A 72,089-nucleotide genomic window follows, 5' to 3' on the forward strand; every position below is an offset into this window, starting at 1 on the left:
GCAATGGCATCATGGCTTTGGGGTCCTATTTCTCAATGGTAGTCAAAACAAGTCTCACAGAGAGGGACCTGATGCAGGGGATGCAGCAACACCCACAAGTTACCAATATACCTACAAACACAGCAATTGACACCAAAAACATACAACCACAATGATGGTGGTCAAGGCCACAAGAGCCCCGACCCCACGCCACCTACCATACATTGTACTCAAGCAATCCTAACTCTAAGGGATATAGGAGAAATCAGAAATGAGTTAAAATCAAACCACTGAAAATTCCCACATAAAACAACTTAAACACCACAATGGCATATAAGTGCACTTCCGCTTGTTGGTTGGAGGCTTGGCATGCCCCTTGGTGGAGAGGAGCGCTATTTCACCTCCTCCCTTGTTGATCTGTGGTAGCTTGTCGTTCCTCTCCTTTTCTTTGGGCTGAGGGTAGACTACCTCAGCACCTGACCTGCTCCTCGGAGATTATTCTGCCCCTTTGTGAGGAGGGTTCTTCTCTGCCTCGTCCAAGTCAGAGGTGTCTGTCAACAGATCCGTCCGGACCTGTTTCAGTGATCTTGCCGTCTCCTCTGTGGCCTCACACTGCGACCAATGGAACCACGTATCACCTTTCCCTTGTAGTCTCACGGCGTGTGACGTCCTTTCAGTGACCCTGAATGGTCCTGTCCACCTCGGCTCCGACCACTTCCGTTTGATGACCTTCAGCAGGACCCAGTCTGTTGGTGGTGGCGCAGGTTGATTGATCTCCGTGCCCTCTCCAACATATCTGGCAAAAGCTGAAACGAGAGCTTGTAGAAAGTTAAAATAGGTCTTAGCGGTTAGACTCTGATCATCCCCTGGCTCCCCAGGTAGACGAGTAAATGGACCGGAAAAGGGTCTCCCTGTCTGGAGTTCATGAGGAGTGAAACCTGTGGATTGGTTAACAGAGCATCTAATTGACATAAGTGCAAAAGGTAAGGCATCAACCCAGTTCAATTTAGTCTGTGCACAGATTTTAGCCAATTTGGATTTTACCGTTTGGTTCATTCTTTCCACTTTGCCCAATGAGTATCATTGTCAGACCTTATTTTTTCTGGAAAAGCATGGATAGGAATGTAATGATTAATCAAACACTTGATCACAGATTTACTGTCTGTGAAATCAATTATGATTTCCTTACATGGTGTGGAAATCAGTGGATACCGGCCTAGTTCTGTTCGCAGAGTAGGTCTGGGGTTGTACTTAGTACAGATCTCACAGCTCCTTACCCAATCACGAGACATGTCTTTCAGGAAGGGATGCCACCAATTTTCCAAATTTTTCATCATCTGTGCCACCCCCACATGTCCAACCCCATGTGCCTCCATCAGGGCTGTTCTCCTGACCCCCGGTGGAATTATGGGCCTCCCATCTGGCCCTCTCCACAGTCCACTTACCTCTGTTGCGCCCCTGGCCTTCCAGAGAGTTCTCTCCTGTGGAGAGGCCCCCTTTTGGAGTCTGCGAATCTCTGACATGTCTATAGGCTCTCCTAGCTCTTTCTCTGCACTCAACACCATCAGTTTCTCATGATAACCTGCCTTTTCCTTCGCTGCTTGGTCCGCTGCCTGATTATGTTTGGCTGTCAGGCTGTGAGTGCTGTCATGTCCCCTGCATTTGATGATGGCAACTTCCTCTGGCTCTAGCAATGCCGCCGCGAGCTCTCTCATTTCCTTCTCATGCTTGATGGGTTTGTTGGTCGCGGTGAGGAATCCTGCTCGTAGCCACTGCCCAAGTTCCACATGTACTGCTCCTGCTCCTGTGTAGATATCGACTTTCTGTCCTTTCTGTCCTTTCTGTTCCATTTCAGGGCTTCTATCACTGCCACCACCTCAGCTCTTTGAGCTGACTGTTGTCCTTCCAGTCTTTCTGAGATTCTGGTTTCGTAGTTGCCCTCTACTTCCTCTATTACTGCATACGCCGCCTTCAGTCCTTCCTTCTCATCCCTGAAACAGCACCCGTCTGTATATAGCTGTCGTGCTCCTGGAATTGGCGTTGCCCTCAGATCTGGTCTCACCTTTTCTTCCTTAGTGACCCTATCTGCGCATAGGTGTGGTTCCCCTATTCCTATGCTATCTGCCATGTTAATCCCTTCATGTGTGAATTCCAGGATTCTGCTCAGTCTCTACTGCCTCAGTAAGGTAAGGGTGAATGTCTGTGAGTTTACATATGCTACTATACTATGTGTGGTCAGTACCTGTAGCAGATGCCCCATGACTATGTGTGCAGTCTTCTGTAGGATTTTTGCTACCCCTGCTGCGTGTCGAGTGCATGTGTGGTGACTTTTCTCCATGCTGTCTAGCATTACGTTGATGTACATCAATACCATCCTAGTCCCCCCTTTTTTCTGAAACAGGACGCCATTTGCAACTGCGTCCTTGACAGAAACATTGAGGAAGAACGGGAGGGAATAGTCCAGTATGGCGAGGTCGGCAGCCATCGAGAGAGGAGGGCAGTCCGTGAGGCCGACATCTGTCGAGGACTGTGCCCAGAGATGTGGCGGCAAAGAATCCAGCAGACCTGCTGCTAGATGGTGGTCCGTTTTCTCTCGACCATGGTGTCTGGCAACCTGTTGGTGTTCCAGGACCGCAGAGTCCGTGGCCATTGTCTTTATGCAGAACGTCTTAATAGGTGGAGTGTAGAGGACTCCAGGCAGCTGCGTAGGCTGCCACGCGTCCTGTTTTAGGGCTCTTTTCAGGATGCTGCCAAGCTCCTTGGCCTCGTGAGTGGGGTGTAGTGCGAGAGAGACATGAGGTGCACTGTCCTCTATCCTAAACCAGGGTACTTGAGGCCACCTCAGTAAATGTTTTCTGTGTCGATGCTCCATTCGTCTCCTTCGACCTGTTCCTTGAATTGTTCCCTGTACCAATTGGTTTGGAGCCTGTCGTAGAAGAGGGTGACGTGGGGAGGGTCCGGTGGGGGAACGTAGGGCTCGAGGAGCGAGATCCAAGGGCGCCACCGCTGGAAAACAGATAGAATGCCCGGCTGGTCTGGTGGTTCAGGGCAGAGTTTAGCCCAATATATGTCCGCACTGTCCTCTTCTAGCGGCTGCAAAAGGCATTGTTTGTGTGCCATTGCATGTGTTCCGGAGCAAGGGAGACGTGTCCCATCAGGGAGTGTCACTGTGAGTCCATCAGGGGTGCACAGAATTGATGCACCTAGTTTGATGAGAAGGTCTCTGCCCAGGAGGTTAAGTGGCGTGCCTGGAGAAAACACAAAGGGGTGTGTCACTATTTGGGGACCCACTTGGGTGGTCAGTGGGACCATGAGTGGCAGAGTCTGTTTCTTCCCCGAGAAGCCCATGACTGTAGTGTGACGAGTCGACAAGGTGGAGTTGGCCATGTTATTGAGGGTGGAACATGTGGCCCCTGTGTCGACTAGAAATGGCAGGTACATAGTGTTGACCCGCACGGACAGCATTGGATCTGCCGTGGTGTTGCTGTCCGGGTTTCTCGGTGGAAAGCGTCAATTTTGGTGGGAATCTTCCCACCTGTAGGGGAAGTCCCAGTCCATCACCGGCATATTGTGCGCGGGGGGCCCACCTCGGCCTTGGCCGGAGCTTGGGAAGCCGCCCCGATATCCCCTCCCTCGCTCCATGGCTTTGATATGAGGGCAGTTCTTGACCCAATGTCCTGTCTCTTCGCAGTAGTAACATCGGGTCGCCGTCCCAGCGAAGGGTCCCCCTCTTACGACACGTCCTCTCCATCCACCTCTCCCCCATCTCGGACCATTCCCAAAGCCACCCAGACTCTGTAGAGGGTGTTGAGGCTCCCAGGGTGGAACGGGGAACAGGTCGGGGGCCTCCAGAACATCCATGCCCCACTGCCCCATGACCTTGCTGGGATCCTCTTTCTTATCCTTTTTCTTTTCATTAACTTTCTGCCTGGCATCAGCCACTTGCAGTCTCAGCAGTTCCATTTGTAGGTCTTTGGTCTGATCATGTTCCCTTTGGTGTTGTTCTTGAGCGCGGATGAGGTGATGCACCAGATGTCTCTCCCATACCACAGAGTCCGCTCCCTGCAAGTCAGGGTTGTCACGCATGGCCTCCCTTACTCTCTCGGGTACCCCCTGCAACACCACTTGTCTGTACCACTCTCTCTGTGACCCAGCCTTGCCAGGATGACATCCCGTGTGTCGGACCCACAGTTCCTTGCTCTTTTCTAGGAACGACCTAGGATTATCTTCAGGATTCCAATTGAGTTTAGGCACCACAGCCGAATTAGGCAGTGGGTATTTTTCTCTCATGACCTTTCCTATTAGGGCTAAATGGTGTATGGTCCGTCTCCCTCAGGATTCCAGCTGCTCCCTCTATTTCCCTAACATCCATACTAGTAAGGCATTGCAGTATAACAGCCCTGAAATCTCCAAGAGCCAGTCTCTGGCCAGCCGTCTGACTGTCTAACCTACCCAGCCATAGGCCTCCCCCTCAGCCACTGGGGAAAGCTGATCCACCAGGACCTGGACATCTCCTAGCCCATAAGGCCTGTACTTGAGTTTAGGCACCAGCTTGGTTCTAGCTTGGCCCACTGATTGGCCTTCGCCTCCAAACCCTTGGCTGCTTTCCTACGTTTACTTTTGTGTACAATGGAGGCCTTTTCGGCTGCTTCATGCGCCTCTGCCGCCAATTGGCAACACGCGGCCACTTTGTCCCACAGCCAGGTCACCATCGATACCTGATCAGTGGATTTCTTACCTTTATCCTTTATCAGATCTAACAACATAGTTTTGTATTTATCCAATTCACATTCTTCAACATTCTTTTCTTTCACAAACAATTTCCCAGCCTTCAACATATTATCAATTTGCATAGCTAATGGTTGCCACTTTTTTTCCGGTCCCCACCCGTCTCTCTGTCATACTCACCGTCCATAGTGCCTTTCAAAGCCAGCCGATTTGTATGGAAATACACCCAAGCAATCGGCCTGTGCAATGTAAGGTCTCGACAGCCAGTCAGCTGGTATGGAATTCACCCGAGTAACTGACCCCTTTGACCTTAATGGTCGCTTGTGTTATCACCGTTAGGTTTCCGCGACCCGCCAAGACACTGTCGAGTTCCTTAATTGGGGACACTCTTCCAGGCACCGTATACCAATTATCAATAATAACCTGTTATTAAATTTATTCCAACCCGACCTTATCACATATTATTCCCACAGGGACCTAGTTATCATTTATAATTAAGTTTACCACTCTGTTCTATAACAAAAGTATATTAAAATACTATCCCTCAGAATATGCTATAATAGGCAGATATTAGTTTACTCTAGTTTCTGTTATTACTGTAGGATATTGTGCTGATATCCTATATTCACCAGTGACCTCTACCCGGTCTGTTTTACACTCTGCGGTTCCCTTCACTCTTTTCGGGGGTCCTAAATTCCCCGGGACTGTGAACCCAGCTGCCACCCTGGCTCCGTCTCCCGTCGGAGATCAGTGGGGTTTGCCAACACCTAGGACAGTTCCTTATATTTACCCTTACAGTGCTTAATTTATATACCGCAGTCCAAGACTTAAAGTCTGTTTTAACCTCTTTTATCTCTGATTCAGGCAATATTGTGCTGAGACAGGTACATTTAACCAGTCCAGGGCAGTAATTTAGTCGTTCCCAATATGCAGAATTTTATTAAAATGGTTTCTGCTTACCTACTGGTTGTGTGGCCAACGCCCTGGTTGATCAATGTATCTGGTCCCCCGTTTTTGTCCAAATTGGCTTAAATCCCCGGACGAAGCCACCAAAGCTGTTGAATCCGACCCGAGTTCCTTAATTGAGAAAGAACGCGCTGAATCAGAGATTAAATTAACCAGTTTATTATAAACAGCGATATCTCTGGAGAGCAGCACTCTACAGTGAGTCTGTTCCTCAGCCTGTGCCTAGTGAGATCTACATAAAACAGGAAAAACAGTGTTTTTCACAGACAAGAGCCGCCCCCTGGTTGACCTCTCCGTTCCCGCACTGGTTAAAGTCACTTCCTTATAAGGTATAACTGCCCAATTCCCTTAGCAACAGCCATGCTGCACGTGCACCCTATATCTGGGGGTCACAGTGTCTTACACAAAGAGGAGGTTACAGGGCGCGGCTGTTGTCTCTACATACCATACTTAATTCATACTAGCAGGATCTATACAACTTTATGCCTTAAATCTATGATCTATGAAACCCTTTTCTCAGGTAGTTGCTGCATTCCCATACTGGACAAAAGGTGTCTTAGAAAATTTAAATTAGTGTATTGGTTACTGTGAATGTGTGAACAAGATGACATTCACAGCACTGTGAAGTAAACACTTGAGCCTACAACATGCAGGTCTCCAAAGTCTTGTGAACCAATGTTCTGTTTGTGTTTTATGGTCTTAGTTCAGTGAGTAAAAAATTGTAGTTTTGCACTAACCATGCATAAACACTTTTTTCTCATAGAGACACAGATACTCTATGCTCAAAATTAAATGGATTTCTGACAAAACTGCCTGTCCACGAAACCCAGGAGGACAAATTTTGGAATGTGACCCAGATAAAGATTGTCCTGACAGCACACCTGGGTTCCGGGAGGAATTGAGTGGGTTTTCAGTGCCACTCTGTCAATACTGTATTTCATGTTAATGTGCTGCAGCACCCTGCTGTGGGTGAGTCTGAGGCTGGGTGAAAGTGTGACCTTTTTCACAAAAAGACTGGCGCTCAGGACTTTAACACAGAATTGTGTATTGGCGGCGGCCATCAGGCAGAATTCGTCTTTCGCCCATATGAATTTCACGGAGATGTCAAGTCCGTTTCGTAGGAATTTTTCCTGAAAAAACAGATCCACGTGTACCGTTAAAAATTAATTCCACAATCCTACTGTTTTCTGTATAGCGGCCTCTGGCCCCTAAGCCTCTGTTTTCACCGTCCAGGGTGTGATTATTCATATGGCTGCATGTATCTTTTACAAACAGAGCAGTGCTGAACTGGGATTCCAGTGTGTCCCGGCCATAATTGATTAAGCATTCAATCACACCCCGATAAGGATATGTGTTTGAGGCTTGGGTGATTAGTCTGTCACCTAGCATCACAGCTAGCATCTAGCATCTCCGTCTTTACACATTCCGCGGACTGGCTGTGAATGAGCGACATCCTTAAAATATGTGTTTAGCTACACTTCTGCAGCGAGATCCTGCTCTGTGCTGCTTGACAGCTGTTGACTTTCTGCTCAGTCTGACAGGCCCGCTCTGCGTTTTACGCACCTTTTTGGTCCGGTGGTGCGCTGTCACCAGCTCCCCAGGAGGGTGCTTAAGCCCCCGAGGTGTGTACACTGCTACACCTCCCCCCTCCTGTCTCCCATTCATCAACTTGCTTGAGATATTGGCTGCCATATCTCCTACAATATTAGTAGCTGCCGCTTTTAAATGTGGTTTCGCAAGATTAAAGTCATTTCTGAACAGTGGAACGGCCCATCTAAACAGACTGCGGAATAAGCCACCGAGCCCATTTCTGTATTGGTTGTGTGCACCGCTAAAATCCACCAATTCGCCACCGGCCTGATTCTGATAATATCTCAGCAACCTGTCGGCATTACCGGGTGTGTATGGGCATCTCGTCATGGTCTCACGGGGCAGAAATGTAATTTCACAATAACTTTTCCAAAGAGAAATGGGACGTGTTCATTCTGGTCGTTTTTCAATGCGATCTCTATGCAGTCAATTTAGAGAGACGCGTATAGTCGGGCTTGTCGAAACAGACTGTGTGTATTTTCCCTCATTTCTCTGCTGTTATATTAATGCATCTGAGTAATGGTGCATACGTGTCCCCCACCAGCTGATGTTCAATAATATCTGTATATACAAAAATGTTATACAATCCTGCATGGATATCCGCAGGGTGTGGTGCTGTAAATATTTTCGCCCTGGAAGGACTGCTAATGGCTGCTTCATCCGGGTCAAAGCCTAGTATCCTAGCGAGCTGCTGAGTTTGCACCCACCGCCGCCCAAACCATCTATATACTACTGATCTCCTTATTCAGGGTGTTTCTGGCCTGATTATACAAAACACCATCACCACTTCCGTAGGCATCTCCTTTGGCTTGACTAAGCTGTCTTGCGTTTTCCAGAGAATTCAATTCAATTCAATTCAATTTTATTTGTATAGCGCCAAATCACAATACAATTCATCTCAACGCACTTTACAAAAAACTGAAACTAAAAACCCAACAATTCCCTTATGAGCAAGCACTTGGCAACAGTGGAGAGGAAAAACTCCCTTTAACAGAAGAAAAAACCTCCAGCAGAACCGGGCTCAGTTTGGGCGGCCATCTGCCTCGACCGGTTGGGGTGAGTGGATAGAGCAGAGAGAAAAGAACAGCAAAAATAAACAACAAATAGACACTACAGGTTGGTGGGACCAGTAACTGCACATCAGCGATATACAGCTCCAGGACCAGGGACACCTGCAGAAGGTACAGAGAGAACAGAGAGAGAGGGAGAGAGCACAAACTAGGGGAGAGAGAGAGCACAAGGTTAGTGACATTCAATGGTGGAATGTACATGAGGTGGGAGGAGAGGAAGAGAGGGGAGGGAAAGGGAAAGGGGGGGGGGTTAGGGTAGGGGAGCTCAGTGCACCGATGGTCCTCGGGCAGTCTAGGCCTATAGCAGCATAACTAAGGGATGGTTCAGGGTTGCCTGAAGCCAGCCCTAACTATATGCTTTGTCAAAGAGGAAGGTTTTAAGTCTAGCCTTAAAAGTACAGAGAGTGTCTGCCTCCTGAACCCAGGCTGGGAGCTGGTTCCACAGGAGAGGAGGTTGATAACTAAAGGCTCTGCCTCCCAGTCTGCTTTTGGAAACTCTGGGAACCACAAGTAGACCTGCACTCTGAGAGCGAAGTGGTATTGGGATAATATGGTACTATGAGGTCTTTAAGATATGAAGGAGCTTGATTATGAAGGGATTTGTATGTGGGAAGAAGGATTTTAAATTCTATTCTATATTTTACAGGGAGCTAATGAAGAGAAGCCAATATAGGAGAAATATGATCTCTCTTGCTAGTTCCTGTCAAGGCATTCTGGATTAATTGGAGGCTTTTTATGGAGATATTTGGACATCCAGATAGTAATGAGTTACAGTAATCTAGCCTTGAGGTAACAAATGCATGGATTAGTTTTTCTGCATCATTTTGAGACAGGATGTTCTTAATTTTGGAAATGTTGCGCAGGTGAAAGAATGCAGTTCTAGAGATTTGTTTTATGTGTGAGTTAAAGGACATGTCCTGGTCAAAAATAACTCCAAGGTTTTTTACAGTAGTGCTGGAGGCCAGGGTTATCCCATCTAGAGTAGCTATAATTTTAGAAAAGTTATTTCTGAGATTTTTTGGCCCAAATATAATGACTTCTGTTTTCTCCGAGTTTAAAAGTAAAAAGTTACTGGTCATCCAGGCCTTTATGTCAGTTAGACAGGCTTGAAGTCTGGTTAACTGGTTTGTGTTAACAGGTTTAATAGATAGATACAACTGAGTGTCATCTGCATAGCAGTGGTAATTAATAGAGTGCTTCCTAATGACATATCCTAAAGGAAGCATGTACAGGGTGAACAGAATCGGTCCTAGCACAGAGCCTTGTGGAACTCCATAACTAACTTTTGTTCGTGTGGAAGGTTCATCATGGACATGAACAAACTGGAATCTGTCCGATAAATAGGATTGGAACCATTTTAACGCTGTTCCTCTGATACCAGTCACATGCTCCAGTCTCTGTAATAAGATGTTGTGTCGAATGCAGCACTAAGGTCTAGGAGGACAAGTGTAGAAACTAGTCCATTATCTGAGCTAGCTGCTTAGCAACAGCTTTTTCTAGGATTTTAGAAATAAATGGCAGGTTGGATATTGGTCTATAATTAGCCAAGACTCCTGGATCAAGACCAGGCTTTTTGAGTAAGGGTTTGATTACTGCAGTCTTAAAGGCCTGTGGTACATAGCCTGATACTAGAGATAAATTTACCAAGTCTAATAAAGATGAGTTCATTAATGGCAGGGTGCCTTTAAGCAGTCTAGTCGGGATGGGGTCTAAGAGACACGTTGATGATTTCGATGAAGCAACTACTGATGTAAATTCAGAGAGATCTATGGGAGAGAAGCAGTCTAAACATAACTGAGGTCCTACAGATGATTCAGGAGCTACTGTAGTAGAATATTCATTCATTGCAGGTATAGGAAGCATCTGCTGAATTTTATCTCCAATAGTTGTGATTTTATTCGTAAAGAAACTCATAAATTCATCACTGCTGAGAGCTAAGGGAACACTGGGCTCAACAGAGCTGTGACTTTTTGTCAGCCTGGCTACAGTGCTGAAAAGAAACCTGGGATTGTTCTTATTTTCCTCTATCAGTGATGAATAGTATGCAGTTCTGGCTTTACGGAGAGCTTTTTTATATGTTAGTAGACTGTTTTTCCAGGCTAGAAAAATTTCCTCTAAGTTTGTGGAACGCCACTTCCTTTCCAGCCTTCGTGATGCCTGCTTTAAGGTACGAATATGTAAATTATACCATGGAGCTTGTCTTCTCTGATTCACTAACTTCTTTTTCAGAGGGGCTACAGAATCAAGCGTTTCACGCAGTGAGGTTACAGCGCTGTCAACAACATGATCAATTTGGTAGGGAGTGGGATTGAAGCAGCTGCCCTCCACTATGTTTATACTTGGCATAGATGTAAATAAAGATGGAATCATTTTCTTAAATTTATTAACAGCGTTGTCGGATAAACATCTGCTGTAGTGGAATTTTCTTCCAAACGCTGCATGATCCATCATTTTAAATTCAAAAGTCATTAAAGAATGATCTGACAAAACAGGATTTGGGGGAAAAACTATTAGATGTTCAATTTCGATGCCATAGGTCAGAACAAGATCAAGGGTGTGACTGAAACAGTGGGTGGGTTTATTAACATTTTGAATGAAACCAATTGAATCTAATATAGAATTAAATGCAATGCTGAGGCTGTTATTTTCAGCATCTAAATGAATGTTAAAATCTCCCACTATAATGACTTTATCTGATCTAAGCACTAAATCAGACAGGAAGTCAGGGAATTCAGTTAAAAACTCTGAGTAAGGGACAGGTGGACGGTACACAATGACAAGTAGAACTGGTTTTTGTGTTTTCCAGTTTGGATGCAAGAGACTAGGAGTGAGCCTCTCAAATGAGTTATAACTGTTCTGAGGATGAAAGTTTAATAATAAGTTTGAGTGGAAGATCGCAGCTACTCCTCCACCTCGACCTGTGCTTCAAGGAACATGACAGTTTTCATGACTGAGGGGGGGTGATTCATTCAGACTGTCATTCATCCTGCTGTAGCCAGGTTTCAGTAAGACAGAGTAAGTCAATTTGGTGATCAGTTATCACATCATTTACTAACAGAGATTTAGACGAAAGAGACCGGATATTTATTAATCCACATCTGACTGTTCTGTTTTTCTGTTCAATAAGAGGAGTGGTCTTAATTTTTATTAGATTTTTCTGAATAACTCTTCTTGTGTTAAATTCTCATTTATTTGATTTATATGTTCGAGGGGCAGACACAGTCTCTATGTGGTTTGAGGGGGGCGGCGGCTCTAAGGAAACTGCAGAGAGGCGTTTTAGACTGAGTCTCTGCATCCCGGTCCCCACCCTGGATTGTCAGGCTTTATGTTGGCTAATAAACTCGGCCAAATTTCTAGAGATGAGAGCTGCACCATTCAAAGTGGGATGGATGCCATCTCTCGCTACCAGACCGGGTTTTCCCCAGAAAGTGGCCCAATTGTCTATGAAGCCCACATCGTTTGCTGGACACCACCTAGACAGCCAGCGACGGAACGACGACATGCGGGTAAACATGTCATCGCCCGGTTCTGCTGGAGGTTTTTTCTTCCGTTAAAGGGAGTTTTTCCTCTCCACTGTCGCCAAGTGCTTGCTCATAAGGGAATTGTTGGGTTTTTAGTTTCAGTTTTTGTAAAGTGCCTTGAGATGATTTTTATTGTGATTTGGCGCTATACAAATAAAATTGAATTGAATTGAATTGGTATTCTCACAGTGTTGCCAACATCGTATTTAAATGTTACCTTGGAATATTTCTGATCGCATCTCGTACAGTAAACACCAACTTTTCATTGTCCTTATTCACTGTAGCAGGAGCCATCTTTATATATCTGTAATATAAATTATTATAAGCACTGACAAGGTTGTGGATTTAATCAATATATTTACATGAATTCATAGATGTTAAATACCTCCACATTTGGGTTTTTAACATCCTGTTGAATCGCTCCACTGTTCTCGCTTTAGTTTCGTTTAGTGTTGAGATATGAGCGATTTTATACTCATTCATTAGCTGCTGAAACTGCTTATTGTAAAACTCACTGCCTGCATCGGTTTGTAGTTTCAGAGGCACGAGCCCCTCGCACAGAATATCCTTAAACACTTTTAGTTCAAAGGGGTACTAAACTACTTTTTAGTATTAAGGGAAATTCAGTTGAAACCCTCTTTTTGTTGTTCCCTCCCAGAAACAACTGGGAAAATAGAAAATCTGAACTAAGACAGTAGTCAACATGAATTTATTTCAGTTAAACTGCTCAAAAATTGAGGGAACACTTAATTTACATGGTATTACAAGGCAGTTAAACCTCAGGGATACCAATCACACGCACAAGTCACGGTGAATCAGTTTCATCTGTTTTGGTGCAAATAAAGTGACAACAGGTACAATGGAGAAGATGTGGTGCCCAAGGAAAAATGTTCTCCCCTTACCCTTGCCTAATTCTTCTCAGGTTTTGTGTTTTGATAGTGTCCTTACAGCTACAGGTAGCATGAGGCAGAACCTGCAGCTCAGGTTACAGCTGGTCGCATGATTCTGACCAAACTGTCAGAAATACTCTATGACATATGACATTCTCTCATATGACGTGCTCATGGCCCAGCGTCATGCACATTGACAGGCATTCATCAGAGAACATCAGAATTGACCGGTTCTCTGTTCTTCTCACACATGACAAGTATGAAAGAGTCTGGAGACACTGTGGTGAAAGTGCTGCCTGTAACATCATCGAACATGGTTTGGTGGTGGGTCAGTGGTGGTCTGGGAAGGCATGTCATAGTTCCTGGATGAAAATGCATTGATGCCACTGACTGGTCCTCATGTTCCCCTGACCAATTGAACACCTATGGGACATTATGTTTCAATGTACCACTACAGACTGTCCAGGAGCTCACTCATGTCCTGATCCACATCTGGGAGGAGACTCTCAGGACACAATTCTCCAACTCATCAGAGCATGCCCAGTTGCTGAGAGTGCATACAGGCACACAGGGTCAACACACTTGAGTTACATTATGAGTTGATGTGAGGAAACTGATGCAGCTTTGATAAGCCTGAAATTGAAAATTTTCACTTTTATTTTGCATGAATTTGAATACAGCCATGTATGGCTGATGATTTTGGTTTTCATTGGTCCTTATGTCATTGTACTTTCGTAAAGACTTCTAATCTGTGTAGCCTTAATGAACAAATAATTAATTCATCAAGATCCAATGTGTGATTCAAGTGTTCCCTTTTTTGAGCAATGTATATTCAATGTCTGGTCAAATTGAATTTCAGATGAAACCATGTTGTCTTTCATATTCATCAAGTTATTTCTAATTTATAAACTTGTTTCTAAGCGTTTTGAAAAAAAAAAAAAAAGGCAACTTAAGCCTGATACATACTGCACAACAAACAAGAAATTTGTTCGTTTTCTCGTGATGGCTGGTTGTGGCAACTGGGCATGCGCGAGAACTTTGTTCTTGTTCTTGCCAGGACATTTCCTACTCCACAAGAAACTCAACTGCCGCACTTCTGGGAGGTCCCTCCAACTGCAGCTTACGTCACGCGCCCTAAGCATTGTGGGAATTTGACAGAAACTACAATACAGTGGATATCAGATATTGCCATTTTTTATGACAGATGCTCTGCTGTCACGTATTCTCCTGCTAACATCTTAATTTCAATCATGAATACGCACATACACAATACATAACATGATAAACTGTATTTAATAAATATGTCTCCAGTTAAGAGAGCTGTAAAGCCATAGCTCTATTTGCCCATCAGAAATCTATTGCAGATCTTTCAGAAAGTGTACATAGTGTGTAGCATACCAGAACACTTACTTATTGAATTCAATAAAGATATCAACATAATCACCCTGAGGTGCCTACATGACAATATACTCTCTGATACTGTGGTGAAGTGTTTCTCCATCTGATGCCCACACAGCACTTCTCCTTGTGGTAGAACCTGACAAACAAGGCCAAAGACACACATCAATGCCTCTGTATGACATCACACATGTTCAGGGCAGAGTAAGGGTATCTTCACATTATTGTGGAAAAACAGCATTCATGCATTCTTCACCATTGTTAGGTATGTAGTGCTTCTGTCGTGTGTAAAACGTTATGGTAAAAGTTTATAGAAGTTTTTCAGCCTTTTTGAAGAATGCATTTTCAAATTTCACACTGGATTTCCAATTGCAAAATGAACTGCAAATTGAATAAAGAGACCAAAAAACTTAAACAAAAAGTTGAATTCTCATTGACTTGTGTATTTGGGTAATTCCTAAGCATAAGACCAAATTACTTTTTGTGGTGGCATGGGAGTGCCATGGGAGTTATGGTTAGATGGCTTAAAGCGGTTACATCAGGTGCATGTCAGTGTGCATTTGGGTGTGTGATTGTTGCAGCTCAGACTAATCAAGCAATCAGTATCCTATTTAGGTGAAGCAAAGCCAAAAAGAACTCTCTTCCCCTGGGCACCTGCACCTGTGTGAGTAGAAGCGTTGACAATAGTGTACCCACACAGAACACAGCAAAAGACCTTCGTTTTACTACTGTGACTATCCCTGTAGGCTAAATGACTTAGAGATAGCAGTTAAAAAGAGTAAATCTCTTTGCTTAATTAGACACATATAGTGCAGCTCCCACCTGTTTAAACAGAGCTCTTTATCAATCTCCTCCAGGGTCTTTCCTTTGGTCTCTGGTAGCATGAAGTAAAAGAAAATTCCAGCTACCACAGCAGTCATCCCGTACAAAAAAAACATCCCCGACAGACCAACCATGCCTGTTGAATAGAAGCACAGTTCATATTCTGCTATCATTTGATATGTACCCAACTTGAGTTTTTAATTACAGTAAAACATGCTAGCAGTATCAAAATCATTTAGATCATTCTTGTATGTCTTGTTTTCTCTACATTGTATTTTAAATGTTTCTCTGCTGCATGTTCATTCGCAGTAAGAATTCATTCAAATGGTCTTTGAAAATTTGGACTTACTATAGATTTCTTTCAGTTTGGTGGGTATTATTGCTCTCTGCTTTACTGGCACAAGAAGCCTGGGTTAATTTTACTGAATAAGCCTGCACTTTTCACAGTCACTCCAACAGTGACAGTGAAAAGGTGTCTGGGAACTCACCAACAACATTCAAGAAAGTGAATGTGACCAACAGGTTGGCAGCCCAGTTGAAGCAGTTGGTGAATGCAAATGCCCTTCCTCTGACAGTAGCTGGAAATATCTCACTCAGAAGAAGCCAGGTCACTGGTCAAAGACAAAAAAGAGCTTCATTTTTATGGAGCCAGAACAGTAACAGTTAAACTAAAAATAACATTTGACACTGAAAACAAAATTTGAACTTAAAACAAAACAATGGTAATAAAAGCATGTGTGATGGGGGAAAAAGTGCTGAAGATAGATTATTGTCTTAGGAAGAAGTGCAACAAAAAAAGAAAAAAACTGCAATCTTTGCAGTTTTTATTGATTCCATCTTTTTTTCAATGTCATTTTTTTTGTGTCAGATTTCTATTACTGTTTTGGCATAGAGGCCAGGGCTCCGGTGAAGGCTAAGAGACATGGTTACTATGTGTCCTGCATTTAATTTGCATATTACATGGAAAAAGAAACAACATAGATTATGCCTTGCTTGTAGACATCCTCAATTACTATTTTTACTACTAAGAATATTGTGAATATCTTTAATTCCCTTTCTGATTATTGAGAATACAAAAACTAGGAGAAATGTCATTACACGTATTTAAAATATATCTAAATTATATAATATCTAATTACAGACAGTAGTGCAGCTCCATTAAATGTTAAAATGGTTTTCCATAGATGACTGCCTAACATGACCGTAGGAAAGCTAGAATTAAGCTGAAGCTCAAGTACGAGTGTCTCCTATCCATTTTTTCCACACAGAATTTGGCTTGTATGAAATTAGCTTTTAACTAACCCAGAGCATTAAATTATCTCTGGTGAGGCTGCTGCATATTTTGTTAGCACATTTTTGAGACCTTGTGCAGTAGCAGCAGTCACACTGGTCTCTGAACTGAAGCAAAAACTGTTAGCTTATGTTACCATTAAAAACAGGTTAGCTAACTAGCTACCTAACGTTAGTATTAAGATATATACTAACTTTAGCACTTGCTGCAGCAGACCTCTGCCAAATGTCATTAAGTCAGCCTAGTTACTGAAAAACTAACTTCAAACCACCACAAATCTGTGTGGAAAAACACACACTACAAGACAGAAACAGACATACCTGTGGTTTAGGAGCTACACCTGAGCTCAAGGAAGCAATTTGCCAGAGGTCTACGGTCATTGCGGGACAAATAAAGGTTTTCTTATTCTTATTCTTATTCTTATGAGAGAGCCATCGGACTGGAGGTATGAAGCCAGACATCCTCTCCTTGCTGTGGAGTTTGCTGCTTGAATATGCAGTAATCACTTTAGCCCCAGCCCCAGACCAATCCCCTCCAAGCCAAAACAGTGACAGAAATTTGAAAAAAATATAATAAAATTAAAAAAGTGGACATCAACAAAACCTATGAAGATTGTCAGTATCAATACCTTTTTCAATGCAAAGTTTAATTTACAGTTCTGATTTTGTTGTCAGTGCCAAGTGTTATTTTCCAGTGCCAAAGTGTATTTTCCAGTGGCAAAGTTCAACTTTCACTGTTCTGGTTCGATACATTTTCCAGCTCTTCTGGGTTAGGCTGGATGTCAGATAATGGTATTTAAAAAAAACAAAAAAATAATTAAAAAAAAACAAAAAAACAAAAACAAAGCTACACTATGCACCATTCCATGCTAGCAGCTACAGAATGCTTATTGGGTTAGGCAAATAGTATAGTTGTATATAAATCTTGCCTCTATGAGTAAACCTTTAAATAGACAGTTCCGACAAAAAGATGTTAAAGCTTGTTAAACTCCCCGATCAATTATGAGTAAATATACAAACTTGGTCCAAATCCAACAGAGTATGCACTGACAACTGCCATCATACAGATAAGAATGATACAGTTCACAACTGTGCGAGAAATGCTTGAAGACAACTCAGGAGCAGCTTCCAGTAGTTTTTGTCCTTGATCAAACGCATTATCATCTTGCATACTGTTTTTGCAAAATATGTGGCTCTCATTAAGAGGTCTGTCAAAAACTGGTTGATCTGTTATATTGATGATGAGGTCTTCAGAATTACAGGCCTTCTTATCATTCACCAGTGAATGTTTACTGAGAAGTCCAGTGGTTAATAGACACAGTGCCATAACAGAGCATCCACCAATGAGCAGAGGCCTTCTGCCGACCCTGTCTGAAAACACCATGGAGGTCAATGTAGCTACAACTTTGACCAACCCCAAGCCTACAGATGCTAGCACTGCAGAAGCATTACTCTGAAAGCCCAGTGAATGGAAGATGGTGGAGGCATAGAAGAGAATGTTTGGTTGGCCAGTGAACTGCTGAAAAAGCACCAGTCCAAGCCCAATGATGGTCCGTGCCCTCATGTTGTCTTTACACTGGAATAGGTATATGCTGTCATACTGAGCCTTCTTATTGTCCTTGCTACAGCTAATTTTTGAGTTGTCTGCTTCTTGGGTTTCGATGAGGTTCACGAGGTCCCTTTCATCCTGACAGCAATCGTGGCTTAAAAATTCCTTAGTGCTGGATGGAAGTAACCAGATAGAAGCTAGTTGGAGCAAAGTTGGTACTACCGCTAATCCAAACATCAATTTCCACCCTCCACCAGAGTCAGACAAGATGTAGTTGATGGCATAAGCTGCCAGGATACCCAAAGTGATCCCAGCTTCATACAGTGTTACCAGGAAGCCCCTGCTATTGGGGGTAACGATCTCAGACACCAAGATGCAGCAGGACATGGAAGATATACACATGGCAAAACCCACTGTAATCCTGCCAACGACTAGTGCAGGGTAGGAGCTGATGAGCAGGACCAGGCTGCCGGTAAGGATCAGGACATTGCTCAAGAGGATGGAATTCCTGCGGCCATGGTGGTCGATCAAGCAGCCGCCCACAATGGAGGCCAGAAGAGCTCCAATCAACAAAGAGCTAACCAGGGCCTCCTGTTGGACACATGAAAGTCTGAACTCTGCCCTCAACAGCAACAAAGCACCTGAGATGATGCCCAGCTCATAGCCGAAGACTAGACCACCCAGAGTGGACGCGACACCAGCCAACAGAAGGATGGAGCAACCTAGGAGTAAGGAAATACTGGTTAAAAAAATGAAGACACTTCTGAATACACTGTATCCAATCTCTGAATGTTTTTACACTTGTGTGCAGTTTTTATTTGTTAGTTTCTGTATGAATTACACGTCACTTAGACTGATCTGCAGCTGTTGACCACATTCACTCATTAGTCTTTGATGTTAAAGGTTAAAGATGCATTGACAGAAATGCAAATGAAAGCTGCTGACCCTCAGTGCAGAGTAAATATTTTTAATGTCTAACAGGCCAAATTAAGCTTAGTGATTTCACTATTTCATATATAAAACCTTTCTTTTCACATTTTATTTTATAATTGCAACATTTTAGAGGCTCTTGCACTAAACGTCAGATATCAGCAGCATTGCCACAAAAATAGGATTATCTGCATTTATTTTAAACAGGTCACAATCGTCAACCTTACAATCAATTGTAATGCATTTCACATGTTGCTTACCTCACCACAGAACAGTTTACAGAGTAACAGTTTTTACAAAGCAGCTTTAAAATGCATAATAACTTACCCATTGCTTCTGTCCTGTTATGTGCACAATCAGGCTGTGCAGGTCTGTTTTACTTTCATAGAAGACATGCTCTGTGAAATATAAGCAAAGCATCAAAAATACAACATATATACAATCTTCAGTTCCTGTGGCTCTTGGTCTGGCATCAAAAGTGTCATGCTCATAGAAAAGGTGACAGAGCCCATAAGAACCCTGCTCAAGTCCCGTTGCCAAGACAACCTTTTTGATGGCTGCCGTGATTTCATTAGGGAGTCCACTTGAGATGGGCTCAGCAAAACGCACACGTTGTGTGGCTAGCAGTTATCTTGTTTAGTTTTATATTAACACTACACAATACATCACCTGATAACAGAAGAGTGGGCAATTTGACATGTGCTTCTGAAATAACTTTCACTTTCTTATTGTAAACAAATCTTATGAAAAAACAAAAAGAAACATATCACCAGCCTGATCCTCTACCAGAGATTATAAATTATACATTAGGCTATTATATTACAGCTCACTTTTGATATTTACAGCTCAAAACAATATATAGACAAACACATGAAACCTCTTATTGTCGTAATGAATCATGTGAAGCACATGGTTTCATAGTTCATAACTGTCTGAAGTACAATTTTACCAAACCTTACATCCTTGCTCAGCCATCTCTATTTCTAGTTTTACAAGTGATTTTTAAAATGAAACTGAGAACATTAGGAGCTCTAATGGGCCCTAGCAGCTAGGGAAGGTGAGAGAGACAGATTTTAAAAACATGTCAGGGATAGTACTCACAAACATTCGATTCAATTAAATTTATTGTTCTAGCGCCAAATCACAATACAATCATCTCTTTACAAAAATCAAACAAACAAACAAACAGAAACCCAACAGTCTCAGACCAACTCTGAGCAAGGAAGGAATTACAACATGGTCTTTTTATAAATACTATTGTAAGTAATTAATGTCTCTGTTGAATATATTATAAATGAAAACACGGTTCGATTTGCAAAGAAGCTAATTCAGCAGGTTTTTTTTTTTTTAACCATACTGGCAATTTTAGTACTTACTGATTTTGATGTCAACAGGAGAAAATGCTCAGCTTTCATCAGTTGATCTTATTGCTGGCCTGTCTTAAGTCGTGGAACAATGGAAGCAGCAAAGGAACCAGAAAACCCAATTGGACAGAGGCACAAAGTTTTAACAATAGGTGAATTAGTTAATGAGCATAAAAGTTTAAAGAGGAAAATTTGGCTCCAGTGGTACAACACCAGCCAACAGGCAAGTGTGGGAGAACATCACTTTCATTTCTGTTGATATGGCATTACTGCCATATGTCTAATGCATTTGACTATAACCATTATTCCTGCAGTCTATCCTGTAATTCAGCCTTGGAAAAATATTTCTTCTGCCTTTGTCTGTCTGACATGTTATCCTCTGTTTAAATACTCTTAATATTTTATCACCTTATGAACTCTCTTAAGGTTGATGACTTTAGTCTTAATTGTAAGTGACAATTCTTAAAAAAACAATGATTTTAAGATTTTTTTTTAGAATTTCATTACTAGGAGGAATTCTTTGGACTAAGAAACTTTGTCAATACAGCCCCAGGTATCATGACTTTTAATCCTTAGGAGTTAAACTCCAAAAGTGCTGGATCTTACATGTCCAATAAAACAACTCACCATCATCTGTGTCTGAACCTCAGAGCCTGAATTTGGAAAGGTGCTACAGAACTGAAGTGTATTATTATATGTATCCTTCTGTCACTGGCACATTAATACACAATGATTAAATCATTACTTGCATGAGTAATTTATGTGGATACCAGTAAAAAAGGTCTATAAGTATGACATAAGTAACAGGTTAGAAGAATGGAAACTTCTCACTGCCATATTCATGTCCATATATATAAAAATTTAAAGCATCCCAATTCTCAACTAAATTACACATGCTTTGTTGCAGGTCTGCAGTAAATAACTATTTTCATTAGCATTTCATTTTAATCACTTTCTCTATAAATTTTCAAAAGAAAAAATTGTAATTTCCCAGAGCCCAAGATGGCTTCTTCAAACGTCTTGTAAATCCGGACCCACACTGTATAATTTAAAATTCGTTTTTACACGATAACTGACTTCAATTACACTATACACCCCCTTCACTGACCCCCAAACCATCGTGCTATAAGGATGCTGTAACACCACTTCTCTATGCCAAATGCAATTTTCCAGGCATTTGGCAAATTTCCGACAGCACCCTTGCGACACGAAAAATGTCCGAAACAAGGGTTTAATCAGTTTTCAACGAACAACTGGAACAACTGCAAAATGAAGCGTAGGTATAATGTGACCATGTACTTAGTTGCATTCCACCACTGACTGAGAAGTTTTTTGCTTGACCACTGGCAGTACCTTACTGTTCGACTGGTTACAGTTCCAGCTGGACCCGTACAGACCCGTACAAATGATCTATCAAGCCACAGTTTGTGCGCAGACAGGAACTGGAGCTGTTTGTATCAGTGTTTGTGGTCTGACAGGACTTTAATCCGCTGTGAACCTCTTTGTGTCGGGCAATAAGAGCTTCGAGAAAGATAAATCGACTCACCCAGAGCAGCAGAGTGGATTATAGAAAGATGCCCCAGGAAAACTGGTTGTACTTCGAGACGTTTGAGCTACGTGGCAGCCGTATCAAATTACAAGAGGAGATGGGTCTTGACGTTTTGACGCCAGCTGCTTCCCAAGGAGAAAAAGTCCCAGAGAGTCTGAACACACCGCCCCGGTGGGACGCGAGGAGAGAGCCTCTAACTGTAGTCATATGGCAAGCTAGACATATAATTCAGATTTTCCTGTCACACAATCAATCAAGATTTCATAACCGGTGCCGTTTTACGTTGCTTTCTGGCACACAGAACGCTGTAAAAAAGCGAGAGGGGGTTGTAGCCAAAAATGTGGTCTGTTCTGTCGATGGCACGAACCATTTCAGGAGCCGAGTCTAGGGGCGCTGTTCTGTGGCCTGTGTGGCACGGACCACTGGCCTGTGTGGCAGCAGTGTGTCCTGTCTGGTCCGGGCCTGTCAAGTATCTGGTCTCTCTCAGCTCCGTGCCACGATGTCTGTGGTTTATGGCATATATATAAATGCATGTCATTGTATTAAAATCACAATACGATGTCACACTAAGCAGTATTTTGTGGACAGTCCCAAATAAAATACAAGTCTATATGTTTGGAAAATCTTTGTTTTTTTTAAAAAAAACTTACGGTCGCATTGTATGGGAACCACAAGGACAGAGAATGTCCTATCTGACAATATGTAGCTCTTTAGCTCACTGAACTAAGTAAATACCTTAAATCCAAAAGATGCATGGATCAAGCCTTACATTAGCATACATTTTTATTCACAAACATGTCAGAAGTTTTTGTAGAGATGCATTTTATTATTATGTAAGTTTAACTTAAATTATCACTAGATACATTAGGGGTGCTGTTCCACGGTCTGAGTGGCACAGACCATTGGCACGGACCACTGGCCTGTAGTGTGGCCTGTCTGGTCTATGCGTGCAGTCTGAGTGGCACGGATCACAATATTAGTTATATTACACAGTATTTTCACATGCTTTCCCCCTTTTGCTTCATTCATTCAATAAACTCAACCTTTGGTGCACAGGTACAGGAAGTACATGCAGAAACTGTAGAGGGCCGTGTTCACTCTGTGAGCTGTGTTATACAGGAAGGTGTGTGTCAGCATGGAAGCTGGTCTAGACAGTGACAGTAGCTCTATGTTCTTTCTACTTTAATATTATATTTACAGTGGGTATGGAAAGTATTTAGACCTCTTTAAATTTTTCACTCTTTGTGTCATTGCAGCCATTTGCCAAAATCAAAAAAGTTCATTTTATTTCTCATTAATGTACACTCAGCACCCCATCTTGACAGAAAAAAACAGAAATGTAGAAATTTTTGCAAATTTATTAAAAAAGAAAAACTGAAATATGGTCTGAGAGACGAAAGTTTTTCCTGTTGTTGGACAAACTGTATAATACAATTATATAATTATTATGATTAGAGAATTAGTGAACACACAAAGTCATTTATAGTTTATATGTAAAATTTCCATCCATCCATTTTCTATATCTGCTTATTCTTTAACCAGGGTCACAGGGATCTGCTGGAGCCTATCCCAGCTCTCTTTTGGGTGGAAGGCAGGGGTACACCCTGGACAGGTCACCAGTCCATCACAGGGCCACATGTACACACACAGAGACAAACAACCACACACACTCACACTCACTCCTATGGGTAATTTAGACTCACCAATTAACCTAACATGCATGTTTTTGGACTGTGGGAGGAAACCGGAGTACCCGGAGTAAACCCACGCAAGCATGGGGAGAACATGCAAACTCCACACAGAAAGGCCAGGTTGCAAACCCAGGATCTTCTTGCTATGAGGCAACAGTGCTAACCACTCATCCACCATGCTGCCATATAACATTTCATATTGTAAAAATTATGAGTAAATAGTATTACATTATCCATATTTTAGATGTAATGCTGAAGTGTGCCAGTTTACAATAAGGTTAAAACTAGGAGTCTGCTGTTTGAGATACATCTCAGAACGAGTGAAGACAAACATGACCCCCTGCCTTTCATAGTTTTAACTTATAAAAATGAAAAAAAAGTCAATCCAGGGAGTAAATGAGTTTGAAACAAAAGCAGATCTCTACCTGCAAAATGGAAAGTAGCAGAAGTAATTCTAACATACTGTATTACCTTGTGTTCTTCTTGTATTTTCAATAGTGCCATTGAGAACCCCTTTGTGTGCTTTTGTTGCTTGGTTTGTTCCAATGATTCCTCCAGTACTTCAGCATCTGTACTCCCCCCAGGAGCAGATGTCATCAGCTCTGAAGACAAAGATATATACATTATCATCTACTATGTCACACATTCTATTGATAACTAATCATAACTACAACTATAATTACCTGTACTTGTGAGTACCAGCCATCCATCAGAGCTCAGTCCAAACATATCCTGAGTTTGCTTCTGAATGCTGAATGTGAACTTCTGATTTATACCTTCATTGTGAAGGTGAAATATTAACCTCAATGAATACACAAAGTGGGTAACCTTCATTTGGCAAAAGAAGTAGTGATCATAGGAAAGCTCCCTGTTCTTCTGTTCAGCTTCAGATGAATTTATCAACCTGCACAGCTCTGAGACAAGTTTTAGGCTCTGCAGTGTTTCCTCCCGTCTAGACTGGTTCTTTTGATGGAAAACATCATACAGGGAATAGTGCTCTGTGGACCCTGGATGTGACCTCAGAAATCCGTCTATTGATTCATGCAACTCAGGCTTTGAGGCAGAGTTGTTCTTTCTGGTCAAGAGATTTTTTACCCAAGGCAGCTGTACTTGTAGGGTTTTGTGCTTAGCTGCATTTAGGTTCTCATCAGAGGCCTCACATAGTCACCCATCGTGAGGCTGGAAAAACTTTTGCTCTGTCCTGTTGTTTGCATGCCAGGCCAACTGAACAGCAATATGTCATATGTATACAGTTGGAGGACATGCAAAACCTAAAAGACCATAAGCATGGTCTCTTGCACTCTCTTGCCACAACAGTGGTGAACAGTAATATGTTATACCATGAGTGCAGCCCATGTGCAGTACGCCACCTGGAGGGACATAAAACATATATAAGTTTTCCATAATTTAAAAAAAAGATTAACACATGCAATTGCATGAGCTATTCTAAATATAAATCACAGTTTGATCATGTGCATCTACTGCTATACCTCCTGCTCTTTGAAGCTTGGGATAAATATCATTGTAGAGCAGCATTTCTTGAAGTTGATTTATCTTATCACTCTCTGACCCTTTGTCGAGAACCCAAGATCAGTACATGCTTTCAAGAGCTCTTTCTTGCTTGGCTGTAGTGTGAAAAGGAAAGGAAATATTCAAATAGGCAAGTTAGATATTAACACACTGTCTGAATTATAATGGGTAAATATTAGTTACTGGATGTAACTCCAGTTCTATGAGCATGTGCGTAACCCTTTACCCACAGGCCCAGCTGTTACATAGGCCTGAATGATGTGCCAGGACCAGTCTGCAATTGGTGAGGTGAGTACTTTGATTTTTCTCAGAAGTACTGGTATTGGCCAGAGAGAGGTAACCAGTAGCAAAGCCGAAAAAGGGGTAGCCCATACAAAATAGAAACATGGTTACTTTGTAGTAAACTTAGAAAAATATCTTCTTTGATTCAATTAGAAGGAGGAGTTCATCTTCATTAAATGATAGAAGGTTGTGGCCATCTGTTTCCTTGACAAACTTGGAGGAAGTCCATTCAGGATCTCAGTTTTTGGTAGAACATTACCAGTCCTTGTGGCAGGTCCATGGTGCAAAACTGCCATGGTCCATTTCCTCAGAATATGGGTTTTTGACTCTTAAGTCTTACAAAGGAATAAAAAGGTTGCAATTATAATTTTCAAATACCTTCTTTGGAGATCCTGAGCCACAGTGTGAATGATCGATATAAAAAACAACCTTCACAGATGCCACTTGCAATCAGCTCTTTTTCCAGTCGCTGCCACTTTGCTTTTATGTCAATGGACAAGTTTTTTTGCTTCACATCCTGGCTCTTGGGTCTCCATAGAGCACTGACTAATTATTGTACATGAATTAACTTTATGTACATTTTTTGTTTTAACTCATCTGGAAACAAATGAAGTATCTGGGTCTACTGTATTGAACTGTAGTTGTGACTGCACTTTGGAAACTTCAAGATACACATTTAAGGTTAGAAAAAAATTAAAATGTGACATGCCAGGCAAGTCAAATGACAACTTCCAGTTGCATATGCAATTAAGGCTGCTGGGTGGTGACCACTTCTGTAACAACTGAAGGAGGACACGAACACAAAGTTTATTTTTCCTGGAAATAACCAGGGTTCAAAAACAAAGTGGATAACGAATGGAGGGTGGATAACCGAAACACAACAAACAGTTGCAATCTGTCTGCGAAGTACATACAGTATACAATGCTTCGGCACCAACAAAGGGAAGCAGGGAAGTTTTTATAGGGGAAAAACAAAAGGTGATTGAAAACAGGTCAAATCAATGAAAAAACAGGCTGTCTAAAAACAGAAAAAACAGGAAGTCCTCACAAAGTAAGAGTCCTGGCAGGAAGTCCCAAAGGGCAATCATGACAGTTTCAAATTGATGTTCTCCATCGTCAAGGTCGTCATCCAAATCTGGAGATAAGGGATTGTTCATATCATGTCTCAGTTAACGTTGCTTTTCCTGATAATGCCAGCACATAGCCAAATAGATGTGCGTACACATTTGTTTCTGTGTTTCTTTGCAGCGACATATCCACGTCAGTTATTCTGTCAAAGGTAAGCCGAACTCTTTCAAATAGGCACCAACTTGAAACTTCTCCACTATACACAGAAAAGTAAATTTTCTGTTTAGAGAAGCCATGCTCTTCAAAAAAATGGGAGACAGCAATAGACTGGTTGTCTAAAATCCTTCTTCTCACATACAAATCCCTTCATGATCAAGCTCCTTCATACCTTAAAGACCTCATAGTACCATATTATCCCAATAGACCACTTCACTCTCAGAGTGCAGGTCTACTTGTTGTTCCCAGAGTTTTCAAAAGCAGAATGGGAGGCAGAGCCTTTAGCTATCAAGCTCCTCTCCTGTGGAATGAGCTCCCAGTCTGGGTTCAGGAGGCAGACACTCTCTGTACTTTTAAGGCTAGACTTAAAACCTTCCTCTTTGACAAAGTGTATAGTTAGGGCTGGCTTCAGGTAACCCTGAACCATCCCTTAGTTATGCTGCTATAGGCCTAGACTGCCCAAAGACCATCAGTGCACTGAGCTCCCCTACCCTAACCCTAACACTCCTTTCCCTTCCCCTCTCTTCCTCTCCTCCCCCCTCACATGTATTATACTGTCCAAATTAATGTCGGACTCCATAGTTTTCTCTGGACCCCTCCCCAATCTGACCAGCGATGACGTGTAGCCGCATGTCGTCGTTCCGTCGCTGGCTGTCTAGGTGGTGTCCAGCAAACGATGTGGGCTTCATAGACAATTGGGCCACTTTCTGGGGAAAACCTGGTCTGGTAGCGAAAGACGGCATCCATCCCACTTTGAATGGTGCAGCTCTCATCTCTAGAAATTTGGCCGAGTTTATTAGCCAACCTAAAGCCTGACAATCCAGAGTGGGGACCGGGACGCAGAGACTCAGTCTAAAACGCCTCTCTGCAGTTTCCTTAGAGCTGCCGCCCCCCTCAAACCACATAGAGATTGTGTCTGCTCCTCGAACATATAAATCAAATAAATCAGCTGAGGCAGATATCAACCGACAAGGGGGGGTACACTTGGCGCGTCTCCTCCCCCTCGCTCGCCACCTGTTGCTGTGGACTCACACGCAGCTCCTCTCCACAAAAGCGGTGCACATAGCAGGAGAATGAAACATGGCCGCAGACATCATGTTATCCGGTGGTCCTCACTGAGGGGATTGACATCTCCATCCAAGCCTGGTGGCTCAGATATGGAGCAGGTTTGGACACAGTTCTTTTCGCACTGCGACCTGTGGTTTTCTCTGCATGCAAAGGACAACCCTCCACTGGGGGTAGATGCCTTCGCTCAACGGCTATGGCCCCGTTACCTTCTCTATGCATTTCCCCCGATCTCCCTGATCCCTCAGCTGCTGGCCTGGGTTCAGGAGCGCATACTATACTGTGGAGGATCTGCAATTGATTCTGATAGCTCCGGACCACCCCGGGGCATTGTGGTTTTCCCTTCTGCAGCGCATGAGGATATCTTCCCCCTGGAAGATTCCATGGAGGGAGGATGCTCTGTCGCAGGCAGGGGGCGTGATAGTTGGCCCTCCAGTAATAGAGCAGCACCTGTGGGTTTGGCTGCTGAGAGGAACCGCTTAGAGAGTTTGGGGTTTTCAGGCGGCGACGTCACCACCATACAAGGGGCACACGCCTGGTCCACTACAGCGTCGTATGGGGCCAAATGGGCTGCGTTTGAGAGATGGTAAACAGAGAACGGCGTTTCTTCCGTTGCATGCCCTCTCTCTGCGATTCTGTCCTTTCTCCAGTTATTACCAGTTAAAACCTCTCTTCTGCTGGCGTTAGACTCTGCAAAGAGGGCCAGCAATCTGTTGGCTCTATCAGTACCCTTGGAGTGTCTTCAGATTAGGGAGGACTTGCTGTGCATCTTCTCTGCCCGGTGCACGCTCTGGCATGTTATGTGGAACGCACGGTGGAGTTACGCTGTTACGTCCCTGTTTGTTCACTACAGAGAGTGTTCTCTGGGCTTCCCCCTCTCTGCAGAACATTTGTCTCACTGGCTATGTGAGACCATTGCACAGGCTCCCCGCGTTGGGCAGGGAGACTCCAGTTGGCATCCGTGCACACTTCACTAGAGGAGTGTCATCCTCCACGGCTCTCCTACGTGGTTTGTCAGTGGAAGACATTTGCGTGGCGGCCTCATGGGCCATTTCTATTTGCGGGATGTTGCGTGCTCATCCCTCTCTCCCACCCAGTCGTAATTAGGCTTGCAAACCAGGGAAGTGTGCTTTATTATACGGATGCGGGGCAGGCATCTGTCTGTTTTCAGCTTTATATGAAACCAGTGCTTACGTATCCCACCTGGTGCTTGCTTCGCATTTCCTTTGTTTTTCAGACTCTTCTCCTGGGTGGCCCAGTGAGGCGTAGAGTATTTCTGGTTGTCGCTTTGACCCATAGCGATAGCCCAGAGGGCTGCGCACCAATGAGACAGAGCGTTGGTTACGTATCGTAACCCAAGATTCTGTGAAGTGGGTGCAGCCCTTTGGGCTGTGGGCTCCACTGGTCCCTTGAGCCGGCTGAATTCAATTCAATTCAATTCAATTCAATTTTATTTGTATAGCGCCAAATCACAATACAAATCATCTCAAGGCACTTTACAAAAAGTAAAACTAAAAACCCAACAAATCCCTTATGATCAATCAAAAGGGGGAAAGCATGTGAAAATACTGTGTAATATAGCTAATACTGTGACAGATAGGCTACACTGCCGCAGCACAGGCCAGTGGTCCGTGCCCCTCAGACCATGGACGAGACAGGCCACACTGCCGCGACATAGGCCAGTGGTCCTTGCCAGTGGTCCGTGCCACTCAGAACGTGGAACAGCGCCCCTAATGTATCTATTGCTAATTTACATGTTAAACTTACATATTACATTAATTTTCATTCACAGTACATTCATAATTTTTGTTCATAATTCCATTTTCATGTGCTCCTGTTTAGGGTAGGGGAGCTCAGTGCACCGATGGTCCTCGGGCAGTCTAGGCCTATAGCAGCATAACTAAGGGATGGTTCAGGGTTGCCTGAAGCCAGCCCTAACTATATGCTTTGTCAAAGAGGAAGGTTTTAAGTCTAGCCTTAAAAGTATAGAGAGTGTCTGCCTCCTGAACCCAGGCTGGGAGCTGGTTCCATAGGAGAGGAGCTTGATAACTAAAGGCTCTGCCTCCCATTCTGCTTTTGGAAACTCTAGGAACCACAAGTAGACCTGCACTCTGAGAGCGAAGTGGTCTATTGGGATAATATGGTACTATGAGGTCTTTAACCCTCTAGGGTCGACGAACGCGCCGGCGCGTTTTGACGCATCTTTTTCGGATAACACCGAAACAAACTTAAATTACTCCGTCAATTCTGATCGTACAGATAAAAGAAGTATATCATTCAAATCTGTAAAGGGTCTTTTAGTGGTATACCATCATAATAACAACAAAACGTTGTGCTTTTTTTAAATAAAGAAAGCCGACAGGGTGCGCTCTCTGACTTTTCTGTCTCTGCCATTTCTCTTCACAGACGCGTAAATAAAACAACCAGAATCTCAGCGAATACTTGTCTCATAAAAATAAGAATTATATGGCTAGAAAGCTTGAAATGTTTTCTTTTGAGTGAAACAATTCAAGTCAAAAACAAATCATCACTTTTGATTTAATCCATATGAACGTAAGGAGAAGTCCGTTTTTTCCTGTCTCACCTCATTACAGGTAATGCGGTCCCGCCTTGTACACTGTCCACTGTTCACATCTAAATTATCTCAGGTGAACCAGGTAAATATGTGCACACCCCCGAGAAATGACACAAAATATCAAACTTCATCATAGAATTTACTCACTTTTTCTGCGCGTTTGGATGATGGCGCGTTACGCACGTGAAGCGGCGCTCCTTACATTCCACACAGAGACAAATAGTTTAGCTTGTCCTCAGAGTAAAAACACTGATTTTAATTCAAATGAGGATCGTTTGGCTCCTCATTGTGTTGTATTGTGCTGCACTAATCCGTCCCATCTACATTGACTGAAAGGCTCATTATGCGCGTCTTTGTCTGGTCGTTCAGTGCGTCTTTTGTGTTCTCAGGTAAATCACATGACTATTCATCCTCAGACACACCCTCTTGCATATGGCCTTTCTGGACAAAAAGTGTCTTAGAAAATTTAAATCAGTGTATTGTTTACTGTGAATGTGTGAACAAGATGACATTCACAGCACTCTGAAGTAAACACTTTAGCCTACAACATGCAGGTCTCCAAAGTCTTGTGAACCAATGTTCTGTTTGTGTTTTATGGTCTTATTTCAGTGAGTAAAAAATTTTAGTTTTTCACTAACCATGCATAAACACTTTTTTCTCAAAAACACAATAATGTATAAACTTCCTGCTCACATATTATTGTAGCCAATTTTGTGCTGAGTTCTTCTTTTCTGTGCTACAGTGTTATCAGACTTTAGACATTAATATGTTTTAAAAACACTGAAAAAGCAAAAATGTCAGGACATATCAAAATTTGTCCAGGCCCCAAAAACCCCCTCAGACCCCAGAGGGTTAAGGTATGAAGGAGCTTGATTATGAAGGGATTTGTATGTGGGAAGAAGGACTTTAAATTCTATTCTGTATTTTACAGGGAGCCAATGAAGAGAAGCCAATATAGGAGAAATATGATCTCTCTTGCTAGTTCCTGTCAGGACTCTGGCTGCGGCATTCTGGATTAATTGGAGGCTTTTTATGGAGATATTGGGACATCCAGATAGTAATGAGTTACAGTAATCTAGCCTTGAGGTAACAAATGCATGGACTAGTTTTTCTGCATCATTTTGAGACAGGATGTTCCTAATTTTGGAAATGTTGCGCAGGTGAAAGAATGCAGTTCTAGAGATTTGTTTTATGTGTGAGTTAAAGGACATGTCCAGGTCAAAAATAACTCCAAGGTTTTTTACAGTAGTGCTAGAGGCCAGGGTTATGCCATCTAGAGTAGCTATAATTTGACAAAAGGTATTTCTGAGATTTTTTGGCCCAAATATAATGACTTCTGTTTTCTCCGAGTTTAAAAGTAAAAAGTTACTGGTCATCCAGGCCTTTATGTCAGTTAGACAGGCTTGAAGTCTGGTTAACTGGTTTGTGTTAACAGGTTTAATAGATAGATATAACTGAGTGTCATCTGCATAGCAGTGGTAATTAATAGAGTGCTTCCTAATGACATATCCTAAAGGAAGCATGTACAGGGTGAACAGAATCGGTCCTAGCACAGAGCCTTGTGGAACTCCATAACTAACTTTTGCTCATGTGGAAGGTTCATCATGGACATGAACAAACTGGAATCTGTCCGATAAATAGGATTGGAACCATTTTAACACTGTTCCTCTGATACCAGTCACATGCTCCAGTCTCTGTAATAAGATGTTGTGTCGAATGCAGCACTAAGGTCTAGGAGGACAAGTGTAGAAACTAGTCCATTATCTGAGATAGCTGCTTAGCAACAGCTTTTTCTAGGATTTTAGAAATAAATGGCAGGTTGGATATTGGTCTATAATTAGCCAAGACTCCTGGATCAAGACTAGGCTTTTTGAGTAAAGTTTTGATTACTGCAGTCTTAAAGGCCTGTGGTACGTAGCCTGATACTAGAGATAAATTTACCAAGTCTAAAGATGAGTTTATTAATGGCAGGGTGTCTTTAACTATCTGGGGTCTGAGGGGGTTTTTGGGGCCTGGACAAACTTTGACATGTCCTGACATTTGTGCTTTTTTCAGTGTTTTTTAAACATATTAATGTCTAAAGTCTAATAACACTGTAATCAGCACAAAACTGGCTACAATAATATGTGAGCAGGAAGTTTATACATTATTGTGTTTTTGAGAAAAAAGTGTTTATGCATGGTTAGTGAAAAACTAAAATTTTTTACTCACTGAAATAAGACCATAAAACACAAACAGAACATTGGTTCACAAGACTTTGGAGACCTGCATGTTGTAGGCTAAAGTGTTTACTTCAGAGTGCTGTGAATGTCATCTTGTTCACACATTCACAGTAAACAATACACTGATTTAAATTTTCTAAGACACTTTTTGTCCAGAAAGGCCATATGCAAGAGGGTGTGTCTGAGGATGAATAGTCATGTGATTTACCTGAGAACACAAAAGACGCACTGAACGACCAGACAAAGACGCGCATAATGAGCCTTTCAGTCAATGTAGATGGGACGGATTAGTGCAGCACAATACAACACAATGAGGAGCCAAACGATCCTCATTTGAGTTAAAATCAGTGTTTTTACTCTGAGGACAAGCTAAAATATTTGTCTCTGTGTGGAATGTAAGGAGCGCCGCTTCACGTGCGTAACGCGCCATCATCCAAACGCGCAGAAAAAGTGAGTAAATTCTATGATGAAGTTTGATATTTTGTGTCATTTCTCGGGGGCGTGCACATATTTACCTGGTTCACCTGAGATTATTTAGATGTGAACAGTGGACAGTGTACAAGGCGGGACCGCATTACCTGTAATGAGGTGAGACAGGAAAAAACGGACTTCTCCTTACGTTCATACGGATTAAATAAAAAGTGATGATTTGTTTTTGACTTGAATTGTTTCACTCAAAAGAAAACATTTCAAGCTTTCTAGCCATATAATTCTTATTTTTATGAGGCAAGTATTCGCTGAGATTCTGGTTGTTTTATTTACGCGTCTGTGAAGAGAAATGGCAGAGACAGAAAAGTCAGAGAGCGCACCCTGTCGGCTTTCTTTATTTAAAAAAAGCACAACGTTTTGTTGTTATTATGATGGTATGCCACTAAAACTAGACCCTTTACAGATTTGAATGATATACTTCTTTTATCTGTACGATCAGAATTGACGGAGTAATTTAAGATTGTTTCGGCCTTATCAGAAGAAGATGCGTCAAAACGCGCCGGCGCGTGCGTCGATCCCAGAGGGTTAAAAGTAGTCTAGTCGGGATGGGGTCTAAGAGACACGTTGATGGTTTCGATGAAGCAACTACTGATGTAAATTCAGAGAGATCTATGGGAGAGAAGCAGTCTAAACATAACTGAGGTCCTACAGATGATTCAAGAGCTACTGTAGTAGAAGATTCATTTATTGCAGGTATAGGAAGCATCTGCTAAATTGTTGTGATTTTATTTGTAAAGGAACTCATAAATTCATCACTGCTGAGAGCTAAGGGAACATTGGGCTCAACAGAGCTGTGACTTTTTGTCAGCCTGGCTACAGTGCTGAAAAGAAACCTGGGATTGTTCTTATTTTCCTCTATTTGTGATGAATAGTATGCAGTTCTGGCTTTACGGAGAGCTTTTTTATATGTTAGTAGACTGTTTTTCCAGGCTAGAAAAATTTCCTCTAAGTTTGTGGAACGCCACTTACTTTCCAGCCTTCGTGATGCCTGCTTTAAGGTACGAATATGTGAATTATACCATGAGGCTTGTCTTATCTGATTCATTAACTTCGGTTTCAGAGGGGCTACAGAATCAAGCATTTCACGCAGTGAGGTTACAGCGCTGTCAACAATATGATCAATTTGGTAGGGAGTGGGATTGAAGCAGCTGCCCTCCGCTATGTTTATACTTGGCATAGATGTAAATAAAGATGGAATCATTTTCTTAAATTTATTAACAGCGTTGTCGGATAAACATCTGCTGTAGTGGAATTTTCTTCCAAATGCTGCATGATCCATCACTTTAAATTCAAAAGTTATTGAAAGATAGCTTTTCTGTAAACTCTGGACTGGTGCGGAATGGTTGAATCGCTACAGGCCTGTCGGGTCAGAACTGGTACTGTCACACCACTTAGTTGAGGGCTGTAAATAAAGAATGAGTCACTTCCAGTCACTGTTCATTTAATTCGAATAATTGGGTCACAACTCAGCTCAGGAACAATATGGGCGTGAAAGGCACATATGTGTGTGGTTTTCTGAAACACAGAAAAATATACAATGAACTTAACATTAGTCTACAGTAATATGATGCTACATCTAATACAACAGTGTGATGTCATTACTGCTGACTAATTACACGAAGATAACTGATTACAAAGCATTCTAATCTTAACTGCTATAGAACCGCAATATGCACTGTCACCATGCTTAAACAGAGAGCGTGTAATGGCGGATATCTTATAAAGCTACATACTAGCCTCCCTTAGCTCAAACACCACGCCTCCGTATACACCGACAGTGCGAACCAGTGTCTAATAAACAGCACTACACGGCGTAGATAACATTAGCTTAGTTACAGGACAATACAATCAAACAACTTTGTTCTTAACTCAAAGAAGCGTTCAGCACGATCACTGCTAAATGTACTCACATTTCCGTACGCACACAGTATGCGACACACCACTACTTGGCTTAGCTAATACTCGCAACCAACTTGCTTCGGTGAGCTACTCTCTGCCCGCTCTCGCTGGAAGCACATCTCTCTCACTCTCCTTGCTCGCTCGCTCACTACAGCTGCGCGATCACTCTGCTGCCATCTAGTGTGCTGGCGATGCTAATGTCCCAAATCCGAACAGGAACACAGAACAGTCTGTTTTGGTTTAATGGTGTTTTGTACAGCCGCCCCCAAATTCCTAATGGGAATTTGAAGTCCTGTATGGCCGGAAACATTAAGTCCACCACAATTAATCCGGTAAAGCTGGAAGACATATAAGCTTAGTCACAGGTCTGGTATAGGTCCTGGTTTTGACTTGCACCTCGGCGGATCGCACTCTGTTATCGGTGCCTGGGAAGACTCTTGTCACTTTCCCAATGGGCCAAAGAGCTCGTGGCAGCTGTGAATCAATGATGAGTACTGTGTCATCAACCTGGAGGTTCTTTGCCTCAGTGTTCCATTTCTGCCTGATCTGGAGGCTGGGCAGATAATGTCTGATAAAGTGTCTCCAAAAGTGGTCTGCCAAGACTTGGCTATGACACCATCTCCGTCGACTCAGCAGCTCAGACTCCGGATAAACCACCTGTGGTAGGGTTGAGTCCCGCCGCCCCATGAGGAAACAGTTGGGAGTGATGGGATCTGGATCTGCTATGTCAGCTGAAGTATAGCCAAGAGGCTTTGAATTGAAGATGCCCTCAACCTCCACGAGAACCGTCCGTAATACCTCTTCGGTAACAGTCTGTGCTCCAAGTGTTGTGTTCAGAGCAGCTTTAAGGGATGGAATTTCTCGCTCCCAGCATCCACCAAAGTGTGGAGCACTGGGATCAAACTCAGGAGAGAGGGGAAGGAGACGACTTGTTGAAGGTACTGGCTTGTTCACTTGTAACTGAGCTAAGTCTTGGGGAAAGGAGTCTAATTGAGCCTGTCGGAGCACTGACAACTCAGCCTTCTTGAAGTCATCAGCAGATAACTGAATTGAGTTACTTGCCGCCCCGTGGAGTTGGTTAGCACAGGCCGTTATGAAGTCAGTGAGGTTAGCATACTGTGTCGAGTCTGGCAGTGGAGGACATAGGTTAGTTATACCACAGAATGTGGATTTTCTGATCTCATCCCCAGGTTCAGTAGTGGGGGCTGGAAGGGGACCTAACCGAGGCCAGTCTGTGGATGGTAAGGACAGAAAGGCAGGTCCCTGACTCCACCTGTTGGTCCCTATCAACTCTCGTAGGTGCTTACCTCTGGTAATATCATCTGCTGGATTTTCTTCTGATGGTACATACCGCCAAGTATCCGACTCTGTGAGATCCTGGATTTCTGCCACCCTAGTTCCTACGAAAACTTTGAAGCAGCAGGGGACGGTCACGCTCCATGTTGCGCCACAGGAATCTAAGAAGCGCTCTGTCCTTTTCCAGCAGGCGAACCTGATGGAACATGCCCCGGATGTCACTGCTAAAGGCAATGTTATGTTCCCTGAAACGGAGGAGGACAGCCAGCAGTGTAGGACCTAAGGTTGGGCCTGGCAGCAACAGCTCATTCAAGTTGTGTCCTTGGTATGAGAATGAACAGTTGAATACAACCCTATTTTTCCCATTGTGGGTGACAAGATGATGAGGGATGTACCATCCCTCTTCTTGTCCTTTGACTTGTTCAGTGGCCAGCTTATATGCGTAACCAGCTTGTTCTAATTTGGCGATTTCCACCTTGTAGGCAGCCGAAAGCTCAGGATTCTTCTCAAGCCTCTTCTCTAGGCTTCGTAGTTGTGGCAAAACTGCCTCTGGTGGTGCCATCAGGCGTGGCATAGCTTTAACTCTTAAGAGCGGTGTTGCATATCTTCCAACTCCATTTATATTGACTCTCACAGTCTTCTCTTGGAGCAGGTTGACAGCTTCTTGATCCTGTCGGGATCTGGTAACTAACTTCTCATTTCTGTAAGGGAGTGCATCCATTTGCCACAGCCTTTCTACCTGAGCATGAAGCTCAGCTGAGGGGGAGGTTAATGTGAATAAACACTGTTGGGAAGGACTGTGCATGAGTCGCCCAGCCGGCCCCTGAAGAGTCCATCCTAGGCGTGTCCTCACAGCTGCAGGGCCTCCAGGAGGACCAAGTCGTACAGGGGCAATTGGGGTGATTAAATGAGGGCAATCAGATCCAATTAGCAGCACAGGACGCACTTTGGTGAACTGTTGCAGTGGCAGACCGTCCAGGTGTCTGTATGTTTGCTGCAACATCTTGACAGGATGAGTGTGTTCAGCTAGTCCCAGTGGTTTGGCAGTGAATGCATGCTGTATTCTGAACACCTTCTTGGGATCCGCTGCGGGTGATATGGAGAAGGAAACAGTGGCCCCTTTGAGGACTTGTAAATCTTGCCTAACTGTGCGAAGAGTCAATTCCTCCAGCTCTCCATCAAGTCCAAGCTGTCGGGCTGCTGCAATAAGTAGGATGGTCCGCTCTGATCCATCATCTAATACAGCATAAGCTCCGAGGGACTTGTCTCCGTTCCTCAATACGACTTTGCTGACCTTTAGAAGCACCCTCTTCCCATCTGTTGGCCGATCAACATACAGTATCTCACTGGTTGAGTTTACAGGGCTGTACCTTTCAGCTGTAGTTGTGTCTTTAGTCTTCACTGATCTCTCATTGACATCATGGAGAACTCCAAGATGCTTCCAGTTACAGCCTTTGCAGAGAGCTTTCAATGTACACTTAGCGGCTTGATGGCCCCTGCCACAACGCCACCATCTGTTGTTGGTCTTAATCCAGTTCACCTTTTGTTCTCGACTCAGCTGCTTAAAGTTGGCACAGTAATTCAGGAGGTGCAAAGTGTTATCACAATAAGGGCAATACATATTTGACTTCTCCTTCTTGTTGTGGGTTTGTTGAGCTTGCACCTCTTGGTCTTTAGGTTCTGGGGGTTCTCTGTGCCCATGAAAACTAAGGTGCTCTTTGCTTTAGTATCTCTGTATTTATCTTTCCTTTTAACTGGATCTTGTTTGGGATGACTGGGATAAATGTCCTCTTGTACATTTAGTTCGAACTCCAACCAGTCGGAAAAGTCCAGTAAAGTGGGGATGGAGACATGCTGAGGGTGGATATATCTCCTGAAGCTAGATCTGAAGACATGAGGTAGCTTGCTGAGCAGTCTGTCCACATGAGATCCGCACTCTAAATCGACTCTGCCTTTGCTCCCGAGCTGCTCCAGCATGCTCACCAGGGATCGTACACGATGTGCAAACATACGAAATGCCTTGATATCATCAGTGAGGACGTTTGGGCCATCCATCAGTTGAGCGATGTGCTGAAGAGCTAATCTATGAGGCTGACCGTACATCTTGGTGAGGGCTGCTATAGTGTCTGTGAAAGGGTAACGAGAGTTACTGTAAGAGTCAGCCACTAGTAAGGCTTCTTCAAATCGAAGGTGGTCTTGCAGAATCTGAAACTTAAACCTCTCTGTTGCATCACTGGGTAGGAGGTTCTCCAGGGCTATTCTCAGCCGAGCAAATTCCCTTGGGTTTGATGAGGTGAGATGTGGTATGGTGGGCGTCGGTCCTCTATAAGTCCTCTCTTGAGCGAGTGTATCTATGTGCCGTAATCTGCCTGAGTAATAGCAGGGTGACGCAGAGCAATCTTGCTGGTCGTAACTTCGCCTGGGATGCCCTGCACCTGCATAATCTGCCATGTGTGGTGACGTGGATCTGTAAGGTGAGGGAGTTCTAGAGGTTGAATAGGGGAGTGATGCGTAATGGACAGCAGGTCTTCTTGGTTCAGAATGTGTGTTCTGTGGGTGAACATATTCTGGTGAGTGGGAATGTGTTGCTCTTGTGTAAGGTCGAGGTGGGAAGCATTCTCTTTCTGTGGTTACACAGCTGAATTCCTGCTGTGGATGCTCAGGCTGTCTGTTAGATGACTCAGCTGAATAAGAGGGAGAGCCTTTTAAATCCATCTTGAGTTGTCTTAATTCTCTGCGGAGTGCAGCAGTCTCCTCTAACATTTCTTGATATGCTGGGAGCAGGTCTGTGTACCGTCTTGTTCCATGCCCAGTGTCTTCTTCATTCTCCCAGCTGTCAACAATCCTGAACCCATGATCTGATGCTTGACTTAGTGGTGGGTTAGATCTGGATGTACACTCTGCTTGTTCCAGTTCCCTATCCATTTCCCTTTGGTTGGGGCTAACTGGTCGTGACAACTGCCTCAGAGAGCCCGATCTGGCGATATCATAATCTTCCACGTGTGTAGGAAGAGATGTCTGCTTATTATCTCCCAGGTCTGTGTGGGTTTGGTGTGACATTACTGTAGTAATCCACTATCCGGCTCGAAGGACCATGAAAGATAGCTTCTCTGTAAACTCTGGACTGGTGCGGAATGGTTGAATCGCTACAGGCGAGGGTTAGGGTTAGGGTTAGGGTTAGGGTTATATTAGTCTGTTTTGGTTTAATGGTGTTTTGTAGAGTTATTAAAGAATGATCTGACAAAACAGGATTTGGGGGAAAAACTATTAGATGTTCAATTACGATGCCATAGGTCAGAACAAGATCAAGGGTGTGATTGAAACAGTGGGTGGGTTTATTGACATTTTGAATGAAACCAATTGAATCTAATAGAGAATTAAATGCAATGCTGAGGCCGTTATTTTCAACATCTACATGAATGTTAAAATCTCCCACTATAATAACTTCATCTGATCTAAGCACTAAATCAGACAGGAAGTCAGGGAATTCAGTTAAAAACTCTGTGTAAGGAACAGGTGGATGGTACACAGTGACAAGTAGAACTGGTTTTTGTGTTTTCCAGTTTGGATGTGAGAGACTAAGAGTGAGGCTCTCAAATGAGTTAAAATTGTTCTGAGGATGAAAGTTTAATAATACGTTTGAGTGGAAGATTGTAGCTACTCCTCCACCTCGACCTGTGCTTCGAGGAACATGATAATTTTTATGACTGAGGGGGGTTGATTCATTCAGACTGACATATTCATCCTGCTGTAACCAGGTTTCAGTAAGATAAAGTAGGTCAATTTGGTGATCAGTTATCAAATCATTTACTAACAAAGATTTAGATGAAAGGGACCTAATATTTAATAGTCCACATTTGACAGTTCTGTTTTTCTGTTCAATAAGAGGAGTGGTCTTAATTTTTATTAAGTTTTTATGAATAACTCCTCTTCTGTTAACTTCTGATTTATTTGATTTATATGTTCGAGGGGCAGACACAGTCTCTATGTGGTTTGAGGGGGGCGGCGGCTCTAAGGAAACTGCAGAGAAGCGTTTTAGACTGAGTCTCTGCATCCTGGTCCCCACCCTGGATTGTCAGGCTTTAGGTCGGCTAATAAACTCGGCCAAATTTCTAGAGATGAGAGCTGCACCATTCAAAGTGGGATGGATGCCGTCTCTCGCTACCAGACCGGGTTTTCCCCAGAAAGTGGCCCAATTGTCTATGAAGCCCACATCGTTTGCTGGACACCACCTAGACAGCCAGCGACGGAACGACGACATGCGGCTAAACATGTCATCGCTGGTCAGATTGGGGAGGGGTCCAGGGAAAACTACGGAGTCTGACATTAATTTAGCAAAGTTACACACCGACTCAACATTAATTTTAGTGACCTCCGATTGGCGTAATCGGGTGTCATTGCTGCCGACGTGAATAACAATTTCCCCATATTTACGATTAGCCTTAGCCCGCAGCTTCAGATTTGACTCGATGTCGCCCGCTCTGGCCCCAGGCTAATTCTCCGGGCTGCTCCGGAGCTGCCCTTGGACCGCTAACAGACCCTGAGTTCGGTGGCTCCACACCAGCTAACGGGGCTAGGCTAGCTGGCTTTTGTTCGAAGGTGCGGAGCCGCGCTTCTAAATCAGTGATCCCTGCCTCCAAGGCTAACAGAACCTTACACTTATTACAGGTATCATTATCGCTAAAGGAGGCAGAGGAATAACTAAACATGTGGCACACCGAGCAAGAAAGAGAGAGAGAGGGAGAGGCCATGTTAGCTAAGCTAACTAGCTAGCTAAGCTAACCGGTAGGCTAACGAGCGCTAAGTCAGGAAATAGCAATAAATACCGGTCAAAATAGAAAGGTACTTGACTAGTACCGGAATGTAGCAGTTAATGAATTGTTTAGAGTTTAGTTAGTTTTTAGGTGTGTTAAACTATAGCTAGTCTGTTGCTAGTCTGTAGACGAACTATGCAACACACACAACACGATACGCTTGCAAGACAAAAGTGATTCGCTTACCTGGAGAGCAACACCAACAGGGGGCGATCCTGTTCAACTAATAAAAAAATAAATGTAAATGTAGTTTGATATTGTGAGTCCAGAGTCCAGTGTGGTGGTGTATGGCAACAGCTTGGAGAGTGGATGACAAAGCGTTGAGTGTGGAGGTATGGTGGAGCATTAGGTGTGAAAAACCATGTGACCTCCCGTCGCCTAAACCCCAGTACACTGTCACCCTTGTACATTTCAGCTCAACACCTACACCAGTGGTTGAATGAAACATAGATTGCTGTGTCACTCAAAATGTAAACAAACACTACCACCAAAATAAACCTTAACCAAACCAAATAAAGCCGCACAAAAAGAGTGGCTCCTACAAGTGCTGAACAACATAAGATATCTGGGCTGTACTTTTAACGGATGACTTTTGTGATGATGATGATGATGATGATAATGATGAGATACAGCTTCAGTGCTACAAACAGTATGCGAAAGATACCTTGCTGGTATGTAAATTTTGCATGTCTACTGAATATAAAGCTTACTGCACCCCACTTTCCACAGCTCATCTATGATATATCTACAGTAAAACAAAAATGAGAAGACTTTAGGTAGCCTTTAATGATGGTAATGATTGGCTCAAACTACCAAGATGGACAACTGCAAATAATGTTTGTGACTCGAAATATGCCTACACTTCAATCAGTGCTGAAGAATTATAGTTACAGATGTGTCGATTAACTAATTCAAGAAATCTCATTATAATGGGTTTAGGCACAAAGTGATACATGGTACTTTTCTTGTCTTTGCAAACACTGTAACAGATCTTTGTATGGTTTTTAATCTTTGTTGATACATGAGATTAGTATATTTCTGTGTATTTATTGTTTCGTGTGTGTTATTTCTCTGTCCCTGTTTTGTTTTTTTGATTGATTAATTGATTGATTGATTGATTGATTGAATAGTCTTTGAATGAGTGTTCACTAAAATCTGATCTTTATGTTAACCAAATCCTTAATATTTATTTTGATTTCACAAGTAGAAAACAAGCTGCTCCGAAAGAGAGCTGGGATAGGCTCCTCCAGCAGATCCCCGTGACCCTGGTTAAGGTATAGAAAATGGATGGATAGATGGAAAACAAGCTGTGTAGTTTTTCTGTAGTTTGTGTATTGTCCGCCAGGTGGCAGCACCTTGGAACAGAACAGAGGTAGCAGCAGGACAGCAGACTGATAGAGGAAGGCAGAAGTAAAATATGGCACAGGAGAAGAGCGTGGCGGTTCTATACTTTCTTGGTAATGCAGTTTCATTAAAACAAAGAGCAGAAGCCCGGATGTACTGGGCACAGTTGCCGGGAAAGCCGACGATAGTCAAAGAAAGGTTCTCGAAACGCTACGGACACACACTGCTGGACGAAAAACTGACAGTGCAGGTGGTCTGCTCCATACGTGTTATGCCGAGTTCTGCCTGCCTACCGCGATTCGCTTGACCAAAGCGAAAACTCCCAACCAATAAATTCTGAGGCAAAGGACTGAGGCATAAGTTGCTTTTTTCGTGTTTATCAGAAATGATAACAGATCACAGCCTAATTGTAGTTTCTGAATGTTTAATGTCATCTGGGTTTTATTAGGCTAAATTCTGTTTTACGTAGGTTTTTGCGTTAAGAAGTCAAGATTTGACAGCTGCTTGTTGTTAAGAAAAGCTTTATAGACTGATCGTTATGGTAGAATGAGGTTTTTAGGGATGATCACTGAATGTTTTGTGTCAAATTCGCGTGTAAATATCTGCTCATAAAACACGTGACATGTTCAGTTTAAGTGCGAGGGGTGGATGCAGGACAGTGTTGTTATGAGACTGGATATTATCAAATGCATGAAATGAAGTCATGACCAAATAGCCCCAATTATTATTAAAACCATAAGATTTTTTAGTGTGGGTGCATTTATTTTTTTAGATATTTAGCTTAATCTGAAGAAAAAACTAAGAAATAACTAATTAACACAAAGCCGAAATAAATAAAATCAAATAGCTACACGTTAACATGGTTTGGTCGCACTGTGTTATATAGCTGACTTACCAGGGACATGAATTATGTGGCAGACCTATTCTGCCAGGATCTGCATGAGCCCCAATTTCAGACAGTAAAGACACTACATGCATGAAACTGTTATAGGCAATTTGTAATAACTCCAACTCTGAAATAGGGGTGCAGGCTGAACCTGGCAGAGTAGGTCTGCCACATAATGCATGCCCCTGGTAAGTGGGCTGTATAACACAGTGGGACCAAACCATGTTACCTGTATATTCATGGAGTTATTACAAATGTGAATACCTTTAAGATCAACCCTAAAAGTAGGTATCAAAGTTAGCTATGGAGCTATAAAAGTATAGAGGGTGTATGCATCCTGAACCCAGACTGGAAGCTGGTTCTACAAGAGAGGAGCTGATGGCTAAAGGCTCTGGCCCCCATTCTATTTTTGGAAACTGGGAACCACAAATAGACCTGTGCTCTAAGAGCAAAGTGTTGTATCAGGATGATATGGTACCATGAGGTCTTTAAGGTATGAAGAAGCTTAATCATTTTGGGCTTTTCTTCATTTTACAGGGAGCCCATTTATTTTGGAGACAGTATTGTCTCTCCTCTTGCAGAACAAGTATTTCAACAGGACAGCATATAGGATGTTGTAGTCATAAGTCAAAGTCCAAGAGTGTGTTTGAACAACTCAGCATGACTAACAGGCAAGGAAATGTCAGTTGTAGCCAAGCCCTACTCTGCACATTCAATGCCACAGACACAACGTGATTATCAGTCCAGGGAATCTGTTTGAACTGTTCTAACCACTTTCATAATCCTTTCAGCATGTTCTGACAACGTGACATCTGAATCCCAGCAGAGCACAAACAAAATATGAAAATGATGCTAAAAATCATAGTTATTGTTTTGTACTGTAACGGTAAGAGTGGAACACTCAGGACTCTGTTTTTTGCAGTTCAATTTCTGTCTATTTGTCAATTTGTCTTCACTTTTTTTCTGCATTTTCAGGTTCCTCAGCTGACACGACGCAGAAACTCAATGTGCTGTTGGGGGCAGACGTGACTCTCAGCTGCCTGTTCGACACAATTTCCAAGCTCATGGAGTGGAGCACTCTCACAATTGAGTGGAACATGGTGGATAAACGTGCACACAAGAGTATCGTGTACACTTTTGAGGATGGGAGAGCGCATGTAAAGAGAGACGGCTCTGTGATGGATAAAATTGGGTTGCTTCAAAGCAATGCATCTCTGCAGCTACAGAATGTGACAATAGCAGACGAAGGCCTGTACACCTGCAGGATCATCACACCTGTTGTCTACACAGAGACCACAACACTGGAAGTGCTCGGTAGTCCCCTTTATGTTTCTACTCCAAACTGTGTCACATAGTCAGGATTTCCAAAGTAATTCAGTAATGTTATAATGTTATGTTCTAAAAAGTCATTGTCATGTTCTACAAAAAAAAAAGCATAAAAAAATTAAATGAGGGGTGCACCAAATACAACGCACAAACACAGGTGCTATATTGCACCCAATCACACTCATGCCATGTATAATGTTAGGGTTATGTTGTAGGTATGTGAGGGATGAAGGAGAGGCATAGGACCCAAATGCAGGACACAGAAGTTTATTGTTCTCCTGTATCTCCCAGTGGTCAGGCACAAAAACAAAGAATCCCTGTCCTGGAACGAAACGCCACCTTCGGCGCGGACAGACAGGTTAAACAGTCTGACAGTCTCGTCTGAAACAATGCTCCAACAAAGAGCAAAGAAAAACAAGCGCTATATATAGACAGAGAACAGAACTAATCAAACACAGGTGAAAGTAATCTAACTAATGACTACGAATAAACTAATGAATGCAATAGGAACTCAGGCACCAAAATAAAAGTCCCAAAAGTGTAAACCAAACTTAAGCCCATAACAGCCAGTAACTAGTATCTCTGTTTTAGTAGGATAGTAAAAGAAAATGTGTTGGCCATATTCTTCCATGATTCTCAGATAAATGGTAATAAATTGTAACATTATGTTTTAAAATATTGTAAGGTTATGTCAGGAGAGGACTATAGCATGAAAACAAAAACTTGTTGGCAAAGTGTTTCATGTAGTCACTGTTGTCCGCAAACTACTAAGCAGGATAATAAACAGACTGCTGTCATAACTAAGCACTACAGCTATATTTTTCCATGCATTGTCCTTATACTTGATGCCATTGTAAGAACTCTGTTAGCTGAAAATTACTGGTTATCTGCCAGGTTGAATGTCTTTGAGTGATGTTCCAATAAGCTGCATTGTGAATGGTCAAAGGTGTTCCTGTCACCGCAAAAACTTGTACTACTTGTAAAATTGACCTCAGGATGAAAAAAACAAATTGCGCAGCAAACTTCCATTGTTGATGTGAAATGAGGGTCTACGAAATTATTGGTTCGAAAAATATTACTGATGTCTGAAAAAAATCACTCGGGAAATTCGCCTCTGGTTTGTAAAGGCCTTTAATGTTTACAGGGCTGCCAAGTCTCACACACTCTCACCTCCGATTTCTAACTCTGAGAATCCCAACATAAATATGCATTTCATATGTAGCTTAATGCATGTTCCCGCTATGGAAAGCTACTGAAGTGTCACAAATTCTGTCACCACGTACGATAACTTAGTAATTACACAGGAGTTCAAAGACTGTTTATGCTCTTAGTTAAAGGCAACAGAACCCTTGCATAATTCCTAGATTACCATACATAGTTACAGAACGTCCGTCAGTTTAAAGTTTACTATCAGTAGCATTTAGCTAATTGCACTCACAATGTCCTGTACTGCGATGGCCTTTCGTGTAGAACTGGGCTGGTCAACTCTGTAAAGGTGATGTATGGAACTTTTACAATGAAGAGACGGTGTCATTGAACAGATACAGTGTAACAACATATTGGTCAAGGAAGTCATCACCTGCTTCTTCTTTTTTTTTTAGCTTGAAATGCTATCTTGGAGAAAATGCGCATCATGTGAATTCGAGATGTAGTTTATGTAAACAAAACATTCTCGCCAAATATTTAATTTTTTGCATCCACATTAGGAATTTAATTAGAAAGTGTTTGTAACCTTTGCCTTTGCATCTGTCTGTTTCAAAGATGTCAGGGAAGACTATCATCCCCAAATGGAAATTTAGGTAGTCTTTACAGTAATTACAGTGTACCGCAGTTCAGAGTTCGCGGCCTCAGTCATTCTCAGATTTTTCCTTAGAACTAACTAGAAAATTGCATTTCCTGTGGAAGATACATGTGAATGCTGAAAGGTGAATGAAGCTGCCCAACAATGCTGAAAATGGCTGAAATGCATTGCTGAATAAGCTGAAGGCTGAAATACAATGCTGAAGAATCCTGGAAGCTGAAATGTAAAAATGGAGATGGAAGCTTAGCTTGTTTAGCTAAAAAACTATTCAAAATTGCTGGAAAGGGTGGAAAGGGAATGATATGACGAAGTAGAAATAAATTGGCTTTCAATTGCTGAAGAAAGAAGTGTTAAACTAATATAAAAGAAGACACTGTAGTGAAGGAAGGAATAACTAAAGGAATTAAATATGATATGAGTTAAAGAAAAACAATGGAAGAATGAAACAGCAAAAAAGTGAAATTGTAGAAAGACTGTATAGACAGAAAGAATGTATAGTTTAAAAAACAAATATTGCTAAAAAATACAGAAGGTAAATGCTGTGTAGCCAAGCCAGAAATATTTGAAGGAAGGTTTTCTGAGAGAAAGAAGAGGAGAAGAGACTGAAAAAAGGGAAGAAATGAAGCAGTATGAATGAAGAATAAACACATGTGCAGGCGTAAAAAGGCTGAAAGGGAGGAAAAATGTGCTGGAACTAGCATTTCTTAGCTTCTATTTTGAAACCATGAAATAAAAAGGCTTTTATTTTGAAAAGGCAGCATGCTGCAGGAGAATGTCACCTTGAGTTAGGATCTGAACTTTAATTTTGAAAATTTGTTATTCCTTGGAACACTGCATTAACTTCCTGTAAATAACTGTAGACTTTTATTGTGAAAGGCTGGACATGGCCTTCTGGGAGAAGACACCATGGCTGACATTAAAATATTAAAAACACCCTAAGTCAGTGTCTGTATGCCAATAGCCAAAGTCCATTTTAAGCTAATTTATTACAGTGGGTACAGGGTCTGAATACTTATGACCATGTGATATTTCAGTTTTTCTTTTTTAATAAATTTGCAAAAATTTCTACATTTCTGTTTTTTTCTGTCAAGATGGGGTGCTGAGTGTACATTAATGAGAAATAAAATGAACTTTTTTGATTTTGGCAAATGGCTGCAATGACACAAAGAGTGAAAAATTTAAAGGGGTCTGAATACTTTCCGTACTCACTGTATTTCTTGGCTTTTATTTGGAAAGAATCTAGAACAAAGGCTTTTATTTTGAAAGTGCAGCATGCTGTGGTGCACTGAGAATAGTCCCCGTGTAACAGCAGTGGACATTAGGCAGCCAGTCAGTCTAATTACCAACCACAGGCAGCTGTTGTTCTGCTATTGCTTTGTGTTGAGCTGTTATAATAAGAGAGAGTGAACCACTTTTTGTGAAGATATTCCAAAAAATGAAGGATTGCTGGCGAGTTAGAAACAGCCTTAATTTGTGTTTTTTACCAGAATTCCTAGACTTCTTTTTTAATGGGAGTGAATGAGAGATTGAGCAGTCACTCTCTGTGGTTTTGGCCACCTGGTGAAAAAACCGTAGGTCCTATCAGTGAGAGTAACATTACCTGAAAGAAGACAAAAATCTCTACTACTTTAATATATAAATTGTTCATAAAGCTGAAAGTTAACAGCAAAAGAGAAGAGAAGAATGACAAAAAAGTTGAAGTGCAAAAGCTAAAGTGGATGATGTCATCAGTGACATCACCCACTCTAGCCTGTTCGAGGATTCCGCAATACACACCAATGGAGAAGTTGAAAAATGAGCAAAAACAGCTTAAAATATAAACTGCCAGAAATCAAAAAGTATAAAAGATATCAAGAAGCTGACTTGCAGACCAATAGTTTAAAGGGTCTAGACCGATTTAAAGTTGAAATGACGTTTCTAGCCCAAAGTATTATGATTTGGGAAGCTCAAATAAAGAGGAAAGTTTCATGGAAGTTGAAAGTTTTCTCCATAGTAAACCATTATAAAAAAAAGTTGTAAAAAGTTGAATAAAAGAAAAAGTATAAAAGATAAAAACAAGAAAAGTAACAGCAGAAAAGTGCTCTGAAAGATGCACGTTTTAAAGTTTGAACGGAGTTTCTAGCCCAAAGCGTCTGGAAGAAACCTTATTATTAAACGTTCATCCTCGGAACAGTTATAACTCATTTGAGAGCCTCACTCTTAGTCTCTGGCATCCAAACTGGAAAACACAAAAACCAGTTCTACTTGTCATTGTGTACCGTCCACCTGTCCCTTACTCAGAGTTTTTAACTGAATTCCCAGACTTCCTGTCTGATTTAGTGCTTAGATCAGATAAAGTCATTATAGTGGGAGATTTTAACATTCATGTAGATGTTGAAAATAACAGCCTCAGCATTGCACTTAATTCTATATTAAATTCAATTGGTTTCATTCAAAATGTTAATAAACCCACCCACTGTTTCAATCACACCCTTGATCTTGTTCTGACCTATGGCATCGAAATTGAACATCTAATAGTTTTTCCCCCAAATCCTGTTTTGTCAGATCATTCTTTAATAACTTTTGAATTTAAAATGATGGATCATGCAGCGTTTGGAAGAAAATTCCACTACAGCAGATGTTTATCCAACTACGCTGTTAATAAATTTAAGAAAATGATTCCATCTTTATTTACATCTATGCCAAGTATAAAGATAGTGGAGGGCAGCTGCCTCAATCCTACTCCCTACCAAATTGATCATATTGTTGACAGTGCTGTAACCTCACTGCGTGAAACACTAGATTCTGTAGCCTCTCTGAAAAAGAAGTTAGTGAATCAGAGAAGACTAGCCCCATGGTATAATTTACATATTCGTACCTTAAAGCATGTATCACGAAGGCTGGAAAGTAAGTGGCATTCCACAAATTTAGAGGAAATTTTTCTAGCCTGGAAAAACAGTCTACTAACATATAAAAAAGCTCTCCGTAAAGCCAGAACTGCATACTATTCATCACTAATAGAGGAAAATAAGAACAATCCCAGGTTTCTTTTCAGCACTGTAGCCAGGCTGACAAAAAGTCACAGCTCTGTTGAGCCCAGTGTTCCCTTAGCTCTCAGCAGTGATGAATTTATGAGTTTCTTTACAAATAAAATCACAACTATTGGAGATAAAATTCAGCAGATTCAATTCAATTCAATTCAATTTTATTTGTATAGCGCCAAATCACAATACAAATCATCTCAAGGCACTTTACAAAAACTAAAACTAAAAAACCCAACAATTCCCTTATGAGCAAGCACTTGGCGACAGTGGAGAGGAAAAAACTCCCTTTAACGGAAGAAAAAAAACCTCCAGCAGAACCGGGCTCAGTTTGGGCGGCCATCTGCCTCGACCGGTTGGGGTGAGTGGATAGAGCAGAAAGAAAAGAACAGCAATAATAAACAACAAATAGACACTGCAAGTTGGTGGGGCCAGTAACTGCACATCAGCGATAAACAGCTCCAGGACCAGGGACACCTGCAGAAGGTACAGAGAGAGAGAGAGAGAGAGGGAGGGAGAGAGCACAAACTAGGGGAGAGAGAGAGCACAAGGTTAGTAACATTCAATGGTGGAATATACATGAGGTGGGAGAGAAGGGGGGGGGGGGGTTAGGGTAGGGGCGCTCAGTGCACCGATGGTCCTCGGGCAGTCTAGGCCTATAGCAGCATAACTAACTAAGGGATGGTTCAGGGTTGCCTGAAGCCAGCCCTAACTATATGCTTTGTCAAAGAGGAAGGTTTTAAGTCTAGCCTTAAAAGTACAGAGAGTGTCTGCCTCCTGAACCCAGTCTGAGAGCTGGTTCCACAGGAGAGGAGCTTGATAGCTAAAGGCTCTGCCTCCCATTCTGCTTTTGAGAACTCTGGGAACCACAAGTAGGCCTGCACTCTGAGAGCGAAGTGGTCTATTGGGATAATATGGTACTATGAGGTCTTTAAGGTATGAAGGAGCTTGATTATGAAGGGAAGATGCTTTCTATACCTGCCATAAATGAATCTTCTACTACAGTAGCTCTTGAATCATCTGTAGGACCTCAGTTATGTTTAGACTGCTTCTCTCCCATAGATCTCTCTGAATTTACATCAGTAGTTGCTTCATCGAAATCATCAACGTGTCTCTTAGACCCCATCCCGACTAGACTGCTTAAAGGCACCCTGCCATTAATGAACTCATCTTTATTAGACTTGGTAAATTTATCTCTAGTGTCAGGCTACGTACCACAGGCCTTTAAGACTGCAGTAATCAAACCTTTACTCAAAAAGCCTAGTCTTGATCCAGGAGTCTTGGCTAATTATAGACCAATATCCAACCTGCCATTTATTTCTAAAATCCTAGAAAAGCTGTTGCTAAGCAGCTATCTCAGATAATGGACTAGTTTCTACACTTGTCCTCCTAGACCTTAGTGCTGCATTCAACACAACATCTTATTACAGAGACTGGAGCATGTGACTGGTATCAGAGGAACAGCGTTAAAATGGTTCCAATCCTATTTATCGGACAGATTCCAGTTTGTTCATGTCCATGATGAACCTTCCACTTGAGCAAAAGTTAGTTATGGAGTTCCACAAGGCTCTGTGCTAGGACCGATTCTGTTCACCCCACTGCTATGCAGACGACTCTCAGTTATATCTATCTATTAAACCTGTTAACACAAACCAGTTAATCAGACTTCAAGCGTGTCTAACTGACATAAAGGCCTGGATGACCAGTAACTTTCTACTTTTAAACTCAGAGAAAACAGAAGTCATTATATTTGGGCCAAAAAATCTCAGAAATAACTTTTCTAAAATTATAGCTACTCTAGATGGCATAACCCTGGCCTCCAGCACTACTGTAAAAAACCTTGGAGTTATTTTTGACCAGGACATGTCCTTTAACTCACACATAAAACAAATCTCTAGAGCTGCATTCTTTCACCTGCGCAACATTTCCAAAATTAGGAACATCCTGTCTCAAAATGATGCAGAAAAACTAGTCCATGCATTTGTTACCTCAAGGCTAGATTACTGTAACTCATTACTATCTGGAGGTCCCAATATCTCCATAAAAAGCCTCCAATTTATCCAGAATGCCGCAGCCAGAGTCATGACAGTAACTAGCAAAAGAGATCATATTTCTCCTATATTGGCTTCTCTTCATTGGCTCCCTGTAAAATATAGAATAGAATTTAAAATCCTTCTTCTCACATACAAATCCCTTCATAATCAAGCTCCTTCATACCTTAAAGACCTCATAGTACCATATTATCCCAATAGACCACTTCACTCTCAGAGTGCAGGTCGACTTATGGTTCCCAGAGTTTCCAAAAGCAGACTGGGAGGCAGAGCCTTTAGTTATCAAGCTCCTCTCCTGTGGAACCAGCTCCCAGCCTGGGTTCAGGAGGCAGACACTCTCTGTACTTTTAAGGCTAGACTTAAAACCTTCCTCTTTGACAAAGCATATAGTTAGGGCTGGCTTCAGGCAACCCTGAACCATCCCTTAGTTATGCTGCTATAGGCCTAGACTGCCCGAGGACCATCGGTGCACTGAGCTCCCCTACCCTAACCCCCCTCCCTTCCCCTCCCCTCCCTTCCCCTCCCCTCTCTTCTCTCCTCCCACCTCATGTATATTCCACCATTGAATGTTACTAACCTTGTGCTCTCTCTCTCCCCTAGTTTGTGCTCTCTCCCTCTCTCTCTGTTCTTTCTGTACCTTATTGCAGGTGTCCCTGGTCCTGGAGCTGTATATCGCTGATGTGCAGTTACTGGTCCCACCAACCTGCAGTGTCTATGTGTTGTTTATTGTTGCTGTTCTTTTCTCTCTGCTCTATCCACTCACCCCAACTGGTCAAGGCAGATGGCCGCCCAAACTGAGCCCGGTTCTGCTGGAGGTTTTTTCTTCCGTTAAAGGTAGTTTTTCCTCTCCACTGTCTCCAAGTGCTTGCTCATAAGTTTTAGTTAAGTAAGTTTTAGTTTTAGTTTTTGTAAAGTGCCTTGAGATGAATTGTATTGTGATTTGGCGCTATACAAATAAAAATTGAATTGAATTAAATTGAATTGAAAGAAGATAGCGACCGAAGAAAAGGGCAAAATAAAAAAAATAACTAGACGATGGAATTTCTGAAGAAATTGCATTGGGATTTCTGACCGCCGCGAAAACCTTGAGGCAAACCGCATCGTCAAAGCACGTTTTGAATCGCAGTTGCAATAATCGAGAAATACGAACTGTAATGAGGGTGCTTTTATTTTGAGAAAATGCTATAAAAAGGCTTTTATTTTGAAAGGACAAAGAGCTGCAGGAGACTCATGGGAACTTACAAAAGAATCTGGACTTTATTTTGAATATTCCTTATACTTTACAAAAATGTAATATTGTCCTATAAATAACTGTAGACTTTTATTGTGAAAGTCTCACCATGTCCTGGGAGCAGACACCATGGTTGACATTAAAAATGACCTCAATTGGTTCCTGAAGCTGTATACGACCATTTTAAGATTATGTTGCCGTTTCAGGACTTTTTTTTTGAGAAAATGCTATTTCAGGGCTTTCATTTTGAAAGGACAAAGTGCTGAAGGACACTCATTGGACCTTATATGAGAATCTGTACTTCTTTTTGAATGTTCCTTATACTTTACAAAAAATGTAATATCTTCCTATTATTGACTAGACTTTTATTGTGAAAGTCCGAACATGGCCTGCTGGGAGATGACACCATGGCTGACATTTAAAACAGCCACAGAGTCACTTGCTGGTCCCCATGTGTAACAGCAGTGGACATTAGGCAGCCAGTCATTCTTAATTACCAACCACAGACAGCTTTGACCTCTGCTATTGACACCACTTTACACACGCACAATGGAGAAGCTGAGAAAACTTCACCTCACAAAATGGAGGACTACAGAAAAACTATAACACCTATCAAAATATTTCTTTCAGTGACAGTGCCAGGAGACTTCAGCAAAGAGACTGATTCACTTTTTGGGAAGATATTCTAAAAAATGAAGGATTGGTGGTGAGTTAGAAACAGCCTTCATTTGTGAATCATCTGTAGGACCTCAGTTATGTTTAGACTGCTTCTCTCCCATAGATCTCTCTGAATTTACATCAGTAGTTGCTTCATCGAAATCATCAACGTGTCTCTTAGACCCCATCCCGACTACACTGCTTAAAGGCACCCTGCCAGTAATTCAATTCAATTCAATTTTATTTGTATTGCGCCAAATCAAAATACAAATCATCTCAAGGCACTTTACAAAAACTAAAACTAAAAACCCAACAATTCCCTTATGAGCAAGCACTTGGCGATAGTGGAGAGGAAAAACTTCCTTTAACAGAAGAAAAAACCTCCAGCAAAACCGGGCTCAGTTTGGGCGGCCATCTGCCTCGACCGGTTGGGGTGAGTGGATAGAGCAGAGAGAAAAGGACAGCAACAATAAACAACACATAGACACTGCAGGTTGGTGGGACCAGTAACTGCACATCAGCGATATACAGCTCCAGGACCAGGGACACCTGCAGAAGGTACAGAGAGAACAGAGAGAGAGGGAGAGAGCACAAACTAGGGGAGAGAGAGAGCACAAGGTTAGTGACATTCAATGGTGGAATATACATGAGGTGGGATGAGAGGAAGAGAGGGGAGGGGAAGGGAAAGGGGGGGCAGGGGGGTTAGGTTAGGGGAGCTCAGTGCACTGATGGTCCTCAGGCAGCTGAGTGTCATCTGCATAGTAGTGGTAATTAATAGAGTGCTTCCTAATGACATAGCCTAAAGGAAGCATGTAGCATGTAGAAAAGTAGCATTCAATTCTAGCGAAATGACATTTTTGGTAGGTTATATAGCCTGAGGTAATTTCCCTTTATTATGTCTCCAAAAGAGCAACATGATGCAAAGTTTCAGCAAGCAGTGCAGGAACAGTTTTCTACACAATATGATGTGTCTGTTTCAACCATGTAGAATTCCTCAAGAAGTTAACTCACTAACAAAAGAAAATATTGTTTGACTTGTTCACCCAGCTCGTCCTTCAGTGTTGCTCCCAGATAAGGCAGCAGTGACAGAAGGAGAAGAGAAGACCATACAGTGTGACATCTCAAGTTTCTACCCAAAGAAACTGGTTGTGTCATGGCACATCCAAAATGGCTCCAGAACAGTCAATGCAGGTCTAAGCCACCACTCCCGTGTCTGCACTGAAATGGCAGTACACAATCCAGATGGCACCTACAGTATTCGCAGTGGCATGACACTGCATGCCTCAACAGTGAAGGATAGAGAGATGCGCATTATCTGCCAGGTGGAACACCAAACCTATGACTGGCCGTTCAACAGATCTGTTGTCCTCACTGTTCATGGTAGGATTCTTTTCCCTCTAATTCTTTGAAACCGAATTCAAGACATTGTCTATAATGATTCATAAATTTTATGTGTATGTTATATGGCCCTCACAAATCGTTTTTCTCTGTAGCCCCATCACAACATCTTTACAGTGCTTTCACACTTGTGTCTGTCACCTGTGTCATCAGTTTGCTGCTTGTATCTTCTGTTATTGGAGGCATTCTGCTTCTCTACAGGTATTTCTACAAAGGTACATATCAACATGAACAAAATGAATGGTGTTATATTTAAACAGAGTTTACACCTATTGTTCAACCGATTACAGGCTGTTTGTTTATGAATGTTCCTGCTACAGAGACTTTTATTTAAAGAATTGACATCATATCAAGCAACATCATTCTTCAACCCAATCTTTCTTATAATGTATATAGTATGTCTGTATGTCAGTTTCCACTCATACATTCACCCACTCAGCTGTAGCTCTAGCACAGGACTTGTGTGTGCTAGTGTTGCTGTGACTGGCAGCTTTCAAGTGCAGCTTTCTGATGTACCTCATGTCAGTCCATACTGTACACTGAAGCACAGGAGGCTACAGAGCTGCAATGTGATGAATGGTGAGGCCAAAAATAATAAGCTGAATTTATGACCCCTCATTAAAGAGAGATGTCACTGGGCAAAAAAAAAGATACCCAGGAGGGTCACAAATGAAAAGTTGGCATAATGTTAAAAAACCCTGAGTTGAATTAATAGCCAAACATTTGACACCAATAAACAAATATGCGTGAGAGATAAAAGCAAAACCCCTATTTGACACTGATTAATTTAGAACACACCTGCAAGACCATTATTTGACACAAATATTTTTGGAAGGTTTGGGTTTTTTTTTTTTTTTTTTTTTTAAATAATCTAGAGTTAACATTTTGGAAAATCCTAGTTTTATTAACATGTAACAAAAGTCTCCCATTAAAAACATTATTCCACAATGCAATTAGAGCCTAAATTAGCAATCAGTGTATTCAGCAGTCAATTACAATAAAACAACAGTACATACCACAAAGTGGATGCACCAAAAAACTTTAAAACAGCTTAGCTGCCCTTTGTTTTTATCCAAGTATATTGAACTATATTGGATAGATGACTACTCTTTTCTTTCTTTTGATGATGATAGTTTATTTACTGAACACCTGACACAGTTCTATTAACATCTCACCTGTATACTGTAAAATTCAAGTTTGACTCAAATGGAATGAAAAAAGTCTTGGTTACTGCTGTCTTCATTTTGCATTTCTATGTCTCTCGCCAGCTCCACCAAGTGTTTCTGAAATCAGCCAAGCAACCATCATATATGCTCAGGTCCCAACTGACCTTAAATGTTCTATTAGAGGAGCAAGACAGCAAGAGGTAATTGTGAAATGGTTTAAATTAAGGAGCAGTGCTGACTCAGTGACCCAGTCAGAATCAGTCTCTCTTCTGGTTACTGAGGATCTCAGTGAAAAGGCTTCTCTCCATTCAAATGGCAAACACCACACATCTGTACTTACTGTGTGTCTGACTGTGACTGAAGACCTCAACAAATACCAATGTGTGGTGCTGTGCAGGGGCCAGCTTTTCAAGAGAGAGACCACAGTCAGGGTTAAAGGTAGGTACTTGTAGCACCAAAGCAAATATATTTATGTCACTGTAATCTGTTTCTTACAGTGGCCCTAAGGCCCAAAACACAACAAAACTGAAAGACAAACAAAACACAAAAAGGAAAAATCACAACAATATTTTTTTTTAGGTTTTCTGGTCTCTATATTCAATTTGCAATTGGCAATGCAGTGTGAAAAGTGGCAATTTAATACACAATTCCCTTTCAATTAATTTGGCTAAAATTTAAAATGCAGGCTAAATCAATTGCATGTCATATTGCAATGGGATTTTGGTCGCTTCATTCAAATGTGCCCGTGAAACAGTGCCCACAGTCGATTACATTTTCATTACATTGTCACCACGCTCTTTTGATGTCAAAATTCAAATTGAAATCCAAACTGTCACCCTCTCATCAAGGTTGGTCCTCAAACTGTCCTCAACTGCATCTATGACCCTTACTCTGCCACTTGGCTAACTGTAACTGTAAGAATATTTACCAAGGAACAAGTCCCAGCCAGTCATAGCATATATGTTATATCATTATTATTATTATTATTATTATTATTATTATTAATATATTAATGACTAACCTTGTTAATTGCCACTGCTCTCATTTCTCACCATATGCACTTACACATCTCCAGTGGAACCAACATTCCTCCAGATCTCCAGCATCCCTCAGGTCCCTCAGGTGGAGAGGCTGCTGATTCTCTGCTGTCGAGTAGAGAACTTCTACCCCCAGGACATCAGCCTGGAGTGGTCAAGGAATGACGGGGAAGAGGTTGGTAGTGTCTCATACTTTGGGCCATTCTCTGGCCAAAATCGCCTCTATAGTGTCTGGAGTAAGATCCAGCTGGTCATGGCCAGAGAGGACGAGAGGGCCATCTACACCTGTCGTGTATACCACCCCAGCTTTGCTGAACTAAGATACAGAGATGTCCGCTACCGCATCAACACTCAAGGTATAGCTACCCAGAACTCTTTTCCTGCAAGTGTTTTAGATAATTGTTTTGAGTAAATCTTTATTAAAGATGTTCTGTATTTGTTAACTGAATTAGTTATTGTCTTGTAATACAGTAGACTCTTTTCAGTATATGATGTTAATTCAGGTGTTTCCCTCTTAACCAAAAAAATGTTCCTTGCTTGAATTTAAAACTGTGACATAATACACAACACTTTATCACATATTTGATCACACTGACTGTGCTGCTGTGTCAATTAGGCTATAAAAGCAGAACATTGACTAACCCGTAGCCTTAGTTTGTCTTTCACAACTGCTGATAACTTTAGCAAGCCAGTGAACGAGAGTTATTTTTATGTTGTCCCAGGCTTAAAAGTTATATGTCATATAGATTATAAATCATACAGAGAGCTAGCTGCAACTGCTGCTTTTACATGGTATTATGTAGTCATATTTTAATTTTGTCTGTTACAGTTAAAAAGAATGTTTAGTTAAAAACTACAAATTACAGCCTGAATGGTACATGACTGAGTGTTCTTTGAAATTATAAACATTTGGACAATGTCTTCTGAACGTAGAAAGTTAGCCATTTCTATTTTAATGTTCTCCAATTTCACTATTACACATGTATTATATGAATCCCATGTGTTTTGAAACAGGAACCCCTCCTAATGTGATGTTCATTAAGTGTGAACCACTATGTCCTCTGCTAAATGAAGAGTGTACACTGTACCTGTGCATCAAAGACTTCTGTCCCGAGGATGTGTCAGTGACTTGGAGTAAAGATGGACAGACAGTTCTCTCTAATGTCTTCAACACCCCCCCCAGCCTGAACATCAATGGTCTTTATTCTATGTTTACTTTTCTGAAACTTACTCCCAACTTGGACATCCAGGGCTCTGAGTTCAGCTGCCGTGTGGTCCACAGTGCTCAAAGGGAGCCAGAGGAAAGGCTCTACACACTGCCTCACCTGTCCCTGACACCTGGCTGCTGATAACAGGAAACTGATGAATTTTAGTCTGAATGCACATCCAGCATCTAGGAAATATGATACTACTGGTGTGGTTCAGTCATTACTGTCCACCTCTAATTTATTTAATTAATTTTGATCATATAGTTTCTGATTTAAATCATATTATATTTACATTTATTGTATATTGTATTTTATTTTCTGTAACCCTTTACGTAACATTTTATTGTTTGGGGTCCATCTTTTTTTTTTTAACCAATTCTTAATGTCTTAGTAAGATGAAATGATTGCAGTGTAGCAAATATAAATATATATATATGTATACAACATGAATGTGTTTATTATGTCTGGTTTATGAATTATGAATATCATGAACCATAATTTCAGGGCACCAGATCCTTTGATAACGGATCAACCAGTCAATTAATGTGCAATGCAGGATATCAGTTTCTAATCTGAGTGAGATTCAGTGACGAGTTTACTGTGTGAAATAACATCAATGATGCCAGTCACAGATGCCTTTTAAACATTTATTTAACTATTTACATAGTAAGGGAAACAGAGGGAGAATTGAACAGAGAAACTAGATGATTGAAAACAGTATAACAGTAAAAGAGTACGTGGTTTGTAGTGGTGGAAATTAAATTTTGAAATCAATTTATGTTTGGGTTAAAATTACAAAAAGATTTGGTTAGTTCACACATCTGTGAAAAGATCAGATCTGGGTCACTTAGGTGGAAACCAATCAGATTTAGGCCACTTCAACAGAAGATGAATGTAGCCTTAACTTACCAAATTAGATAAATCTTTACAGGATGTGTTTGAGTTTATTAAAAATTATATTGTTTGGGAAATATTATATGTGTGTGGATTTTTTCTTAGATATAAAAATGTTTGATGCAGAAAAGCATCTTTAGATATCAAAAAGTCAGAATACCAACCAGGTATATTGAACATCTTTTAACAATGTCCAGCTCTGTAAAATATGTGTCCTTGTGAGTTCTTGTGTAGACACATTTTACTGAGAAGTCTATAACTGACGGAAACATAACTTGATTTTGTCATCTCCATCAGCAATAGATAGATAGATAGATAGACTTATCAATCTGCAAAGGGAAATTCAAGATGGTTTCAATTCAATTCAATGATTTATTACATTCATGTATATATATATATATATATATATATATCATTACTCTTAGTATATTCAAATTTATAAAACCTTTTACAGACATATAAGGCACTGGAAAGCAAAGCAGGAACATGTACCAGCTTACTACTTACTGTCAACAGTTCACAAACCAGCCATCATTATTTATGCTGCGACAAAAAATTAAAGATTGTAATTAATATTATTCATTTTTTGGTTTTACATCAGAAACACCAATTGAAATGTTTTTTTCATGGTGTGTAAACTGCCTTAATACAAAATATGAAATACAAAAAAGGATAAAGTGGAAGAGCAGCTTGGTGCTTGGTTGTTAGCACTGTTGCCTTACAGGAAGAAGGTTCCTGGTTCCTGGCTGGGGCCTTTGCATGTTTTCCCCATGCTTGCATGGGTTTTCTCCAGGTACTCCAGTTTCCTCCCACAGTCTAAAAACATGTATGTCATGTATGATTGGTGATTATAAATTGCCCATAGGAGTGAGTGTGTGTGTGGTTATTCATCTATATGTGGCGCTGCAATGGACTAACAACCTGTCCAGGGTGTACCCATGCCCTTTGCCTGAAGAGAATTGGGATAGGCTCCAGCTGATCCCCATGACCCTAAATAGGAATAAGCAGGTATAGATGATAGATGGATGGATAAAGTTGAAACAAAGTCAGCTGAAGTCTCGGTTGGTAAGGATCATGGGGGCCACCAGGGTCCAGAGGTACAGGGCCAAACACACCCAGCTGGAGATGATCTTTACCCACACTGCTGGCCACTTGCTAGTTATGGTATAGTCAGTATCGGGGCTGTTAGAAAAACACATCAAATTTCGTTTTCAGTCATCATCCTTTATCTATGTTTTGCTGGTAGATAAAATACTGGCAGCAAACATTTTAATTTACAATCCTAAATAGGAATAGTTTGGTACAGATAATGGATGGATGTGCCCTTTGAAACTTAAAGATTTTCAAATATTTCTGGCTTTTTAACATGCCAATGTATAACTCTTTTCTCTCTCCTCTATCTACTCACCCCAACCGGTGGCGGCAGATGGCTGAACCTGGTTCTGTTGGAGGTGTTTTCTTTAGTTAAAGGGAGTTTTTCCTTTCCACTGTCGCCATATGCTTGCTCATAAGGGATTTTGTTGGTTTTTTGTTTTTTTGTTTTTTGTAAAGTGCCTTGAGATGATTGTATTGTGATTTGGCGCTATACAAATAAATTGAATTGAATTGAATTGAATTGAATTGAATTGAATTGACTAACTCTGTGCTTCAAATGTAATGGTAATGGTATTGCATTATATTGTAATGGTAAGACCCATTCAGACTAATAGGTCATAATAACTTTGCACTCACTGTATCTATTGTAGAGCTTTCAGAAAATTCAGTTTCCCAAAGCACAGTGCATTAGGGCTAGCAATACAAGACTCCAGATTTCAAAATGAACATGAATTTCACAACTCATTTCAAACACCGGTTCCCCTCTAAGTAGATCTCTATGCAGTTACCTACAGTAACTAATCCAGAAGGCTACTTTTGTATTTACTTTTAGTGGAACTTCCAGTGGAGACAAGAGTTTGACATAAATTAAGTTAAATATGGGACTATTTGTTCATATCTGTCCCTCTCTTTATTTTTCTATGTACTTTCAGTATGTATTTATTTTATAACTTGTCTTAATGCCTTTTATACTTTATTTAAAGCACGTAAAGTTATTTTGTTGAATGGTAATATACAAATAATAACTTATAAATAAATAAATACTTTTGCCTTAGCTACATGCACTAATTCTCATCACATCAGACCACATCGTGACCCAAGCTTTTTCCTGCCTTTCTAGTCCATTAGCTTCATTACTTACAGTATGGCGCAAAAGACACAGGCTATGCGTTTAATAAAAAGTTACATAAATAGTCTAATCAGTTTTTGCAGCACTCCCCTTTGCCCTTAATCCAGCAGCAGTTCTCTGGTTTGACCTCCACAGTTTCTCCTGGTACTTTGCAGCACCTTGGAGAAGCTACTACAGTTCTTCAGCAGATTAAAGCTGTCCCAATGACTTCTGTGTCTTCATATGATCCAGGACTGACTCCACACTGCAAAGATCAGGGCTCTGTGGGAATCAGACCATCTGCTGCAGGACTCCTGCTTCTTCTTGCCTCTGCAAATAGTTCTTCATGAACTCTAATGGGAGCATCCTTGAACTGTCACCTTATTGTGGTGGAGGGGTTTGAGTGCCCAAATGATCCTAGGAGCTATGTTGTCGGGGCCTACGTGCCCCTAGAATGTTCTGACATTCTGTGACATTCTAGGGACACAGAATGACTCGCTGGGGGGGAGGGAACCTGACCTTGTGCAGGAGGTTGACCACTACCAACCAGGGTGGTGGTCCCTCTTTTCAAGAAGGGCGACCAGAGGGTGTGTTCCAAGCAGAGGACGATCACCCTCCTCAGCTTTCCTTGGGAAATTCTATGCCAGGGTACTGGAGAGGAGAATTTGGCCGGCAGTAGAACCTCGGATTCAGAAGGAACAATGCTGCTTTCGTCCTTGACCATCTCTATACCCTCTCCAGGGTGCTTGAGGGTTCATGGGAGTTTGCCCAACCAGTCTACATGTGCTTTGTAAACTTGAGAGAAGGCATTCGACCATGTCCCTTGTGGCATCCTGTGGGAGGTGCTCTGGGACAAATGGAGCAGAAGCTTGGTTCACATTGCTGGCAGTAAGTCAGACCTGTTCCCAGTGCATGTTCACTGGTTCTGTTCATTATTTTTATGGACAGAATGGCACCAGAGCAATTCGGGAACCACAGGAAACCATCTCTGCTTTTTGCAGATGATGTTGGACCTTCAGCATGCACTGGGACGGTTTGCGGCTGAGTGTGAAGCAGCTGGGATAAGAATTAGCATCTCCAAATCCAATGCTATGGTTCTCAACTGGAAAAAGGTGGCTTGCGCTCTCCAGGTCGGAGGAAGAATCCTGCCTCAAGCGAGTTTAAGTATCTCGGGGTCTTGTTCACGAGTGAGGAAAGAATAGAACGGGAGATTGACAGATGGACTGATGCAGCAGCAGCAGCAATGCGGTCAACGTCTGTTGCGGTAAAGAAGGAGCTGAGTTGAAAGGCAAAGCTCTCAATTTAATGGTCAATCTACGTTCCTACCCTTACATGGGGGTCATTACCGAGAGTACAAGATCTTGGATACAAGCGGCGGAAATGAGATTCCTTCACAGGGTGGCCAGGCACTCCCTTAGAGATAGGGTGAGGAGTTCGGTCACCCAGGTGGAGCTCAGAGTAGAGCCGCTGCTCCTCCACATCGAAAGGGGCCAGTTGAAGTGGCTCAAGCATCTGTTCTAGATACCCCCTGGGGAGATGTTCCAGGCATGCCCCGCAGGCAGGGCTTGTTGTCCTACATAATAACCCCAGGATCAATCAAACACCTGATAATACTGTGTGACAAGAATCTAAAACATCTAAAGTGCCTAAAATGTCTGCAGCACTTTCAGTACTGTGACTGAACACCTCTGCTGCAGGCACAGAAGGAGCACTGGAACTGCTGCTGCTATGCTACTGTGCTGCTCACATTGTCCATTCTAAGTAAATACAGTGATAGGTTCTTCAACCCAAATCCACCAACCTCTTATTTTATTTCATACAATTGCTTTCAAATTTCTGTGCTGGGAAGGGGGTGAACAAACCTGTACCAATTGGTGAGGGTCACCATGATGTAAAGCGAGGCCAGGAAGAGCATGAAGTGGAAGACGGAGTAGTTATACTGAACTTTGTCCTGCTCGTTGTCCTCCACCCATCCTTGCCCTGTCGATTTTTCAGACACTTTGGGGTTTCCACCACCCTCAGCCGGAATGGTTTCTTTGGAAGCCATGGTCAGTTTGTTAACCTGCCTGGTACTGGATGAACGAATGCTGTGGACATAACCAGGAGAAGGGGATACAGTGTGTCCCATAGGAAATATCCAGAAAATCTTAAAATGTTATTTTCACTTCCCAGCACTGTTGTTGGCTTAACAATAAAATTTCTAAATAGTGTCCTTGGAAACTAAAACTAGTATAAAAAGGTGATGTGATATTATCAAAAGATCCAATATATTGGATATATACAAATTGGATCTTGAATTGAGACTACATAATGCTCATTATAAAACAACTTAACCATAACCAAGACCAAGGCAGTGTTTTCACATGAGCACTTCTAGAGTTTGTAGTAGCTGCAAAATTTGTGAAGAATACTCATACACACTGACTATGGTGTTGACTTTTCAAGTAGTAGTCACACTCTTTAATATTGTAGCCAGGGCCAGTAATCCTACCTAGAATAGAGGATGCACAGGACAAAAATAATGAGCCCCACAATGCTCTGGGCATCCCACCACTGCAGGTATGGGGATGCCAGGACAGGTTCTTCTGTGTCAATAACTACAGCTGTCTGGTTCTCTATCTCCAGAGGGGCCTGCTGGAAGATACTTAGCAGGCTGGGGTTACATGATTGATCTAGCAACAGGAAAAACAAACACGCGCGCGCACACACACACACACACACAAGCAATATGGGTTAATATTTTTGCACATTCTAGTGAAGAATCAATGTATTTTGAACAGATCAAAGCAACAGATCAAAGCAATAGCTCATAGCTGAAATAAAGCAGATACTATTTTTTCTTTAAAATGACTTCTTTAAACATTGCCTAAAACCAGTGAAGTCTGAATGAAATGCCCAGTTTAGGTCTAATATCTTGCTGTTATTTCTGCTATCCATAACTGCAAACTCTTGTGATTATGGGAAGAATTCAAGAAACCATCAAAGAATCTTACCAGGTTCATTGGTCATGGCTGACCAGGTCAGAAACATAGAGTACAAAGTGATAAAGGAGGACTGCAGAAGACCAGAACGTGGCTGAGACTCCTGTAGAAACAAACGCAGAAAACAATTGGAAAATATGTAAACTGCAGCAGTACTGTAGTAGTTCAACTACTAAACCAGTAAAATGTCAGAATTTAAATGTTGATTGTTTGATGATTACTAATATGTCCATATATATAGTTTTCCTTTACAATGATTTTATGAATGAAGTTCCATCCGTTATCTACCACTCATTCCAGCTATTTAGGTTTTCCAATTACGCTCTGTTACCGTCCTACTTACACTGTTGATACGCTGCCGATGACCAACTCACGGGGCATTCCTGCTGTACTTACGCCTACCCCGACTAAGATACAGTGGGTACGGAAAGTATTCAGACCCCTTTAAATTTTTCACTCTTTTTGTCCTTGCAGCCATTTGCCAAAATCAAAAAAGTTCATTTTATTTCTCATTAATGTACACTCAGCAATGACACAAAGAGTGAAAAATTTAAAGGGGTCTGAATACTTTCCGTACCCACTGTACGCTCTTTTCTCATGAATGTCATGATCTATGTTCTAGTTTCCTGTTTTGGACTTTTATTTTTGGTTTCTATTTCCTATTTCTGTGTTGCCTGTGTTAGTCTCAGCTTTATGTTAATCTCCTTTGATTAGTTTCACCTGCGTTTAACTCTCTGGGGTCTAAGTGTGTTTTGGGGCCCTGGACAAGTTTTGACATGCCCTGACATTTATGCTTTTTTCTGTTGCTTTTAAACATATTAATGGCTAAACACTGTAATCAGCACAAACTGGTCTACAATAATATGTGAGCAGCAAGTTTATACATGATTGCGTTTTTGAGAAAACAGTGTTTATGCATGGTTAGTGAAAAACTCAAATTTTTAAGTCACTGAAATAAGACCATAAAACACATACAGAACATTGGTTCACAAGCCTAGAACTGCATCTTGTAGCCTAGAGGGTTTGCTTCAAAATGATGTGAAAATCATCTTGTCCACTCATTCACAGAAAGCAATACACTGATTAGACTTTTCTAAGGCCCTATTTTTTGTAGAAAGGATATATGCAAGAAGGTGTGCCTGATCATGAATAATCACTGGATTCACCTGAGAAGACAAAGACCCTCATAATGAGCGGCATAATATCAAATTATTTCCATACGAACAGCGCACTTGGTGTGAGGCAGGTTCACATTAGCTATAATGAGATGGGACAGGAGAAACCATACCGCAAGCGTTTTCGACTTGAATTGTTTCATTCAATAGACATTTCAAGCTTATATGTTTAGAAAATATATGTTTAGAAAACATATATTTCTTATGTCTTAGAGGCAAGTATTTGCTGAGATTCAGGCTGTTTTATTTACGTGTCTGTGAAGAGAGGTGACAGAGACGGAAGACAGAGAGAGGACCCTGTTTTCTTTATTTTACAAAAGCACAGCATTCTGTTATTATGAGTGTATACAAATAAAATTAGACCCTTTACAGATTAAAATGATATTTTGCTCTTATCTGTATGATCAAAATTGACAGAGTAATTTAAGTTCTTTTCGGTGTTATCAGGATGCCACTGGTACACTGCTGGTGTGTCCGTTGATCCCTGAGGATTAACTGTCTTCTGTGTGTGTTTATGTGTGTGTACCAGCCCCGTTCTTTTGTTTTTTGCTGGATCATACCGTCAGACTATTGTGTTCTCACTTCCGTGTACTCACTGCTGTGAACCTACTGTGAGCATGCTGCATTCTTACTGCTTTCCTGGTTCCTGTTCTCTTTCCTCCCGGTTCAGGCATTCCATTTCAGTGGACTCCGGTGTCTCCTTGGCTCCTGTTTCCCTGTGAGTGACTGTTATTTCACTATTCCCTGTGTGTGGCTTCAGTTGCCTGTGTCTCCTCGGCTTCATGCTGGTACATGAGTCCAGTGTTTCCTAGTTCTGTTCCAGAGTGAGTCTCCATGGTCTCTCTCTATTGCTATGTTCTGTGTTGCTGAACTCCAGCTTCCCTGGTTCCTGTTTTCTATGTGAGTCGCCACGCTCTCCTGAATCTCCCGAGTCACTCATTGTTCTTGTGTTCCATGTCCCTGGATTCCAGTATTAGCCCTGGCTCCAGCTTCCCTTCTCTGATGCAGTTCTTGCATTCCTAGACTCTTGTACTCTTGTGGAGTAGCTGAACATCCGGGTAAGTGAATCACTTTTGTCTTGCAGGCGTGTCGTGTTGTGTGTGTTGTGTGGTTCGTCTGCAGACTGGCGGCAGACTAGCTGTGGTTTGGCACACCTGGGAACCGGCTAGACTTTGAACGGTTCACTGGCTGCTGCATTCCGGTGCTGGTCGGGTACCTTTCTGTTTTGACCGGTGTTTGTTGCTATTTCCTGACTTAGCGCTCGTTGGCCTACCGGTTAGCTTAGCTAGCTAGTTAGCTTGCTAACATGGCCTCTCCCTCTCTCTCTCTTTCTTGCTCGGTGTGCCACATGTTTAGTTATTCCTCTGCCTCCTTTAGCGATAATGATACCTGTATTAAGTGTAAGGTTCTGTTAGCCTTGGAGGCGAGGATCACTGATTTGGAAGCGCGGCTCCGCACCTTCGAACAAAAGCCAGCTAGCCTAGCCCCGTTAGCTGGTGTGGAGCCACCGAGCTCAGGGTCTGTTAGCGGTCCAAGGGCAGCTCCGGAGCAGCCCGGAGAATTAGCCTGGGTGACAGTCCGAAGGAAACATACTCCTAAGCAGAAGCCCACGGCTCATCACCTGCCTGTTCACGTTTCTAATAGATTTTCCCCGCTCAGCGACACACCCGCTGAGAAACCGACTCTGATAATTGGCGATTCCATAGTCAGGAACGTGAAAATAGAGACACCAGCGACCATAGTCAAATGTATTCCTGGGGCCAGAGCGGGCGACATCGAGTCAAATCTGAAGCTGCTGGCTAAGGCTAATCGGAAATATGGGAAAATTGTTATTCACGTCGGCAGCAATGACACCCGATTACGCCAATCGGAGGTCACTAAAATTAATGTTGAGTCGGTGTGTAACTTTGCTAAATTAATGTCGGACTCCGTAGTTTTCTCTGGACCCCTCCCCAATCTGACCAGCGATGACATGTTTAGCCGCATGTCGTCGTTCCGTCGCTGGCTGTCTAGGTGGTGTCCAGCAAACGATGTGGGCTTCATAGACAATTGGGCCACTTTCTGGGGAAAACCCGGTCTGATAGCGAAAGATGGCATCCATCCCACTTTGAATGGTGCAGCTCTCATCTCTAGGAATTTGGCCGAGTTTCTTAGCCGACCTAAAGCCTGACAATCCAGGGTGGGGACCGGGATGCAGAGACTCAGTCTAAAACGCTTCTCTGCAGTTTCCTTAGAGCCGCCGCCCCCTTCAAACCACATAGAGACTGTGTCTGCCCCTCGAACATATAAATCAAACAAATCAGAAGTTAACAGAAGAGGAGTTATTCATAAAAACTTAATAAAAATTAAGACCACTCCTCTTATCGAACAGAAAAACAGAACTGTCAAATGTGGATTATTAAATATTAGGTCCCTTTCTTCTAAATCTCTGTTAGTAAATGATTTGATAACTGATCACCAAATTGACCTACTTTATCTTACTGAAACCTGGTTACAGCAGGATGAATATGTCAGTCTGAATGAATCAACCCCCCTCAGTCATAAAAATTATCATGTTCCTCGAAGCACAGGTCGAGGTGGAGGAGTAGCTGCAATCTTCCAGTCAAACTTATTATTAAACTTTCATCCTCAGAACAGTTATAACTCATTTGAGAGCCTCACTCTTAGTCTCTCACATACAAACTGGAAAACACAAAAACCAGTTCTACTTGTCATTTTGTACCGTCCACCTGTTCCTTACTCAGAGTTTTTAACTGAATTCCCTGACTTCCTGTCTGATTTAGTGCTTAGATCAGATAAAGTCATTATAGTGGGAGATTTTAACATTCATGTAGATGTTGAAAATAACAGCCTCAGCATTGCATTTAATTCTATATTAGATTCAATTGGTTTCATTCAAAACGTTAATAAACCCACCCACTGTTTTAATCACACCCTTGATCTTGTTCTGACCTATGGCATCGAAATTGAACATCTAATAATTTTCCCTCCAAATCCTGTTTTGTCAGATCATTCTTTAATAACTTTCGAATTTAAAATGATGGATCATGCAGCGTCTGGAAGAAAATTCCACTACAGCAGATGTTTATCCGACAACGCTGTTAATAAATTTAAGAAAATGATTCCATCTTTATTTGCATCTATGCCAAGTATAAACATAATGGAGGGCAGCTGCCTTAATCCTACTCCCTACCAAATTGATCATGTTGTTGACAGCGCTGTAACCTCACTGCGTGAAACGCTTGATTCTGTAGCCCCTCTGAAAAAGAAGTTAGTGATTCAGAGAAGACTAGCCCCATGGTATAATTTACATGTTCGTACCTTAAAGCAGGCATCACGAAGGCTGGAAAGGAAGTGGCGTTCCACAAACTTAGAGGAAATTTTTCTAGCCTGGAAAAACAGTCTACTAACATATAAAAAAGCTCTCCGTAAAGCCAGAACTGCATACTATTCATCACTAATAGAGGAAAATAAGAACAATCCCAGGTTTCTTTTCAGCACTGTAGCCAGGCTGACAAAAAGTCACAGCTCCGTTGAGCCCAGTGTTCCCTTAGCTCTCAGCAGTGATGAATTTATGAGTTTCTTTACAAATAAAATCACAACTATTAGAGATAAAATTCAGCAGATGCTTCCTATACCTGCAATAAATGAATCTTTTACTACAGTAGCTCTTGAATCATCTGTAGGACCTCAGTTATGTTTAGACTGCTTCTCTCCTATAGATCTCTCTGAATTTACATCAGTAGTTGCTTCATCGAAATCATCAACGTGTCTCTTGGACCCCATCCCGACTAGACTGCTTAAAGGCACCCTGCCATTAATGAACTCATCTTATTGGACTTGGTAAATTTATCTCTAGTATCAGGCTACGTACCACAGGCCTTTAAGACTGCAGTAATCAAACCTTTACTCAAAAAGCCTAGTCTTGATCCAGGTGTCTTGGCTAATTATAGACCAATATCCAACCTGCCATTTATTTCTAAAATCCTAGAAAAAGCTGTTGCTAAGCAGCTATCAGACCACTTACACAGGAATGAACTATTTGAAGATTTCCAATCAGGATTTAGAGCACATCATAGTACAGAAACAGCACTGTTGAAAGTTACCAACGATCTTCTCTTAGCCTCAGATAATGGACTTGTTTCGATACTTGTCCTCCTAGACCTTAGTGCTGCATTCGACACCATTGACCACAACATCTTATTACAGAGACTGGAGCATGTGATTGGTATCAGAGGAACAGCGTTAAAATGGTTCCAATCCTATTTATCGGACAGATTCCAGTTTGTTCATGTCCATGATGAACCTTCCACACGAACAAAACTTAGTTATGGAGTTCCACAAGGTTCTGTGCTAGGATCGATTCTGTTCACCCTGTACATGCTTCCTTTAGGATATATCATTAGGAAGCACTCTATTAATTACCACTGCTATGCGGATGACACTCAGTTATATCTATCTATTAAACCTGTTAACACAAACCAGTTAACCAGACTTCAAGCCTGTCTAACTGACATAAAGGCCTGGATGACCAGTAACTTTTTACTTTTAAACTCGGAGAAAACAGAAGTCATTATATTTGGGCCAAAAAATCTCAGAAATAACTTTTCTAAAATTATAGCTACTCTAGATGGCATAGCCCTGGCCTCCAGCACTACTGTAAAAAACCTTGGAGTTATTTTTGACCAGGACATGTCCTTTAACTCACACATAAAACAAATCTCTAGAACTGCATTCTTTCACCTGCGCAACATTTCCAAAATTACGAACATCCTGTCTCAAAATGATGCAGAAAAACTAGTCCATGCGTTTGTTTCCTCAAGGCTAGATTACTGTAACTCATTACTATCTGGATGTCCTAATATCTTAATAAAAAGCCTCCAATTAATCCAGAATGCCGCAGCCAGAGTCCTGACAGGAACTAGCAAGAGAGATCATATTTCTCCTATATTGGCTTCTCTTCATTGGCTCCCTGTAAAATATAGAATAGAATTTAAAATCCTTCTTCTCACATACAAATCCCTTCATAATCAAGCTCCTTCATACCTTAAAGACCTCATAGTACCATATTATCCCAATAGACCACTTCGCTCTCAGAGTGCAGGCCTACTTGTGGTTCCCAGAGTTCTCAAAAGCAGAATGGGAGGCAGAGCCTTTAGCTATCAAGCTCCTCTCCTGTGGAACCAGCTCTCAGCCTGGGTTCAGGAGGCAGACACTCTCTGTACTTTTAAGGCTAGACTTAAAACCTTCCTCTTTGACAAAGCATATAGTTAGGGCTGGCTTCAGGCAACCCTGAACCATCCCTTAGTTAGTTATGCTGCTATAGGCCTAGACTGCCCGAGGACCATCGGTGCACTGAGCTCCCCTACCCTACCCCCCCCCCCCCCCCCCTTCTCTCCCACCTCATGTATATTCCACCATTGAATGTTACTAACCTTGTGCTCTCTCTCTCCCCTAGTTTGTGCTCTCTCCCTCCCTCTCTCTCTCTCTCTCTCTGTACCTTCTGCAGGTGTCCCTGGTCCTGGAGCTGTTTATCGCTGATGTGCAGTTACTGGCCCCACCAACTTGCAGTGTCTATTTGTTGTTTATTGTTGCTGTTCTTTTCTCTCTGCTCTATCCACTCACCCCAACCGGTCGAGGCAGATGGCCGCCCAAACTGAGCCCGGTTCTGCTGGAGGTTTTTTTCTTCCATTAAAGGGAGTTTTTTCCTCTCCACTGTCGCCAAGTGCTTGCTCATAAGGGAATTGTTGGGTTTTTAGTTTTAGTTTTTGTAAAGTGCCTTGAGATGATTTGTATTGTGATTTGGCGCTATACAAATAAAATTGATAAATTGAATTGAATTGTACACTCTTTAGTTTTGTGTTTGAACTCTCTGGTGTGAATAAAGTGCTTTGTCTGCAACTTTGGGTCCAAATTAATTTATTTATACAAAATAATGTAGACCTTCCCCGGGAGGCTGAGGAGTGTGATCCCTCTGTAGTTGGAACACACCCTCCGGTCCCCCTTCTTAAAAAGAGGAACCACCACCCCGGTCTGCCAATCCAGGGGTACTGTCCCCGAACGCCACGCGATGTTGCACAGGCGTGTCAGCCATGACAGCCCAACAACATCCAGAGACTTGAGGTACTCGGGACGGATCTCATCCACCCCCGGTGCTTTGCCACCGAGGAGCTGCCGAACTACCTCAGTGACTTCGGCTTGGGTGATGGATGGATCAGATTCTACTATCAGATTACTATGCCAGGGTGCTGGAGAGGAGGATCCGGCCGGTGGTCGAACCTCGGATTCAGGAGGAACAATGCGGTTTCCGTCCTGGGCGTGGAACACTGGACCAGCTCTACACACTCTCGAGGGTGCTCGAGGGTTCATGGGAGGTTGCCCAACCAGTCCACATGTGTTTTGTGGACTTGGAGAAGGCATTCGACCGGGTCCCTCGTGACATCCTGTGGGAGGTGCTCCAGGAGTATGGGGTCCGGGGCTCTTTGCTGGGGGCTATCCGGTCTCTGTACAAACGGAGCAGGAGCTTGGTTCGCATTGCCGGCAGTAAGTCAGACCTGTTCCCAGTGCACGTTGGACTCCGGCAGGGCTGCCCTTTGTCACCGGTTCTGTTCATTACTTTTATGGACAGAATTTCTAGGCGCAGCCAGGGGCCGGAGGGAGTCCAGTTCGGGGACCACAGGATTTCATCTCTGCTTTTTGCAGATGATGTTGTCCTGCTGGCTCCATCGAGCCAGGATCTCCAGCGTTCACTGGGGCGGTTTGCAACCGAGTGTGAAGCGGCTGGGATGAGAATCAGCACCTCCAAGTCCGAGGCCATGGTACTCAACCGGAAAAAGGTGGTTTGCCATCTCCAGGCCAGGGGAGAGATCCTGCCTCAAGTGGAGGAGTTTAAGTATCTCGGGGTCTTGTTCACGAGTG

General features: G+C 42.1%; 2 protein-coding genes and 1 gene segment (V, D, J or C); 1 reads left to right on the forward strand and 2 right to left on the reverse strand.

Moving 5' to 3' along the window:
• Positions 1 to 12,440: 12,440 nt before the first annotated feature.
• Positions 12,441 to 20,120, reverse strand: slc2a10 (solute carrier family 2 member 10; the record flags this gene model as incomplete). Its single annotated transcript, XM_026306445.2, has 6 exons — positions 12,441 to 14,281; positions 14,965 to 15,100; positions 15,453 to 15,575; positions 17,275 to 18,525; positions 19,061 to 19,104; positions 20,110 to 20,120. Coding segments are annotated over 6 exons (1,662 nt in total), but the record flags the coding sequence as incomplete, so codon positions are not given.
• A 22,058-nt stretch (positions 20,121 to 42,178) lies between these two features.
• LOC113130958 (immunoglobulin heavy constant gamma 2-like) lies at positions 42,179 to 59,008 on the forward strand. The segment is given in 7 exon segments: positions 42,179 to 42,387; positions 43,999 to 44,337; positions 54,157 to 54,489; positions 54,603 to 54,722; positions 55,776 to 56,111; positions 56,749 to 57,066; positions 57,725 to 59,008. Coding segments are annotated over 6 exon segments (1,692 nt in total).
• A 668-nt stretch (positions 59,009 to 59,676) lies between these two features.
• serinc3 (serine incorporator 3) overlaps positions 59,677 to 72,089 on the reverse strand; it is a 99,269-nt gene continuing 86,856 nt past the window's right edge. For both annotated transcript variants that reach the window (XM_026307518.1, XM_026307517.1), the window contains exons 7-10: positions 64,009 to 64,099; positions 63,507 to 63,687; positions 62,878 to 63,102; positions 59,677 to 59,994 (exon numbers count right to left, since the gene is read on the reverse strand). In XM_026307518.1, the coding sequence (XP_026163303.1) occupies positions 59,859 to 59,994; positions 62,878 to 63,102; positions 63,507 to 63,687; positions 64,009 to 64,099 (633 nt within the window). In that variant the 3' untranslated portion in view covers positions 59,677 to 59,858. The remainder of the gene's footprint in view (positions 59,995 to 62,877; positions 63,103 to 63,506; positions 63,688 to 64,008; positions 64,100 to 72,089) is intronic.

Source organism: Mastacembelus armatus, chromosome 5 (genome assembly GCF_900324485.2).
Source record: "Mastacembelus armatus chromosome 5, fMasArm1.2, whole genome shotgun sequence".
Lineage (NCBI taxonomy): Eukaryota > Metazoa > Chordata > Actinopteri > Synbranchiformes > Mastacembelidae > Mastacembelus > Mastacembelus armatus.